The sequence below is a fragment of the Procambarus clarkii genome, chromosome 54, assembly GCF_040958095.1.
Source record: "Procambarus clarkii isolate CNS0578487 chromosome 54, FALCON_Pclarkii_2.0, whole genome shotgun sequence".
Taxonomy (NCBI): domain Eukaryota; kingdom Metazoa; phylum Arthropoda; class Malacostraca; order Decapoda; family Cambaridae; genus Procambarus; species Procambarus clarkii.
The window spans coordinates 10,294,240-10,366,328 of NC_091203.1; the positions used below are offsets into that span (position 1 = coordinate 10,294,240).

At 45.6% G+C, this 72,089-nt stretch overlaps 1 protein-coding gene across 1 annotated transcript; it reads right to left on the reverse strand.

Annotated features, from left to right (window-relative positions):
- Nucleotides 1–21,213: 21,213 nt before the first annotated feature.
- Nucleotides 21,214–50,771, reverse strand: LOC123771406 (uncharacterized). The gene is made up of 7 exons (XM_069305101.1): nt 50,603–50,771; nt 50,277–50,392; nt 49,090–49,200; nt 22,062–22,103; nt 21,884–21,967; nt 21,516–21,809; nt 21,214–21,438 (listed from the first exon to the last, which is right to left on the reverse strand). The coding sequence occupies exons 1-7, from the start codon at nt 50,769–50,771 to the stop codon at nt 21,325–21,327; spliced, it is 930 nt and encodes a 309-aa protein (XP_069161202.1). The 3' UTR covers nt 21,214–21,324.
- Between the last annotated feature and the right edge of the window lie 21,318 nt (nt 50,772–72,089).

Sequence of the window (72,089 nt, forward strand, 5' to 3'; positions counted from 1 at the left end):
TCTCATCTTCCTCAATCCTTCTTTCTTCGTAAGCCTGTTCTTGAATCTTATCCTTTAGATTTCCATACTCATCTCCACCTTCCCTATAACGATCCTTTCTCTCTTTCTGAACTTCAGTCTGCCCTGGCCCTCTGCGGATCTACGGCAGCGGGCTCGGATGACGTTCATTATGAGATGCTTCGCCATCTCCCTCCGTGCACGTCTCAGTATTTACTGAATATGTATAACCAGGTCTGGGAGTCGTTGTCCGTCCCTGAGGACTGGCTCGATGCCGTTGTACTCCCTGTTCGGAAACCAGGGTCTCTTGGTACGTCCTCTAAGGACTTCCGCCCTAGTGCTCTCACAAGTTGCGTTTGCAAGGTGTTTGAGCATATGGTAAATGTCCGTCTGATGTGGTTCTTGGAACACCGTCACCACCTCTCTCCTTCTCTCTTTTGCTTTCGCCAGTGCCTCAGCACGACTGATGTCCTAGTGAACTTGGAGGTCTATATTCGTACTGCTTTTGCTGCGAAGACCTCCGTTGTTGCTGTAGTTTTTGACCTGGAAAAGGCTTATGACACGACTTGGAGATACCATATTCTGTCCCAACTTCGTTCTTTTGGCCTTCGTGGTAATCTCACTCTCTTCCTTCAAAGCTTTCTCTCTCGTCGTACCTTTCGAATGAGGTTTGGTGCCACTCTCTCTGCCTCTTTTCGGCAGTATGAAGGTGTGCCCCAGGGTAGTGTTCTGAGTACTACTCTTTTTCTGGTTGTCCTCAATGATCTTCTTTCCTCCCATCCTTCTGGCATCTTCTCCGCTCTTTTTGTTGACGATCTTTCTCTTTGTTGTCAGGGTGATGATTCACCTCTCCTTCAACGGCGGCTTCAACTTGCAATTGATGCCGTCTCATCTTGGGCCACCAATCATGGCTTAAAGTTCTCTTCCACTAAGACTTGTGCCATGACGTTTACTCGGAAGCGGGTTGTTCTTCGTCCCTCTTTGTCACTTTATGGTCAAGCCCTTGAGTACAAAGATTCCTCGAAGCTTTTGGGGTTATTCTTTGACACTCGTTTGTCTTGGTCGCCCCATGTCTCTTACCTCCGTTTTGAATGCTCTAAGGCTCTTAACCTACTTAAGGTTTTGTCCCATACTTCTTGGGGAGCGGAGAGGCGCACGCTCCTCTATTTGCATTCCTCTCTCGTTCTGTCTAAGCTCGATTATGGTTGCCCTACATACTCTCCTGCTTCTCCTTCTACTCTTCGCCGTCTTGATCCTTTGCACTATGCTGGGTTGCGCCTCAGCTCTGGTGCTTTTCGTTCAACTCCTACCCTCAGCTTGTATGCTGACACTGGCTTTGTGTCTCCAGGAACGCCGTGATCGCTACAGTCTTCGCTATCTTGCGCGATCCTTACAGCATCCTCACTCTCACCTCTATCGTGCTTTGACTATTACCCCTCCTGTAGATCCTGTTCCTCTTCACCACCTTCCTCATTCTGTCCGTTTGTCTCGCTTACAAGATTCTCTTTCGGTTCGTATTACTAATGTTTCTCCTCGTATTGTACCATCCTTGCCCTCTGTGGAGGGTCCCCCTTCCCAAATTTTGTACTTCTCTGACCCGCATCACTAAAGCTTTTACCCCTCCTACAGTTTTGAGATGCCTCTTCCTTGAGCACTTTTCTTCTCACTCCCACTCCGTTCCCATCTTCACTGAAGGGTCAAAGTCTGCTGACGGTGTGGGCTACTCTGTTGTTTTTCCTGACCACACTTATATGTGTCGCTTTCCTCCGGAGGCTAGCATCTTCACAGCAGAACTCTATGCTATTCTTTATGCTCTTCGTCTCCTGCTTTCCCAGTGTCAATCTTCCTTCGTGGTTGTAGTTGACTCTCGTAGTGCCTTCATGGTTTTAGGGTCCTTTAATCCGGTCCACCCGGTGGTCATCGAGATTCAACATTGGCTGCTTCTTATCTCCAGTAAATTTAAGTCGGTTGCATTTTGCTGGGTTCCTAGCCATGTTGGTGTCTCGGTAAATGAGTGTGAGGATGCTGCCACTAAGGACGCAATCCACACTTGTCCCATCTCCCATAAAGGTATTTCTTATTCCGACTTTTACCCAGTTGATGATAATCATCCTTGGTGATAAGGGAGCCGGTCGGGCGAGCGGACAGCACACTGGACTTGTGATCCTGTGGTACCGGGTTCGATCCCCAGCGCCGGCAAGAAACAATGGGCAGAGTTTCTTTCACCCTATGCCCCCTGTTACCTAGCAGTAAAATAGATATCTGGGTGTTAGTCAGCTGTCACGGGCTGCTTCCTGGGGGTAGAGGCCTGGTCGAGGACCGGGCCGCGGGGACACTAAAAAGCCCCGAAATCATCTCAAGATAACTCAAGATAACAGTTATTCATGCCTCTATCCTTGCCCGATGGCAGAGTTGTTGGTCTTCTGTTATTGGTAACAAACTGCGTACTCTTACGAGTCGTGTGTCCCAGTGGCCTTCTTCCTGCCACTGTAACCAGTGGTGAGAAACGGCTCCGACTAGGTTACGTATTGGCAGTACCTGTTTAACTCAAGTCACTTAATGGAGTGCCGCCCTACTCCTTATTGTCCAAATTGCATTGTCCCTCTTACGGTCGTACATATCCTTGTTGAATGTCCTGACTTCCAGGACGGTGACTCTTGGCGACTCGGATACTTTTGATATCATTCGCCTTGTGCGTTTTTGTTCTCGTATTGGCATCCTTGGTGATATTTAGTGCCCTCTGATTATTCCGCACATTTGATGGTGCTACATAGCCTTCCTGGTTTGGTGCCTTCTTTTGATAATTACTTACTTACTTGTCCCTCGATAGAATTCTTGGCGACTCGGATACTTTTGATATCGTTCACCTTATGCGTTTTTGTTCTCGTATTGGCATCCTTGGTGATATTTAGCGCCCTCTGATTATCCCACACATTTGATGGTGCTACATAGCCTTCCTGGTTTGGTGCATTCTATTGATAATTACTTACTTACATCTACACACTTTAACATCTCTAACTCAACTTGTTTTAGCTAAAGTCCTAACTCCTACCTCCTCAGTATGCCAGTACTCTCAAACTCGTCAGGGTATTCTTCTAAATCCCTTACCCGCCGTGGTGCCTCCTTGCCTTGGTGAGGGGCTCACGTACGCCTCCCTGGGACCGATGTGGGTTGCCTTTGCCCCCTTTCCTGCCCCTTCTTTGGGTGGTGTACGTGCTGAAGGGCACCACGTAGGGGCCTTGTGACCCATCGTCCCCTCCCTGTCCAGTTGCTGCCGTGAGTGGGCTTGGTGGGCGGCTGCCAGTGTGTGATGCTCCTTGGGACAGTCCTCTGTCCTTTTCTGGCCTTGCACTCCTGCTGCTGTCTTCTCTAATTGTGCTGGATCGCTTTTCCTCTTTCATTATGTTTCTTTTTCTCCCCCTTCTTCTCCTATTTGCTTGTCGTTTCCTGCCGACCTTTTGCTTGTTTTGGTTATTCCTTTGGACTTCCTCTTTTTTGAGGCCCGGGTGCTTGAAGAGGCATACTCTTGCACCTGTAGAACTGTAGTACCACACGTAAAGAGCGAGGGGAACCTTTCATTGTCAATCCTCCTTTCGTCACTGAACCCGATCTCGATGGACTGAGGGTTCTTAAGGTGGCGTTTGTGGGGCGTATACTCACGTCGCACCCCTTCGAGGCCCTGGCATGATCGGCGATAGCTTCCTGTTGGGTGTCCTGCCTCTAATTGTGGCTCCATGGTGGGTGTGGGGGCACATTCGTGAATGAGTTTCTTTTTCGCACTAGTGTTAAATTCTGTTTCTCCTTTACTTTCTCAGGCTCGTGGGGTGGGCAACAAAGCCCCCGAGTAGGTCTGTGTTGGAAGGCCAGGCTCTGCAGCCTCCGCTACATTGGGCCCCGATCTTGCTCGTCCTTTGGACTTTCTGACTACTCCCTTCGGCTCCCCTACATCCTCTGTAGTTGGGTCTAGCCCCACGCCCCCAGTGGTGACCGCCTCGTCCCCTGGCCCGGCTCAGCCTCTAGTTGTGACTACTGCACCTTTTAACCCCTCTCTCTCTCTCTCTCTGGGGGTACTCAACGCCGTCCTCGACCCGGCCGCACTCGCTCGATTCCTTCCCGTTCTGATGCATATAAAGCTTTGTATGATCCTGCATCGTAGGTCAATTACTTTGATGATCTCCCTCTTGATTCTGCGCCTCCTGACAGTTTCTCCCTCCATCGGCATCTTGTTGATTCCATGGATGCCTCTGTTACCTTCAACCCCACTCGTCTCGGTACACGTGTCGTTGCTGCTCCTTCTCAGGATGCAGCTTCCCATTTGGTTGCCTTATCCCGCCTTGGCGAGACCCCTGTTCGGGTCTCAAAGAACACTCGGTTGAATGCCAGTGTTTGCACTATTCTCATCCCGCACCATGTTGCAACAGGTGTTCAGAATCTCCAGGACTGCCACAATGATATAAGGCATGTCCTCGATGCCCAGGGCCATTCTGTCCACCAGGTTGACACGTTTACATGCCAACCTGGAGGACACGGTGCTCACGGACACACGTTGTTATGTGTGGACATGGTGCTCTGTCCAGGAGTACATTCCTTCTCCTAGGCTCTGTAACAAGTGCTTTCTCTGTCCTTTGTGTAGAGGCAAAGGTCGTAGGGGCTAAGTCGGAGTGCACGTCTCCCCATGCTCGCTGCCTCAACTGCGGTGAGGCCCATCCTACCATCTCCCGTTCCTGTATCCATTACAAGCTTGAGGAAGCCGTCCTCAACTTGAAGCACCGGGAGCGTTTATCTTTTCCTGAGGTGAGGCGCCTGGTTCGGCTGCTCCCGCCTAATGCTAACGTCTCTTATGCTTGCGTGTTGCACTCTTCCTCTTCTTGTCCTTCCCACCTTCCTCAGACTCACAACAGTTTCCGGGCCTTGGACCCTGATACCCCCACTGCCCCCTCCTCTGTTCCTTTGAGTTCTGTCCCGAAGGGTCCCCCTCCTGGTCCACTATCCAGGGTTCCCCTTCTTTCTACCCGGTCTGTCATGTCTCCTGTGTCTTCTTCCTCATGTCCCTCCGATCCTCCTTCCCATCCTTCTCCTCCGTCTCTTGACTCTCCCCGCCGCCTGTCGGTGCGGGCTGATGTCCATCGCTCTCATAAAGGCCGTTGTGTGTGCTCTTGTTCAGCTTCTATTGAGACGCTGGAATCTGTTGCCCAGTACGTAGTTGCTCGGACACCGGTCTCTTTAAGTCAGAAGCGTAAGCCTGGCTCCTCTCCTTCCTCCTCCCCGGCGGGTAAGAAGGCTTCACTTTCTTCCTCGGCCCCTTCAACTGACTCTATCGCTCCTTCCCCACCCATTTCGGAGGTTGCGCCCCCTGTTCCTGCTATGGAGGTTTCTTTGGCCCCCGCTTACCTCTCGGTTGCTGCTCTTGCTGAGGTGCGCTCGCCTCTTTCTACTCCCCCTCTTCCTGCTGCTGTCCTTGACTGCTCTCGGTTTTCTCCTCCTCTTCCTCCTCCGGACCCCGCCTGTCCTCCTCTGGTCTGTTCTTCCACTACCTTCCCTCCGTCTTTGCTCAGTTTACACATGCCCCCTAACCCTGACTTTGCTGACCCTGATCTTCTTTAATGTGCTATGTTGATCTTTCGCCTTTATTTCTTCCTTGTTCTCTGTGTTTGTCCTTTCTCTTTTCGTCTCTGTCTATTCTTCAATGAAACGTTCGAGGTTATTACCCCAATTTCCTTGAATTCCAACTTTTGATTTTGCGGTTATCGCCCGTTTGTGTCTGTCTACAGGAGCCGATGTTGGTACTCGTCCTGGTCGCTTTCATGGCTATTCCTTTCTATTTCCTGGAAATTTATTTGTCCCCTTATTTTTTCCTTTGCTTCGTCATTGTTCTGCTGCTCGTATCTTTGTGGGGAAATGGTACACAGTTTGTTCCATTTATCTCCACCCGAGTGTCCCGCTTTCTCTTCCTGATCTGAAACGCCTACTATGACTATGCCAGAGCCTGTGCTCCTGCTGGGTGATTTCAATTGTCGTCATTCCCTTTGGGGTGAAGTTCTGACGAACACCCGAGGCCGCCTTCTTGAGCCGTTTATCCTCTCTTCTTCCCTGTCTCTTCTGAATTCTGGCGAGCCCATGCCTTTGGACTCTCGGACTCGCACCCTTTCCTGTCTTGATCTTTCTCTTTTCTCGTCTTCTCTTTACTTAGATTTCACGTGGTAGGTTCTTGATGACCTACATGGCAGTGACCAGTGACCAGAAACCAAATTGAGAAGGGGAGAGGAGGTGATGGTGTTCTAGGAATTACATCAGACGAACGTTAACCATACGTTCAAAGAGTTTGCAGGCATACTTGTGAGAGCAATTGGGTGAAAGTCCTTAGGGGATGTTCCCAGAGACCCCGGTTTGTAAACAGGGAGGACAACGGCATCGAGCCAGTCCTCAGGGACTGACGACGACTCCCAAATCCGATTATACAGACTCGGTAAATACCGAGACGTGCACGGAGGGAGATAGCGAAGCATCTCATAATGAATGCCATCGGGGCCCGCTGCCATAGAACCGCAGAGGGCCAGGGCAGAACGAAGTTCAGAGAAAGAGAGAAGGGATCGTTATAGGCAAGTAAGTAAGTAATTATCAAAAGAAGGCACCAAACCGGGAAGGCTATGTAGCACCATCAAATACGCAAAATAATCAGAGGGCGCTAAATATCACCAAGGATGCCAACACGAGAACAAAAACGCATCAGGCGAACGATATCAAAAGTATCCGAGTCACCAAGAATTCTATCGAGGGACAGGTGACTGCGAGGGGCAGTCGGAAAGCAAGACACACGCTCGTCCTGGAAGTCGGGACATTCAAGAAGGACATGCACGACCGTAAGAGGGACAATGCAACTAGGACAATAAGGAGCTGGGCGGCGCTCCATCAAGTGACCATGGGTTAAGCGAGTATGGCCAATACGCATCCTCGCCAGAGCTGTTTCCCACCTCCGGTTACGGTGGAAGGAGGATGGCCACGAGGAAACACAACATTTAAGAGTACGTAGCTTGTTACCAGTAACAGACAACCAAGAAGCCTGCAGTAGGGTAAAGTGTGACTAGAGCGACGCGCACCAGCTGCCAGGTGGCACTCCATGGAGTGCCAGCCGACAGGTGGCGCGCGGGTGTCTAGTCACACAGGCTTTTGGGGGAATTTCCCGGAAGTTTTGGCGCGTTTCGGACGCTCTCACCTGACAGGTGGCGCGCGGGTGTCTAGTCACACAGGCTTTTGGGGGAATTTCCCGGAAGTTTTGGCGCGTTTCGGACGCGTGTGAGCGTGTTGTGTTTGGGTATGTGGACAGGAAAGAGGGGAGGTCATGTTGGGCAGCTGACAGGTGGCGCGCGTCACTCCAGTCCTCAAGTTTTTTTCGGGGAATTTCCCGGAAGTTATGGCGCGTGTCGGAGGTAATTGGAGCGCATCGCTCCAGTCCTCGGGTGTTATGGTAAGTGGTTAGGAAAGATGATAGTAAGTGGTAGAGTAAGTGATAGAGTAAGAAAATAGAAGGAAGATGGAGGAAGGAGTAAAAGAGTTGATCGTGAGTTAGTGTGTAGATGAGAGGAGAAGGCAACACAGCCTGTTACGTTGTTTTTGGGAGCTGGATGGAGCTTCCCCTCGCCGGGAGAGAGTGCTCTGGGCCATTATGTGGTTAGACAAACCATTAGCTCCCCTACAGGAAGTCGCAAGTGTTGAGGGGTGAGAGAGCACTCTCCTGCGGAACTGGGGACCATTTGTCTAAAAGGTTTTCGTTGTCTTCAGAGTGGAGATGTTCGTCCCACGACGACTTCCCATACACTGTGGATTCCGGTAAGGAGGCGCGAGGTACTTACTCCTGCCGACAGACAGACAGACCCTCACCTGTCACCCATCAATCACTTCTCATTTGACCCAGGTCGTTTCACTCCTCTCACACACAAACTCCCCGCCAGTTCCCTGCGAGACTTCATCCGCTACACACGCGTCATACAGCTCCCTGTCATGGAAAGGCGAAGCTCTACAGCATGCATGAAATGCGGAGTGTTTTATATTCCATCACCGAATCAACTGCAATTGCAATGCGCTAGCTGTGAAAAACCGCCCCTAGGACATTACGACATCAAATGCAAGCGATGTCAGCAGATTTTCTGTGATAACCGTGAGTGATATTCATATTTAATATTCCACAGTTTATTTTATGGCATCCACAGGTGAAATATCGCGTGTAAACTACTATAGTGTGAGAATAATAACTCCTTCGGGCTAATACATTCCACACAGTTAAATATGTTCTTTCCAATTTCAGTTTACAAAACCGTGAAGTGTCCTTATTGCTCACCCGCCCCGCGAGGAGGTCATCGTCGGAATGAAACTTCACATAAACGTAGGTAGCATATAAAATACACTTCTCGCATCTGTATTTCATCCACTTGCAAGCGAACACACATGCATAATAAACATATTTTTCCCCATTCACCCGTGCTGAATATCATTTATTCCATTTCAGGTTATAATCCCTACCTCAATCGACGGAGTGAACAGGTTGACGTCATCGAGCCTATACCCCATTCCTCACACACGGAGCTAAGGAGAGCACATCTCACTCGCCGGGGGTCACAGCCCCTTCATCAAGGTCACCCACCCCGACAGATGGAGGGCTACGAGACCGTATCACCCCCGGTTAACACGATGTTACGAATTCATACCCACTCACTTGCTCAACCCATTCACCAAGACATAAGTAAGTTATTACTGTCCGATTTCAGTCTATTTCCTAAACATATTAATCCCCCTAGTCTGTTCCCATACCTCATAATATATACGCTTTCATTCTTTCTAGAGATAATGTTTTCTTTTTTTTACAGACGACACACCGCTGTGCATAGATTTGGCATCCAGCGACAGCTGCAGCAGCAGCAGTGGCAGTGAGAGTGTCACAGCAGGGCGGACAGTAGCCACTTCCGGCTCTCACAGGGAGGGGAGGAGGACTCGTTCACCCGCCCACTCAACCCCCCGTTCCTCCCTCAGCCCCATACCCCAATCAAACAGCGACAGCTATGACAGCAGCAGCAGCATCATCAGCAGCAGTGGTGAGAATCGTACCATTTTCATCTCAGACAGTGACTCAGACATCTGCTCAGCAGACCGTGACCTTGACCCGCCAGCGTCTGTCAATTCTGACTTGTTAGCACCGTCTGGCGTAGTAGCTGAGCCAGCGGTCTCACCCATTCATCTCGGAGGGGGAGAGTTATCACCACCCCCCACCCCTCCCAGCCCTATCCCATCACCCCCTCCACCTCTTTCCCCCTCTCCTCCACCTGCCCTAGAAATTCAACCTCAGTTGCTGGATCGAATTGACAACTATAACGACAGCTACGTCCGGCTTTCATTCTCCATACCAGAACATGTTAACACCTCCCCAGGACTCTATCTGCGAACATACAGGGATTTTTTCGTTAATGAGATACGCGCCCTCTTCTCTCCACGACACCCATTCCTCCTAATTTACCCAGACATCACTCTAATTGTGCGAAATTTAAATGTACAACAAGACGGGGAGGATAATCTATTGGATCCTATAAATAACGACGGCTTTCCCATACGAGGTGAGGGGCAAAGAATTACTCTAGAGGAAGTAGAAACTCTTATTGATTTTTGGGCTGATGAATTGACAGAGAAAATATCCCAGTATCTGGAAGCGAAGGAAGGGTCCAATGTCTTGGTTGAGCGGCTCACCGGGTTTTACATTAACTGTGGTCAGATAGAGCATCCGATAAGATTAGGCTCGCATGTAGACTATCCTGAAGGCTTGCGTGGAAAAAAATTGGTTTTCAATCCAGAGGGAGAGGCTGATATTTGCCTTATGCAGTGTGTTGCAGCTTATAAATGTTTAGCTAAGGGAATGCGACTAGGTAATATCCGCGCTAGATCTGTGAATGCTAGTTGGTGTCTCAGACACATGAAATTGCCAGCAGATGTCAATTCTGCAGTGACGTTTGAGGATATTCACAAGGTAGAGAAAATGAATAAAGTCAGTATATTCATCTATTCGCTAGAAAGAGATGAAAATGCTAGACGACAACGACACTACATTACACTAGCTAGGAAGGGAAGAGGAGGATATACAGATGTCATACCATTGTTGATGTTGGAAGCTCAACACTTAGTATTAATTAAGGATTTTAACCAATATGTACGTAATATACGAGGACATGGAGATCGCATCCCATGGCAACACAGCTTCTGTCATTGTTGTTTGATATCACTCCCAGCAGATAGCATGCAGAGTCATGAAAGTACATGCAAAGTACATCAGACTCTCAAATTCTACCCACCAGAGAGGAAGATTACTTTCCGTGACTATGGACGGGGATATGGTCCTAGTCACATGTGCTTTTATGACTTTGAGTGCATGTTAGACCGCTCGAACCCTACGGGAATGATAGAAACACGTCACAATGCAGTGGCGTATGCGTACATCATCATTGACAGACAGAAGAATATTGTTGAGAAAGTTACTTATTTGGGTAAAGATGCGGTCAATCACTTTATAACCACGCTAGAAGCGTCATGGGCACGAATCAAGAAGGGGTTAGTATCCTATGAACTTCACATGTCTCAGCAACAGCAGGCACTATTTGAGACAAAAACAGCCTGTGAACTCTGTGATGAACCTTTTAACGGAGAAGATGTAATCAAAGTCCGTCATCACGACCAGACAAGTAAGATTCCACAATTATCAAGCAGCTTACTGTGATAGATGTAATTTGCAGTGTGTAAATTCATACAAGTTCCTATACACTTTTTCACACAACGCTTCCTATGATTTAGGAGTAATCCTAAACGAGATGAGAGATAGACCAGGAAGTGAAATAGATATATTAGCCAAGGATGGATTTAAATTTATGAAAGTTGATGTGAACAACTTAAGATTTTTGGATAGTTTAGCCCTTCTCAACGGCTCGCTAGGAAGAATAGCCAAGGATCATATTGATAGTGGGAAACCTACCACATTCACTTTGGCTATGTTAAAAGGGGTAAATAAAGAGGCCATCCCAAAACTGTTGAAGGGTAAACAATCATTCTGCTATGATTATTTATCCTCTATGTCTGTGTTAGATGAACCACAACTCCCTTCTCGTGATAAGTTTTACAATACACTAAAAGACGAAGAGTTGTCAGAAACAGATTATAAACAAGCTTTAGAAATTTTTGATTTGGCTAAATGTCGCAACATAGGGGAGTATCTGCTCCTTTACCTCAAAGTGGACACAGGATTGCTAGCTGATGTGTTCACAGTCTGGCGAGATACCATGCTTGTTCTCTACAAATTAGACATTTCACACTACATTTCCTTACCCTCATTTGCTTGGGATGCATTCTTGCTTAAATCGAAAGTTCAACTTGATGTTGTATCAGACCCAATGTTATATGATTTACTTCGTCGGAATCTCCGAGGCGGGTTCACCAGTGTGACGAGACAGTACACGAATGTGGAGAACAGGCACACAGGCTTAGATCTAGGGGAAGATAGTAGCTACATCATTTACTTAGACTTTAATAGTCTTTACGGGGCGTGTATGACTGAACTACTCCCTCGGCGTGGGATCCGGAAACTGACACACAATGAGCGTGACGTACTGCTGGAGCAAGGTTTGGAGAATATCCCATGTGACGGGACCAAGGGGTATTGGGTGTTGTGTGATACACTCCAGGTCCGACCTGAGGTCGCTAGGTATACAGATGAACTGCCCCTAGTTCTTTCACATACATGCATTACTGAGGAACACATTTCACCCTACAGTAAGAATATTCTTACAGAAGAAAGTCGCGGTCTGCCTAAAAACAACACTAAATTAATTGCTTCTCATCTTCCTCAGAAAGACTACCTCGTTAGTCTGGACTTGTTACAGTTGCTCATGCGCATTGGATTAGAAGTAGCTAAAGTTCACGACATCTACGAATTCGAGCAGGAGAGTTACCTTAAAGACTTCATTGAAACCAACGTTCGTCAACGAGCCAGTACCAAATGCGCGATAAAAAAAAAGGCTTTCAAACTCTATATATGGAAAGAGTCTCACAGATGTATCTAAATATGGGAACAAACACTATTTGGTCACAGATCGTAGTCATTTCCTGAAACATGCTCGAAACCCATTCTTCAAGCAGAGTCTTTTGTTAAGTAAGGATCGTGTGATATGTACTATCAAGCAGAAGTCTCTCCTAGTCAACACTCCTACGTATCTGGGTTACCATATACTTCAAATTGCTAAGAGGCGACTCTATGAGTTCTGGTATGATGTTGTCAAACCTGCGTATGGGGATAAAGCGAGTCTGTTATATACAGACACAGACTCTTTCATCATTAAACTGGACTGTCAGGATGTGTTTGAAGAGTTGAATAAGTCTCCTCTCTTCGACTGTAAGGATTTTAGTAATTTTAATGCCACACATCCATCCTACTCTAAAGCGCGAGAAGGTGAACTAGGATTGCTCAAGTCTGAAATAGGCTCTAAGATTATTAACCAGTTAATTGCTCTCAGACCTAAAACATATTCGTTCACCACACATGATGGGGAGCACACTTGTAAGTGTAAGGGCGTACCTTACCATCTACAAGAGAAACTCTCACATGACTCATTTCAACAAACTCTTGAAACAAACACTTCAATCAGGTATGTGTCGAGATCTATACGCAACGTGCAAGGAAAGATTTGTACATGTCGCAGTACCTGCAGAGGATTGTCAGCATTTGACGATAAACGCTACATTTTAAGCCCCACACAGTCCCTAGCGTATGGTCATCCTGATATTCCCAATAACAATGATGATGAGATGGATGTAGAAGTGAGAGAGGAGGAGGAGGAGGAGATGGAAGAAGTGTTTATGGAGGAGGAGGAAGTAGAGCAAGCACAGAGACTCTACCCAATATTCCATCCCTGGAGCAAACGCGATGCTACAGCTCAGAAACTATTCAACCCTCGCTAGATTTTATGTTGTACAATTGTTAGGTAGTATTAAGATGGATGCCTCATATGACTAGAACTTTGTATACTAAATGAATAGGATGTTTAATATTATTGTTTGTGAACTGTAAGAACTATGATTAGTTTTAAAAATAAGCTGTTTGTGAACTGTAAGAACTATGCTGTTTAATATTATTGTTTGTGAACTGTAAGAACTATGTTTAGTTTTAAAAATGATGTTGCTGTACATAAAATATGTGAATAAACACCTGTAAATGACTATGTTTGTATAAATACCACCTCAGTTCCTTAGTTTTTAGCAGTCTTAACGAAGCATTAATCATGGATAGTTCCTATGATATAATCCATGCGGAACATCTAGATATTTTCAGAGAACCATCTCGTGTTATTATTGCTGGTTATTCAAACAGCGGAAAATCCTACTTGTGCAGTAAACTTGTAAGGAAGTATCAACACAAGTTCTCCTCAATAATCATATGCGGAGGAGGTTACTCTGAATTACGATCAGATCCACAAATTAAAGGGAAGCTGATCGAGCATTCAACCATTATTGATCCTGTGGAAGAGCGAGTAAATAATGACTCGCATATCTTAGTAATCTACGATGACCTTTTTACAGAGTCTGCGAATTCAAAAATCGTATCAGACATGTTTACTAGGGGCCGACATTTCACGGTTTCCGTCATATTGATTACTCAAAATATATTTTTTCCTGGTAAATATTCGAGGAATATTAGTTTAAATGCTTCTCATTTCATATTGGTTAAATCACGAGACCTGTCACAAATTGAAACACTCGGACGACAAATATTTGGGAAAGTGGATTCAAAGAAATTTGTAGAGTTATATAAGCAAGTTATTAGCCAACCCTACGGCTATTTGCTAGTAGATCTGGGCTCGAACACTCCATCTACGATAACATTACGCGGTAATATTGTTCACGAACCGCCCTATGAGATAGTTTACCAATGGTGAGCAAGAAAGATGTACTGGAACGAGTATATAACGACCCCTCATCTAGCGGAGGGCTTGGAGGGGTACAGAGATTGTATAAGGCTGCCAAATTAATTAACTCTAGTATAACTCTAGCCGATGTAAAGGACTATCTGAAAAGCTCTGACTCCTATACGTTGCATTATTTACAACCACATAAATTCCCTCGGCGTCGGGTGTTAAGCCCTAAACCGCGACTATTTCAAGCTATAGACTTGGCCGAGATGAGTTTATTGGGCAAGTAAGTAAGTAATTATCAAAAGAAGGCACCAAACCAGGAAGGCTATGTAGCACCATCAAGTACGCAAAATAATCAGAGGGCGCTAAATATCACCAAGGATGCCAATACGAGAACAAAAACGCATAAGGCGAACGATATCAAAAGTATCCGAGTCACCAAGAATTCTATCGAGGGACAGGTGACCGCGAGGGGCGGTCGGAAAGCAAGACACACGCTCGTCCTGGAAGTCAGGACATTCAAGAAGGACATGCACGACCGTAAGAGGGACGATGCAACTAGGACAATAAGGAGCAGGGCGGCGCTCCATCAAGTGACCATGGGTTAAGCGAGTATGGCCAATACGCAACCTCGCCAGAGCTGTTTCCCACCGCCGGTTACGGTGGAAGGAGGACGGCCACGAGGAAACACAACATTTAAGAGTACGTAGCTTGTTACCAGTAACAGACAACCAAGAAGCCTGCCAACGGGTAAGGACTGAGGAATGGATAACCGGGTAAAAGTCGGAATACGGAATGCCTTTGCGAGAGATGGGACAAGAGCGGACAGCTTCCTTGGCAGCAGCATCCGCACGCTCATTTAAAGACACACCAATATGGCTGGGAACCCAACAAAACTCAACCGACTTAAATTTACTGTGAACGAGAAACAGCCAATGCTGGATCTCGACAACTACCGGATGAACCGGATTAAAGGACGCGAGAGCCATGAGGGCACTACGAGAGTCAACAACAACCACAAAGGAAGACTGACAACGAGAAAGCAGGAGACGAAGAGCATAGAGAATAGCATAAAGTTCCGCTGTAAAGATGCTAGTCTCCGGAGGCAAGCGACACATATAAGTGCGATCAGGAAAAACAACAGAGTAGCCAACACCGTCCGCTGACTTAGACCCATCGGTGAAGACAGAAACGGAGCGGGAGTGAGAAGAAAAGTGCTCGAGGAAAAGGCGTTTGAGAACCGTAGGAGGGGTAAAAGCTTTAGTGATACGGGTCAAGGATGTACAAAACCGCGGAAGAGGGACCCTCCACGGGGGCAAAGAAGGAACAACACGAGGAGAAACATCAGAAACACGAACGGAAAGAGAATCCTGTAGGCGAGATAACCGGACAGAAAGAGGGAGGTGGTGAAGAGGAACAGGAACCGCAGGAGGGGTAAAAGTTGAAGCACGACAGAGGCGAGAGGAAGGATGTTGTAAGGACCGCGCAAGATAGCGAAGACAGTAGCGATCACGGCGGTCCTGGAGAGACAGGAAGCCAGTGTCAACATACAAGCTAAGGATGGGAGTCGAACGAAAGGCACCAGAACTGAGACGCAACCCAGTATGGTGCAAAGCATCAAGACGGCGAAGAGTAGAAGGAGAAGCAGACGAGTAAGCAGGGCAACCATAATCGAGCTTAGACAGGACGATAGAGGAATGTAAAGCAAGGAGAGTACGCCTATCTGCCCCCCAAGATGTATGGGATAAGACCCGAAGGAGGGTAAGGGCCTTAGAGCACTCAACACGGAGGTAAGAGATGTGGGGAGACCAAGACAAACGAGTGTCAAGAAATAACCCCAAAAGCTTCGCGGAATCTTTGTATTCAAGGGGATGACCATAAAGTGACAAAGAGGGACGAAGAACAACCCGTTTCCGCGTAAAAGTCATGGCACAAGTCTTAGAAGTAGAGAACTTGAAGCCATGACCTGTGGCCCAAGACGACACGGCATCAATGGCAAGTTGAAGCCGGCGTTGAAGGAGAGGCGAATCATCACCCTGACAACAAAGGGTAAGATCATCGACATAGAGAGCGGAGAAGACACCAGAAGGAAGAGAGGAAAGAAGACCATTGAGGGCAACCAGAAAAAGAGTAGTGCTCAGAACACTACCCTGGGGCACACCTTCGTATTGTTGAAAAGAGAGAGAGAGAGCGGTACCAAGGCGCACCCGAAAGGAACGACGAGAGAGGAAGCTGCGGAGAAAGAGAGGGAGATGACCACGAAGGCCAAAAGAATGAAGTTGAGATAGAATATGATAACGCCAAGTGGTGTCATAAGCCTTTTCTAGATCAAAAAGGACGGCAACAACGGAGGTCTTCGCAGCAAAAGCAGTACGAATATAGACCTCCAAGTTCACCAGGACATCTGTCGTGCTGCGGCACTTGCGGAAACCAAATTGAGAAGGGGAGAGGAGGTGATGGTGTTCCAGGAACCACATCAGACGAACGTTAACCATACGTTCAAAGAGTTTGCAGACACAACTTGTGAGAGCAATAGGGCGAAAGTCCTTAGGGGAAGTACCCAGAGACCCCGGTTTGCGAACAGGGAGGACAACGGCATCGAGCCAGTCCTCAGGGACTGACGACGACTCCCAGATCCGATTATACAGACTCAGTAAATACTGAGACGTGCTTGGAGGGAGATGGCGAAGCATCTCATAATGAATACCATCGGAGCCCGCCGCCGTAGAACCGCAGAGGGCCAGGGCAGAACAAAGTTCAGAGAGAGAGAAGGGATCATTATAGGGAAGCTGAAGATGAGTGCAGAAATCTAAAGGACGAGACTCAAGGACAGGTTTACGAAGAAGGAAAGATTGGGGAAGATGAAGACCAGAGCTAACAGAAGAAAAGTGGGAACCCAGTTCGGAAGCGACCTGCAACGGGTCCGCCACAAGAGTATCACGGAGGTGAAGGACCGGAGAAACATCGGGAACGAACTTACCCGCTATCTTGCGGATACGCTTCCAGATCTGGGCCAGAGGGGTTTCGGACGTAATTGTTGAGACATAAGATGCCCAACATTCACGTTTAGCCGTACGGATGGCCTTACGGGCCACCGCACTCGCTTTCCGAAAGAAAAGAATCGGTAGTCTGCCTACGGCGGTGCCTCTTCCAGGCGGCACGCTTACAGCGGACAGCTCGAGCACAGCCCGCATTCCACCAGGGAACGCACTTCCGTGAACCCCGAGAGAAAGAGCGAGGAATAGAGCGGAGAGCAGCGTTGAAGACAGTGTCATGAACAAGGAGGAGAGCGCGAGAGAGAGGCAGAAGGGAGAGGTCAGAGAGAGCAGCACCGAGGGTAAATAGGGTCCAGTCTGCCTTAGCAAACTGCCACCTAGGGAAAGAGGGAAGGGCGAAAAGAGAAAAGGAAACAAGGATGGGGAAATGATCACTTCCATGGAGGTCAAGAACCTGCCACGTGAAATCTAAGTAAAGAGAAGAAGAGCAGAGAGAAAGATCAAGACAAGAAAGGGTGCGAGTCCGAGAGTCCAAATGAGTGGGCTCACCAGAATTCAGAAGAGACAGGGAAGAAGAGAGGAGAAACGGCTCTAGAAGGCGACCCCGGGTATTCGTCAGAATGTCACCCCATAGAGAATGACCACAATTGAAGTAACCCAGCAGGAGCACAGGCTCCGGCATGGAGTCTAGGTGTTTCAAATCAGGAAGAGAGCGGGACACTCGGGGGGAGATGAATGGAACAAACTGTGTACCATTTCCCCACAAAGATACGAGCAGCAGAACAATGGAGAGGCGAAGGAAAAAGTAAAGGAACAAAGGGAACATCACCACGAATCAAGAGAGCAGAAGAATTAGAAGCCCCAACAACGGCTAGGGGGGGGGGAGAGAAAGGAATAGCCACGAAAACGACCAGGACGAGCACCAAGCATCGGCTCTTGGACACAGACACAAAGGGGCGAAAACCGCGAAATCAGAAGTTGGAGTTCGAGGAAATTGGCGTAATAACCTCGAACGTTCCATTGAAGAATGGACAACGACGAGAAGAGAAAGGACAAAAACAGAGAACAAGGAAGAAACAAAGGCGAAAGAGCAACAGAGCACGTTAAAGAACACCAGGGTCGGGATCAGGGTCAGCAAAGTCAGGGTTAGGGGGCATGGGTATACTGAGGAAAGACTGAGGGAAGGAAACGGGAGAACAGATCAGAGGTGGGCGGGCGGGGTCCGGAGGAGGAGGAGGAGGAGGAAGAGGAGGAGACAACGGAGAGGAGCAGTCAAGGACAGCAGCAGGAAGAGGGGGAGTAGAAAGAGGGGAGCGCACCCCAGCAAGAGCAGCAACCGGAAGGTTAGCAGGGGCCAAAATAACCTCCATAGCAGGAACAGGGGGCGCAAACACTGAAACGGGTGGGGAAGGAACAACAGAGCCAGAAGTAGGAGCTGAGGAAGAAAGCGAAGCCTTCTTACCCGCCGGGGAGGAGGAAGGAGAGTAGCCAGGCTTACGCTTCTGACAAAGAGACTGGTATCCCAGCAACTACGTACCGGGCAACGGATTCCAGTGTCTCAACAGGAGAAGCTGAACAAGAGCACACACGACGGCCGTTAGGAGAGCGATGGATATCCGCCTGCACTGACAGCCGGCGGGGAGAGCCGATAGATGGAGGAAGAAGATGGGAAGGAGGATCGGAGGGGGACGAGTAAGAATACACACGAGACATGACAGACCGGGTAGAAAGAAGGGGAACCCCAGACATAGGACCAGGAGGGGGACCCCTCGGGACAGAACACAAAGGGACAGAGGGGGCAGTGGGCGTATCAGGGTCCAAGGCCCGGAAACGGTTGAGAGTTTGAGGAAGGGGGGGGAAGGACGAGGAGAGGAAGAGCGCAACACGCGAGCATAAGAGATGTTAGTACAAGGCGGGAGCCGGCGAACCTGGCACCTCGCCTCAGCAGAAGATAAACGCTCCCGGTGCTTCAGGTTGAGGACGGCTGCCTCAAGCTTTTAATGGACACAGGCAATGGAGAAGGTAGGATGGGCCTCACCGCAGTTGAGGCAGCGAGCTTGGGGAGAAGTGCACTCCGACTTAGAGTGACCTTCACTCCCACACAAAGGACAGAGAGACAGTCCCAGAGCAGCGGAGGGCACCATGCCCAAACCTCCAGCACTTGTTACAAAGTCGAGAAGGAATGTACTCTTGGACAGAGCACCTAGCACCAGCAAGAATGACAGAGGATGGAAGGGTCCTATCAGCAAAGGTGATCTTCACAACACGAAGGGGTTGACGGCGACGACCACGAGGGGGACGAGTAAACGAGTCAACCTGGAGGACAGAATGGCCTGGGGCATCAAGGATATGCCGAATATCATCGTGGCAATCCTGCAGATTCCGAACACCGGTTGCAACATGGGTTGGAAGGAGAATAGTGCCAACACTGGCATTCATCTGAACGTTGTTTGCGACCCGAACAGGGATCTCGCCAAGGCAAGACAAGGCAGCCAAGTGGGAAACTGCATCCTGAGAAGGAGCAGCAACGACACGTACCGAGACGAGTGGGGTTGAAAGTAACAGACGCATCCACGGAATCTACAAGATGCCGATGGAGGGAGAAATCGTCAGGAGGCGCAGAATCAAGAGGGAGGAGATCAAAGTATTTGGCCCATTTAGCAGGACCAAACAAGGCCCGATACGCATCAGCACGGGAAGGAATCGAGCTAGTGCGGCTGGGGCGCAAACGGCGTTGAGAATCCCTAGAGAGGGGTCAAAAGGCGCAGTAGTCACAACGAGAGACTTAGCCGCACCAGGGGACGAAGTGGTCACCACCGGGGGCTGGAGGCTCGACCCAACCACAGAGGGAGGGTATCTGGGGGAAGAAGTCAGGACGGTCAAAGGAGGAGCAAGGTCGGGGCCCAACGCAGCGGGAGCTACAGAGCCTGGTCTTCCAATACAGGAAGACTCTGGGGCTTGGTCGCCCACCCCACGAGCCTGAGAGGGTACAACGGAAACATTCAACGACAGAGACGAAAAGTAATAAATTCATCCACGAATGTGCCCCCATACCCACCATGGAGCCACAATTAGAGGCAGGACACCCAACAGGAAGCTATCGCCGATCATGCCGGGGCCCCCCTAGGGGTGTGTCGTAAGTATATGCCCCACAAGCGCCACCTTAAGAACCGTCAGTCCGTAGAGATCGGGTTCAGCGACGAAAGGGGGATCGACACTAAAAGGTACCCCTCGCTCGAGACGTTGGGTACTACAGTTCTACGGGTGCAAGAGTATGCCTCCTCAAGCACCCGGGCGTCAAAATAGAAGACGTCCAAAGAAATAATCCAGAACAAGCAAAAGGTCGGCAGGAAACGACAAGCAGATAGGAGAAGAGGGGGGAGAAAACCGAAACATAAGGAAAAGGAAAAGCGATCCGGCACAGTTAGAGAAGACAGCAGCAAGAGTGCAAGGCCATAAAAGGACAGAGGATTGCCCAACGGAGCATCACACTCCTGCAGCCGTCCACCAAGCCCCCTCACGACGCCAACGGGCCGGATGGGGAGGGGGAAGTAATTATCAAAAGAAGGCACCAAACTGGGAAGACTATGTAAGCAGGAGCACAAGGCTACAAAAGGACAGGGGAACGTCGTAAGGAGCATCACACTCCGTCTGCCGCCCACCAAGCCCCTCCACGGTAGCAACGAGCTGGATAGGGAGGGGGTGTAGTAGCAAGCAGAGATGAGCAGCGTTAGAATTAAACAGATTGCCAAAGCCCTGATAAGTCTTTAGGAGAAAAAGCAAGAAGCAGCTGCTGCTAGTGGTAAGGGTTCTTAAACATGTTCTAGTAGTGAACTTTACTTCCGTAAAGAGTTTGAATAATTCAAATTTCATTTGAAGGACCCCGAATTTTTTTCTTGCACTTTTCAACGTTAGCTACTAGTTTAAAGGGGGCAAGGATTTTTTGGGTGGCCATTATGCAAGGTCAGTTGTGAGGGAAGGCGCAAGAGATTTTCGCCTCGCTAACTTTCGAAGACATATTTCACTACCGAAAAATTATATATAAACTTATGAGCTCAATGCAGAAGTACCAAGAAACGTTTAGGGGTCTCGAGCATGCACCTGATCAGACCGTTACAGATTCCAATAGAGTAGACGTCGAACTTTTGATAGGTGGCTTAATAGAAATACTATTTTTTGTCCTTTAACCAGCTCATCCTAGTAGAAGAACTAGTAATTTAACTAGTAGTAACCAGAGGGATTCCATAGTTACGAGGGAGTCAAACATTACTACTAATACAACTAACTATTCAAAGATTTTATTTCCCTTTGAATTTAAATAAAAACATCTTCCATAATTTAAAAAAATTTCCGTTTTAAATTGCAATGCTATGCCAATTAAATTATCTATAATCCCTCTAAGCATAGTATCTGGCGGTGGTGGAAGTAACCGTAGTAGTTACTATTTGGGTGATTGTAGTTACTATTTCCTGGAAGAGTTCTTGTGTAGTTACCACAGGGACCGTCTGGATCTGCAAATACAAACATTATTGAAGTTTGTGTAATTAAGTAAATGAACACTTGCACAAGTTAAAGACTACAAACTTACCTCGTGAGCGACAGCCACGTGGGTTATAGTCTGCCAGTATTTAAGAGTATCTGTTGTGGTGACGAACTGACTGTAGGCGGAGACCATTGTGCTCACTGGGTAGACCCCCACCGTAGCAGTCACCAACACTACTGGTGTGGAGGTGACCCTTATCACAGAGGTCACCGTCTGTGGCTGCTGAGGAACAAACTCCCATTGGGTGGTTGTCTGGGCGACTGTCAGGGTGATCGCTGTCTGCTCAGTAACCCAGACGTCAGAGGTTGTAGTCTCCCGCAGAGTGTGGGTCAGGGTAGTCTGCAATATTATACATTACTTTGTTAAAGTATAAATAACAATTTGGTTAAGAAAAGTAATGCATGGTTACCAACCTCAGTGGTTACAGTGGAGGTTGTGGGGGTAACGACTGGTAGGGGCGCGTGGGTGCCGTAAGGTTGGTATGCCTGACCCAGGATCTGTTGGCGAGCAATTATTAGTCATTTTTTTTTTATTATTATTATTATTATTATTATTATTAGTTATTTGAGAATACAGTAATTTGGCAATTACCTGGGCGATGCAACCGAGGATTAGTAGAGCAAATACCGCCATCTGTGTAGAAAAAATGCACTTTTAAATCAAATCACAATAGTGTTTTTGGTTACCATGACCATACACCATCAGATTTACTTTGAATTGTTAACATAACTGACGTTATAATACCGAGTGGTTCATCACCGACTGACAACTAGAGACAAATGTTTGGAATTTGTCACTAGTACAACAATTAGTTATAATCAAGTTTTTGAAGCCGGGCAGATAATTAAAGATGGTTGGGAAAGTAGTGGGATACCGAGGCGTCCAGAAGGTAAAGACTGGGTACTTCGACATTAGACCACTTAACGAAACTTTACGGTTTAGCAATTTATGAACGGCCAAGCACACTTTCCACATTACTCAATACAGATATTTAAAAGCTTAAAACTGTTTGAAGACAACACAGTTTATTAAATTTAATGATTCCAATTGGGCAATGATAACTATTCAGTTTAATAACTTCAGGTGAAGTGAAGATTACAACTTAAAGTTCCATTTAACTAATTCAGTCGTTATTAACGCGGCCTCTAATGTTATGTTTAATGATTGTCAGGCAATATTCAAAAGGTTAATGTTTAGTAGTTATAAAACGGAAACTGGTATTTTCAAAAGACATTCTATTAAATTTTTAGCCGCCGAGGCTAAAATTTATGAAGCCTAACTCAGAAGTGTCAATCAATCGAGTTATTTAACCATCATATTTTTGATTAAGTAAGTAATCCGGAACTTTGACAAAACAAACTATTTTAAGTCTTCAAAACTTCAGATTTGTTACATCTGGAATTACTCTCAGTAACGAAATTTCAAGCATATTTTTTTTCTTAAATCACTAGTACTATATTTCATTTCATGTTGCTGACCACGTGTGGGGTATAGTCGAGTATACCCGTTACTCTGGTTAAAATATTTTGCTCACATGCCTAGTAGTTAAGCTAACCTAAAATATTCCCTTTGACGAATTTAATATCACCAAGTTTAAGTATCTGGTTAATCTCCACCTATTATACCCTTCCACCGTATTCTTTCAATATCACTAATAAAATCGCCTGGATAATGTCCCAAGCATACAAATTAAGATACTACTTTTAACCCATATCAATGAAATAAATACGTATTAAACTACCAATTACACGAATAATAAAATTACAACAAAAAACTATATCAGTAGAGAACTTTATCTTACATTTAACTTAAAACCAACCTTTAACAACACTTAAAGTAGAAGAGAAGGTACCACACAGACAACAGTGGACTGACTGAGGGTTGAAGGCGGGCCGGGCACCTCGTTGACTAAACACCAAACTCTTTAGGGGAAAGGTAGAAAGTTCCCCACAAAAGCTGCCAAGACCACCATAACAGCGCCATCTATTGACTGAACCTTCAGCTACGCTCCCTATGGAGCAAATTGATGTGACGACTCACTGAGCTTTAATATTTATTTTAATTATTTTCACTAACTCTCTTTGTTTATAATTATATTAAAATGTTAAGTTGACCAAACCACACACTAGAAGGTGAAGGGACGACGACGTTTCGGTCCGTCCTGGACCATTCTCAAGTCGATTGTGATGAGGAAGTAGATGCAGGCAATAAATAGGCAAGAGCGGTGAGGAGCAAAGTAAGATGTAGTAGAGGGGATAGTAGTAGGAATAAGAACTGCAGAGGGCCTATTGGCCCGTACGAGGCAGCTCCTATTAAAACCACCGAATGAGAGGAGATAGTAATAGGAATAAGAGGAGGATAGTAAGGGAACGTAAGAGAAAAAACAATGAACAGAAAAAAGAGAGGAGAGAAAGAAAAGGAAAGAGAAAAAAAGATAAATGGAAGGGTAAGCTTATGTTAGGTCACGTAATAATTTAGCCACGTTATTGTGACTCATCGCCTGTAAAATATTAATTTATTTGCAGGCTTTCTATTGCGTTACTGATTATTAGCCAAAAATATTAGTTGTGCTTACAATATTTTCTTTCTTCTTATAATATTTTCTTTTGTCTTATAATATTTGGGTAGTCATTTGATTATGAGTAATTCTAACACTGTAGGCCTAAAGGTATATATTTACCAAGGCCTACACTCACATATTGAGAAATAACACTGGGGTTAAATTAATATTTTCGGAGGTTTGAGCAAAATCCTAAAAGGGGTTTGTATATTTTATTATATTTTATTTTAGTTTTCCTTTCTAACAATAATAATTGTATGATACAAACACGTGGCTCTAATGTTTACATGATTTAACAATATGAAAATAGTAATAAAAATAAATCGTAAGTTGAAACAAACGTTGAATAACAGTGAATATAATAAATAAGTGTAAGCTTGTAGTGTAAACTAAATATAATAAAACTTATAATACTTGTAATACTTACAATAATTGTAAGTGAAATAAAACGTGTGAGAAGTAAGTAAGTAAGTAATTATCAAAAGAAGGCACCAAACCGGGAAGGCTATGTAGCACCATCAAATACGCAAAATAATCAGAGGGCGCTAAATATCACCAAGGATGCCAATACGAGAACAAAAACGCATAAGGCGAACGATATCAAAAGTATCCGAGTCACCAAGAATTCTATCGAGGGACAGGTGACCGCGAGGGGCGGTCGGAAAGCAAGACACATGCTCGTCCTGGAAGTCAGGACATTCAAGAAGGACATGCACGACCGTAAGAGGGACAATGCAACTAGGACAATAAGGAGCAGGGCGGCGCTCCATCAAGTGACCATGGGTTAAGCGAGTATGGCCAAGACGCAACCTCGCTAGAGCTGTTTCCCACCGCCGGTTACGGTGGAAGGAGGACGGCCACGAGGAAACACAACATTTAAGAGTACGTAGCTTGTTACCAGTAACAGACAACCAAGAAGCCTGCCAACGGGTAAGGACTGAGGAATGGATAACCGGGTAAAAGTCGGAATACGGAATGCCTTTACGAGAGATGGGACAAGAGCGGACAGCTTCCTTAGCGGCAGCATCCGCACGCTCATTTAAAGACACGCCAATATGGCTGGGAACCCAACAAAACTCAACCGACTTAAATTTACTGTGAACGAGAAACAGCCAATGCTGGATCTCGACAACTACCGGATGAACTGGATTAAAGCACCCGAGAGCCATGAGGGCACTACGAGAGTCAACAACAACCACAAAGGAAGACTGACAACGAGAAAGCAGGAGACGAAGAGCATGGAGAATAGCATAAAGTTCCGCTGTAAAGATGCTAGTCTCCGGAGGTAAGCGACACATATAAGTGCGATCAGGAAAAACAACAGAGTAGCCAACACCGTCCGCCGACTTAGACCCATCGGTGAAGACAGAAACGGAGCGGGAGTGAGAAGAAAAGAGCTCGAGGAAAAGGCGTTTTAGAACTGTAGGAGGGGTAAAAGCTTTAGTGATACGAGTCAAGGACGTACAAAACCGCGGAAGAGGGACCCTCCACGGGGGCAAAGAAGGAACAACACGAAGAGAAACATCAGAAATACGAACGGAAAGAGAATCCTGCAGGCGAGATAACCGGACAGAAAGAGGGAGGTGGTGAAGAGGAACAGGAACCGCAGGAGGGGTAAAAGTTAAAGCACGACAGAGACGAGAGGAAGGATGTTGCAAGGACCGCGCAAGATAGCGAAGACAGTAGCGATCACGGCGGTCCTGGAGAGACAGGAAGCCAGTGTCAACATACAAGCTAAGGACGGGAGTCGAACGAAAGGCACCAGAACTGAGGCGCAACCCAGTATGGTGCAAAGCATCAAGACGGCGAAGAGTAGAAGGAGAAGCAGACGAGTAAGCAGGGCAACCATAATCGAGCTTAGACAGGACGAGAGAGGAATGTAAAGCAAGGAGAGTGCGCCTATCTGCCCCCCAAGAAGTATGGGACAAGACCCGAAGGAGGGTAAGGGACTTAGAGCACTCAACACGGAGGTAAGAGATATGGGGAGACCAAGACAAACGAGTGTCAAGGAATAACCCCAAAAGCTTCGCGGAATCTTTGTATTCAAGGGGATGACCATAAAGTGACAAAGAGGGACGAAGAACAACCCGTTTCCGCGTAAAAGTCATGGCACAAGTCTTAGAAGTAGAGAACTTGAAGCCATGACCTGTGGCCCAAGACGACACGGCATCAATCGCAAGTTGAAGCCGGCGTTGAAGGAGAGGCGAATCATCACCCTGACAACAAAGGGTAAGATCATCGACATAGAGAGCGGAGAAGACACCAGAAGGAAGAGAGGAAAGAAGACCATTGAGGGCAACCAGAAAAAGAGTAGTGCTCAGAACACTACCCTGGGGCACACCTTCGTATTGTTGAAAAGAGGGAGAGAGAGCGGTACCAAGGCGCACCCGAAAGGAACGACGAGAGAGGAAGCTGCGGAGAAAGAGAGGGAGATGACCACGAAGGCCAAAAGAATGAAGTTGAGATAGGATATGATAACGCCAAGTGGTGTCGTAAGCCTTTTCTAGGTCAAAAAGGACGGCAACAACGGAGGTCTTCGCAGCAAAAGCAGTACGTATATAGACCTCCAAGTTCACCAGGACATCTGTCGTGCTGCGGCACTTGCGGAAACCAAATTGAGAAGGGGAGAGGAGGTGATGGTGTTCCAGGAACCACATCAGACGAACGTTAACCATACGTTCAAAGAGTTTGCAGACACAACTTGTGAGAGCAATAGGGCGAAAGTCCTTAGGGGAAGTACCCAGAGACCCCGGTTTGCGAACAGGGAGGACAACGGCATCGAGCCAGTCCTCAGGGACTGACGACGACTCCCAGATCCGATTATACAGACTCAGTAAATACTGAGACGTGCTCGGAGGGAGATGGCGAAGCATCTCATAATGAATACCATCGGAGCCCGCCGCCGTAGAACCGCAGAGGGCTAGGGCAGAACGAAGTTCAGAGAGAGAGAAGGGATCATTATAGGGAAGCTGAAGATGAGTGCAGAAATCTAAAGGACGAGACTCAAGGACAGGTTTACGAAGAAGGAAAGATTGGGGAAGATGAAGACCAGAGCTAACAGAAGAAAAGTGGGAACCCAGTTCGGAAGCGACCTGCAACGGGTCCGCCACAAGAGTATCATGGAGGTGAAGGACCGGTGAAACATCGGGAACGAACTTACCCGCTATCTTGCGGATACGCTTCCAGATCTGGGCCAGAGGGGTTTCGGACGTAATTGTCGAGACATAAGATGCCCAACATTCACGTTTAGCCGTACGGATGGCCCTACGGGCCACCGCACTCGCTTTCCGAAAGAAAAGAAAAGAATCGGTCGTCTGCCTACGGCGGTGCTTCTTCCAGGCTGCACGCTTACAGCGGACAGCCCGAGCACAGTCCGCATTCCACCAGGGAACGCACTTCCGTGGACCCCGAGAGGAAGAGCGAGGAATAGAGCGGAGGGCAGCGTCGAAGACAGTGTCATGAAACAGGAGGAGAGCGCGAGAGAGGGGCAGAAGGGAGAGGTCAGAGAGAGTAGCACTGAGGGAAAATAGGGTCCAGTCCGCCTTAGCAAACTGCCACCTAGGGAAAGAGAGGGAAGGGCGAAAAGAGAAAAAGGAAACAAGGATGGGGAAATGATCACTTCCATGGAGGTCATCAAGAACCTGCCATGTGAAATCTAAGTAAAGAGAAGAAGAGCAGAGAGAAAGATCAAGACAAGAAAGGGTGCGAGTTCGAGAGTCCAAATGAGTGGGCTCACCAGAATTCAGAAGAGACAGGGAAGAAGAGAGGAGAAACGGCTCAAGGAGGCGACCCCGGGTATTCGTCAGAACGTCACCCCAAAGAGAATGACGACAATTGAAGTCACCCAGCAGGAGCACAGGCTCCGGCAAGGAGTCTAGGAGGTGTTTCAAATCAGGAAGAGAGAGCGGGACACTCGGGGGGAGATAAATGGAACAAACTGTGTACCATTTCCCCACAAAGATACGAGCAGCAGAACAATGGAGAGGCGAAGGAAAAAGTAAAGGAACAAAGGGAACATCAGCCCGAATCAAGAGAGCAGAAGAATTAGAAGCCCCAGCAATGGCTGGGGGGGGGGAGAGAAAGGAATAGCCACGAAAACGACCAGGACGAGCACCAAGCATCGGCTCCTGGAGACAGACACAAAGGGGCGAAAACCGCGAAACCAGAAGTTGGAGTTCGAGGAAATTGGCGTAATAACCTCGAACGTTCCATTGAAGAATGGACAACGACGAGAAGAGAAAGGACAAAAACAGAGAACAAGGAAGAAACAAAGGCGAAAGACCAACAGAGCACGTTAAAGAATATCAGGGTCGGGATCAGGGTCAGCAAAGTCAGGGTTAGGGGGCATGGGTAAACTGAGCAAAGACGGAGGGAAGGAAACGGGAGAACAGATCAGAGGTGGGCGGGCAGGGTCCGGAGGAGGAGGAGGAGGAGACAACGGAGAGGAGCAGTCAAGGACAGCAGCAGGAAGAGGGGGAGTAGAAAGAGAGGAGCGCACCCCAGCAAGAGCAGCAACCGAAAGGGAAGCAGGGGCCAAAGAAACCTCCATAGCAGGAACAGGGGGCGCAAGCACTGAAACGGGAGCGGAAGGAGCAACAGAGCCAGAAGGAGGAGCTGAGGAAGAAAGCGAAGCCTTCTTACCCGCCGGGGAAGAGGAAGGAGAGGAGCCAGGCTTACGCTTCTGACGTAAAGAGACCGGTGTCCCAGCAACTACGTACCGGGCAACGGAGTCCAGTGTCTCAACAGGAGAAGCCGAACGAGAGCACACACGACGGCCGTTAGGAGAGCGATGGACATCCGCCCGCACCGACAGGCGGCGTGGAGAGCCGATAGATGGAGGAAGAGGATGGGAAGGAGGATCGGAGGGGGACGAGGAAGGAGACACAGAAGACACGACAGACCGGGTAGAAGGAAGGGGAACCCCAGACAGAGGACCAGGAGGAGGATCCTTCGGGAGAGAACCCAAAGGGACAGAGGAGGGGGCAGTGGGCGCATCAGGGTCCAAGGCCTGGAAACGGTTGTGAGTCTGAGGAAGGCGGGAAGGACGAGGAGAGGAAGAGCGCAACACGCGAGCATAAGAGATATTAGCATAAGGCGGGAGCCGGCGAACCTGGCGCCTCGCCTCAGGAAAAGATAAACGCTCCCGGTGCTTCAAGTTGAGGACGGCTGCCTCAAGCTTGTAATGGACACACGCACGGGAGAAGGTAGGATGGGCCTCACCGCAGTTGAGGCACCGAGCCTGGGGAGAAGCGCACTCCGACTTAGAGTGACCTTCGCCACCACACAAAGGACAGAGAGAGACAGTCCCGGAGCAGCGGAGGGCACCATGCCCAAACCTCCAGCACTTGTTGCAGAGCCGAGGAGAAGGAATGTACTCCTGGACAGAGCACCTGGCACCAGCAAGAATGACAGAGGGTGGAAGGGTCCTACCATCAAAGGTAATCTTCACAACCCGGAGGGGTTGACGGCGACTACCACGAGGGGGACGAGTAAACGTGTCCACCTGGAGAATAGAATGGCCCTGGGCAGCGAGGATATGTCGAATATCGTCGTGGCAGCCGCGTAGGTCCCGAACACCGGTCGCAACATGGGGCGGGAGCAAAATAGTGCCAACACTGGCATTCAACTGAACGTTCTTCGAGACCCGAACGGGGGTCTCGCCAAGGCAGGATAAGGCAGCCAAGCGGGAAGCAGCATCCTGAGAAGGAGCAGCAACGACACGCGTACCGAGACGAGTGGGGTTAAAAGTAATGGAGGCATCCACGGAATCAATGAGATGTCGATGAAGGGAGAAATCGTCAGGAGGCGCAGAATCAAGAGGGAGGAGATCAAAATATTTGGCCCACGAAGCGGGACCAAACAAGGCTTGATAGGTAGCAGAACTGGAAGGAATCGAGCGAGGGCGGCCGTGACGAGAACGGCGGTGAGAACCCCCAGAGAGAGAGGGGTTAAAAGGCGCAGTAGTTACAACTAGAGAAGGAGCCGCGCCAGGGGACGAGGTAGTCACCACTGGGGGCTTGGGGCTCGACCCAACCACAGAGGGAGGGGAGCCAGGGGAAGGAGTCAGAGAGGCCAAAGGAGGAGCAAGGTCGGGGCCCAATGCAGCGGAGGCTACAGAGCCCGGTCTTCCAATACGGACCGACTCGGGGGCTTGGTCGCCCACCCCACGAGCCTGAAAAGGTAAGCCAGAAGCAGCCGAAACAGGGGTTATCATCTTGACGAAATTACGAATTCACTCACGAATGTGCCCCCACACCCACCATGGAGCCACAATTAGAGGCAGGACACCCAACAAGAAGCTATCGCCGATCTTGTCGGGGCCTCCTAGGGGTGCGTCGTGAGTATACGCCCCACAAACGCCACCTTAAGAAACCGACAGTCCGTCGAGATCGGGTTCAGTGACGAAGTGGGGATTGACAATAAAAGGTTCCCCTCGCTCTCGACGTCGGGTACTGCAGTTCTACGGGTGCAAGAGTATGCCTCCTCAAGCACCCGGGCGTCAAAGTAGAAGAAGTCCAAGGGAAGAACCAGAACGAGCAAAAGGTCGGCAGGAAACGGCAAGCAGATAGGAGAAGAGGGGGGAGAAAAACGAAACAGAAGGAAAAGGAAAAGATGCCCAGCAGAATTGGAGAGGACGGCAGCAGGAGCACAAGGCTAGAAAAGGACAGAGGACTGTCCCAAGGAGCATCACACTCCAGCAGCCGCCCACTAAGCCCCCAGACGGCGACAACGAGCTGAGCGGGGAGGGGGAAACGTGTGAGAAGTCAATGCGCTAATGTTTACATGATTTTACAATATGATATTAATCGTAAGTTGAAACAAAATTTGTATAACGATGGAAACGATAAACGAGTCTAGGCTTGTAGTGTAAAATGGGAGTTGCCAATTACTGTACAAAAGGAGGTGTATATAAGATTAACGTAGGGGCGCAGGCCCAGCTAAGGGAGTTGAGATTTGAAGAAAGAGACGACCAGATGAGACATAATAGTAAGGTGGGTTTCACGATGGGGGGTTCTGGCAGAGGTTCCCCCACCAGCAAAGCAACTGTCGTGCAAACCCCAATTCTGCAATGCAGACAGAACACGGCTCCAAAAGAAGAATAGGGACTTGAAGGAGCCCCCACCTGATGGGGATATGTTGGGCGTTGCTCTTTTAGCGACCAACTTCTCGCACAGACTTTGTAGGTCGGGCGGTAATTCACAAAGGTTTTGTAACGTACCTTGGTTGTTCATCGAGTGGCGGCCAACATTAGGGTGTCTACAAGTCTGAAGGAGAGAGTGCTTGAAGTTTGTAGTCTACGACTCTCCACGGGTCGTAGCGTCCTTGGGAGAGTCGTGGAGAAGGTCCCCTTTGTTTGTTCTTAATGCGTAGCCATGATAAAGGATGCGGAGTATCCTCAATACCAGGTGTGATGCGCATGTGGAGTCCTCTTATGTGACTGGGCTTATGTTCGCGTGGAGTGTGAAGTATAACTGGTTTGTAAGCTTTTTCCTTACTTGAGAGTTGAGGCATTTTTTCTGTGGGCTTCCACGAATGTCCGTATATTCAAACTCTACCATTAAAAACAAAACAGTTTTTCCTGAAAATGAAAAAGGTACAGAATTTTCAAATACTTTGATATGTTAGTAATAGTGTATAGCCCTTGAAACAGGACCAATTTGTCGCAATCTGGTATGAAGGTGGTTGATTCCGAAGTGGAAGAGAATGTTGCCCTTGCTGTTGTATATTGGATTTCGTTGTTCTTGCTGAATTCAGCTTTGACCACAAGCAGGGTCGGGTTCCCGTCATTGGTGCCTTCAGAGATGTCGGAGTTAGCTGGGCAATGATGAAGATGATGGAGTGCCTGACGAAAATGTTGCATCCTCCCGGATACCGTCGTTGGGGGGATGAGAGTAAGGTCAGCAGGTTGCAGGGCGTCGACGTGCTCTGGAACAAAATAGTTGTTCCAAAACTTTGTTGATTGTATGGATGAGTTCGCACCGACATTGATTGTGTTGAGCAGAATGTCGTTTGCCTTCATCGCTCCTCGCATGGGTATTGTAGGCGAGCCGAGGATTGTTTGCCGATTGGCAGCCAACTTTGTATACCCACCAGGCTGTGGGGAAGAGAGCGCTTGTAAGAGCTCTTCTGCCTAAGTCGTTCTTAATGCGTAACCATGGTGAGGGATGCATAGTATCCTCAGTCCCAGGTGTGATGAGTGTTTTGGCGTCTCCTCGTTTGACTGTAGCGTGAAGGTGTATCTGTCTTGCGAACGCTGGTTTCCAAGCTTTCTTCTTTCTTGAGAGCTAAGGCAGTTTTGTGCGGGCTTGCATGAATGTCTGTATGCTCAAAAATGATATTAAAAAACAATAAGGTTTCCCTGAAAATAAGAGGTACATATTCTCCAATACTTTGACATGTTATTAAATTAGACAGCGGCTGAAATTAACAAGTATGCTCCCGTGTAATGTGATGTGATCCGGTCTGCATGTAGTTGTTTCCGTAGCGTTACAGAATGTCGCACTTTGTGTAAGACATTAATATCCGTTGTTCTACCTGATTTTATCTTCGACCACAAGCAGTGCCAGGTTCCGGTCCTCTTCTTATTTGAGAGTTGAGGCATATTTTGTGCTTGCTTGCATGATGTCCATATATTCAGAATCCGAGTTTGGTCGTTCTATCCTAAATTCAGCTTTGACCACAAGAGACAAAGTTCCGTTCGTTGGTGCTTTCCCAGGTGTCGGCAGGGACTGTCCAACGATGCAGTTGCTTTTCGTTCCCGACGAAAATGTTACATCCTTTGTGATGACTTCAATGGAGGTGCGAGATGAAGGTCGGCAGGTTGAAGGGCGTCGTGGTGCTCGGGAGCAAATAGGCATTCCAAAACTTCGTCTTTTGCAAGGATGAGTGAGTCACTGACACCGATAGTGATCAAGTTAAAAGTTGGACGCCATCGCCGCTCCTCCCATATGTATTGTAGGCACACCTGCAAAATTGAGCTTTGTAAATGTTTGCATGAGCAAACGTGCAGAGGGTTGTGATCTTGAAAGCATAAGTCCAAATAATGAAATAATAGGTCTACAGACGCACACGAATAATAAGAATACCACTTAACGCCGGAAGATCCCTTGAACACAAACCTGTGTTTATGTTTACAAACCTATAAACGAATTTAAACTACTTCACTCGGATAGATATTATTTTAGACGAGGAGCAGGTGAGTAGCAATATATGTTAAGGAAAATTTGAAATGTAGTCTCAAAGAGAGAATCAGAACACAGCCACACACAGAAACCTTATGTCTAGAAATAATAAACGAAAAATCTAAACATCTTATAATTGGAGTTATATACAGGCCACTAAACGTATATAGAATGGAAGCAAAGCCTTTATGGGATGAAATATCTAGAACATCTAGGTGAAACAGTATTCGTGTCATGGGTGACTTTAATTTTAGTGGAATAAACTGGCCTAACAGAACAGGGTATAATGAAGCAAAAGATTTTCTAGAATTAATTGACGATTGCTTCCTTAAGCAACGCATTAAGGAACCAACGCGTGAAAATAATATTTTAAACCTAGTGTTATCTAACAGAGAAATGCAAATTAATGACATTGAAATAGTGAGTGAACTAGGAAACAGAGATCACAAAGAAATCAGATTTAGTATACAATGGAATAGATTTGAGGGAGAAAATTCTGTTAAAAGTGCCTGATTTTTGAAAAGCTGATTTTAGGGGCCTAAGAATTTTTTGGGGTGAAATAGACTGAAAAGCCTATAGTCGGTGGGCCGGTCATGCAGATAGATATGAACCCAGCGATGGGTGATGTAAAAAGGGATTTCAATGTGGATTCAAAATATAACATATACAAATATTTTAAGCAAAGCACATGAATGTAGTACCTTACCTTGAGGTGTTTCCGGGGATTCGCGTCCCCACAGCCCGGTCGTCGACCAGGCCTTCTCGTTGATGGATTGGTCAACCAGACTGTCTGACGTGGCTGTTTGCAGCCTGACATATGAATCACAGCCTGGTTGATCAGGTATCCTTTGGAGGTGCTTATCGAGTTCTCTCTCTTGAAAACTGAGAGGGGTTGGACAGTTATGCTTCTTATGTGTAGTGGAAGCGTGTTGAACAGCCTCGGGCCTCTGATGTTGATAGTTCTCTCTGAGTACCTGTTGCACCTCTGCTTTTCAAAGGGGGTATTCTGCCCATCCTGCCATGCCTTCTGGTCTCATGTGATTTTTTAGAGTTTTTTAAATTCTTAATAATCATAACTCTCAAATTCCTTTCACAATCCGATTTCGCAATCTCAACTCCATGTAGCAGTATACTAATTATACTGATTAGTATACCATGCAATTTGAATAGATCGAATAATAATGACCCGAAATGGATAACAAAGGATCTGAAGAACCTTAAAGGTAGTAAGAGAGCTTGGTACAAAAGAATTACGAATGAGGAAGTCAGTTTAGAACAATAATGCGTCCATCTGGTTAGAAATGTTAAAAAGAGATAAGGAGAGCAAAGTAAACACTATGATGTTTTCATAGCAGGACAAGCAAAGACAAAACCTAAAGATTATTTCAGTTATATCGAACAAAGATTAGAGAAAGGATAGGTCCATTAAAAACTGAGACAGGTCAGATAACTGATAAAGACGTAAAGATGAGTAGTATTTTTAATAAATATTTTATCTCTGTATTTACTAATGAGATACTTAACATCATGCCTTCAGGCGAACAAGTCTATATGGATGGGGAAGTGTGGGACATTTGGGGCTTGACTATTTAATTATTAATGTAATGAAATCAATTACGAAGGACCACCCGCTTTTATAGTAAAGAGGGAAACTAATAAAATGTGATTATTGGAAATTCCTAGAGGAACCAGTAACTATGGATAAATACTGGAAAATATAATCACTTGAATAATTAATGGGCTGTATATATAATTTAATTGAATCAAAGCCTCAAACACCTACATTGGGGGGTTATTGCTAGAACTTCATATATGTCTAGGAACTAGTGTGGTTCGTACACCAGTTCATTACGTAATAACCTAATCCTATGACCAATTAGAGAATCAATAGAGAATTTGTCATCAATAAGAACATAGATTATGAATATCAGAAATTAATAATTACAATAAACATGTGTTAAATCCAGTGTACAGTGATCAATAGTAATAATTCAATACAGATAATTTAAATAATGGAATACGGAAAAGGGTCTTAGCTTGAAGACGTTTTCCAAGACATCAGTCATGAATCATCCTCGAAATCTCCGGAATTCATTATGGAACACTGGGAGATGAATAACACGGGAAAGTAACAGCTCGGGGAATTCTTCACACGCAAGCTGTAAATCAAAATATATTACGTAGCAACATATTAGGCTGCTAAATCTCTATATTCAAGAAATTGGAAATGGAGAGTGGAAAATTATACTAACATGTGTTTTATTTATGTCGCTCGCCGTGACGACAAGCTACCCTGCTGTAAACTATCTCTAATGATGCATCTAAAGGGAATAAGTGTACTTAGCTAATAGGGCACTGTGTAAGTTGAAGCTTGCCGAAGCTCGCGTCCTAAGCTCTAGCGTCGTAACAGCGAACACGTGGCGTTTAGCCTGGCCTAGATGTCGACGCGCCTCTCTGGCCGGTCACGAGGGATTACACGGAACAAATTGACAAGTTCCGGGCTGAATGTCAAGTTAATTCTCGTTGACGATTCACCACGATATATCCTGTGACATTGACACCAAACAAGCTGCTCAATTCCACAACTAATCTTCACACCGTACAGTGGCGACTTTCCTCTCTCGTTGACGCCTCCACACGCTCTCCCAGCAATATGGCGTTTCCCTTCCCCCCCTCCGCCACACAAATTATGTACTACAAATAATATTATTTCTCGCAGTTGCGGCTAAAACGTTGGGATAATGACGGGTTTATAATTCTAGGGAGTTAAATATTATTATTTGCTTGGTCTACGATGTTAAACGAGCAATGGAGAATGATATTAATTCTCTCCAGGGCATTCACGTGTGACGTTAAATTTATTACCAGATAACAGTTGTAACTAGAAACGCTTAATTTGGCATTATTTGGGAGTCAGGTTATCGGTAAATAATTATCACACAGAACACTGTTGTTTTTAGAGAATCAAACTCAATTCTCTGACACACTGGATATAAATGTGTTTATTATGGTAGAATCTGACGAAATACTGGTGTCTGGTTACTTAAGAATTCTAGCATTATGGTACAGATACAATTATTGGTTCATGTGGATTCTACGGTTGGTTAATTTTAGTTACTACAGCAATTAGTAGATTTTAGTAATAATTAATAATAATACAACTGTGTTGTATTAGTGTTGGAAATTTCCAACATAACTCCGGGGGGAGATTTATCAGGTCGCAGAGTAATGGGGAGTACTGACGTACCCATCCCGAAGTTGGTATTAATATTAGTATGTTAGTATGTTAGTACACACATAACGAATGTCCCGTATTTGTCAAGGACATACAAGAAACTTAAGTCTTGCAGATTTCATGTTAAATGGAACATGTTATTATGAATTATCTAAAGCTAATAACTAAGAAAGCTTACAATAAACTCTGTGACTGGTGTCGCTATGACATGTAATGTTTATGTTACTAAGTCTCAAAGTCTGTAAACTCTCAGATACTCTAGACAAATAATGTTATTTATAGCCTATACAACAATTAAGAATTAAATCATACAATTCAAATAACGGAGAATCTACTGTGATGTGAGTGTTCTGGGTCATTGTGACTTGTAACTGTTTTGTTACTGGACATCACAACACAGTATCATCATGATTACTTAAATTGGATGGGAAGTTATTTGCCCTTAGTTAGAGCTATAATAGGCTTGTAGTTTCCGCTTGCATTGTTGAACAACTGCTCTAGTGGAAACATGTATTAAATGTTGAAACATTAAATGATTAAGTTATCGGTAATCAGGAACTCTCTAAAGCTTACAATAAACTCAACAACTAGGGTCGCAGTGACATGTAATGGTGTATTACGTAGCTGCTGAATCGTAGGTAAACTCAGAAAAAGTTCCTAAGAACTGATAACACTATTGTATAAGTTGTATTTTACATTATTATACAGTAAAGTATTATTGGGTCATTCAAGATCAAGGAGACTATGACACTACAGTAAGGTCACTGTCTAGGGTCGCTGTGACTTGTAACTATTGAGTTACTAGACAACAACATCACGCAGCATCATGATCACCCCAAAATCAAATGAGGAAATTTAATTTAATGTGCACTGCCGTGCAGTAGTCATTCTGACTGATGGTACAACTAATTTGCTAACTAGCTAAGATAGTGGAAATTTAGAGAACGGAAAAGATTTGTTCATTAAAATCAAGGAAGATTCTGAGTCGACAGTGAGATTAGTAGCCTAGTCATTCTGACTTATGAGCTAATTAAATGGCAGCTCATAGGCTTGACACTGTAAACTTGTTAATACGAAATCACCTTTACATGAAATTGAGTTTATTAAATCAGTCTCAATAAGTATAGTCAACTGTAATTAATGGTGAGTACAGATTAGGCTAGTACTCAGTTGACACTAACTAAAGTTCCTAAACCTACCTAAATAAATGGTTTAAATTTCTAACCTACCTAAGTAAGGGACTAAGCTAATTGTGAGCAAAATGTACTCGAATTAACATTGGGAGCTGCATTGAGTTCATTAACAGGTCGAGCTATATTGAACTCGTGAACATGGTGAGCTATATTGAGCTCGTCAACAGTGTTGACAGGGTGAGTTACAGTGAGCTCGTTAACATGGGGAGCTATATTGAGCTCGGTAAGCATGTTAACAAGGTGAGTTATATTGAACTCGACAACAGTGTTGACAGGGTGAGCTACAGTGAGCTCGTTAACAGAGTTAACAGGGTGAGTTATATTGAACTCGTCAACAGTGTTGACAGGGTGAGCTCGTTAACAGAGCGAGTTATATTGAACTCGTCAACAGTGTTGACAGGGTGAGCTACAGTGAGCTCGTTAACAGAGTTAACAGGGTGAGCTCGTTAACATGGGGAGCTATATTAAGCTCGGTAAGCATGTCAACAGGGTGAGCTACAGTGAGCTCGAATTAACGAGGTAGAGTATTGCATCGTTCAATTATCATGGCGAGCAGTGCTCGTGGCATGGGGAACATCAAAGCGTTCAATTGTCATGGCGAGCAATATTAAGCTCGTATTCGCATGGGGAACAGGAAGCACTCAATTGTTACGTTAATTCTAAGGTGAGCTATGTTGACCTCAGGAAGCATGTTAATTAACAATGCTGATGTTTAACGATAATGCATTAAACAAAGGGAAACCTAAGATTGCTGGAAATTAAATTACTGCTACGATTAATCCTATTCAAGATAGTTTGTAATATTTTCCCAACCTAAACGTTTCACGGGTTATTAGTTCTCTGTAGATTCACTTACGTATTGGTAAGTTTGCAAGTTTGTTCGTGCTGCGCTCCTACACTAATTAAGCAGAAACGAAAGAAAAACAACTCAAACAAAATTGATGCAAGTATTTATCACTAACTCTTAGTGCAGAAAACATTGTATTAAGAAGGTTTTCTTGGCAAACCTCAAGTGCAAGTATTGTGGACCAGTGGTCCTAGTGAATTTATAATTACAGAAGTTGCTTGATGACTTCATAGTCTCTGCTCCTACTAGTACATCTACATTGTTAAGGCGGTCAGACGTTAACTTGTTGTCAGCCAAATTAATTTCACGTTCCTGCAGGAAGTGGGCTGTGTACCCCAGACCCTTAATATTTAAGTCTAAAGGTATTTGATTTACAACAATGGCTTGAACAGCCTTGGCATGACTACCTAGTCGTACAAGCGGTTGAACTACTGAGTATTCATGGGTTCCTCGATTTATCATGAACCCTGACAAGTTTAATTTCACCTGTCTGATTGGTTGTAAATTGAGTGCCTCTGCTGCTTTCTGAGTAATGAAAGTTCTCTGGGAACCTTGATCAAATAGTCCACGTGTGGTGATCTTGGCTCCTCTGTTCTTCACTTGAAGTTGGGCAGTAGGCAAAGCAGCATCCACTTGAGATGCTTGTGAAGTTACGCTGTACACATCTCGCACCTTGCAGCACTGTACTGGTGTAGATTCTCTACGTCCTATTCTAGGATTGACATAATTTGTCCTAACTAATTTGCACAGTGCAGCATGATGCTTGCCCCTTCTACACCTATTGCAGGTGTTCAGTGGGGTGTCACAGCTATTAACATTATGTGATTTGAGACACCTAGTACATTTGTCTAACTGTTTGAGTCGTCTGACTCTGGTGTCTCTATTAGGGTAATTAGTACATTTGTACAGAGAATGTTTTTGATTGCAAAACAAGCACATTCCCCATCCTACAGCGCGTTTAGGGGTTACCGGTTTAGGTAAAACAGTACTTGCAGGTTGTGATGGTTTTGCTGCTTGCATTTGCTTGTTATTTATTCTCTTGTGAGTACTTGGTGTACTCTGGGGAGCCATTACTAAGCTCTTGTGAGTGCTCTTTGGACTATTAGGTCTCTTAGGAGCACCTGTGGGGCTCTTAGGCCTTACTGATGAATCAGTGTTTGACTCATTGTTATTACATTGATTATTAGTACCTTATTACCTAGTGACAGTGTCACGTTAGGAGTTTCAGGTAAGGAAACTGATGTGGGTACAGTTTTGGTGCATTCAGATGAAGCATTAAGTGCCTGGTTTGCTGTATGATTGTTCATATTGCGCAAACCTGTAAATATATCCTGCATTGACAGGGCATTACCTTTCTGGTATAAATATAACTTATTGAGTGTGTCACCAGACAATTTTCTTTGGATGATAATTTTAGCCATCCACTCAGCAGTTGGGTGATCCACCTCTTTACTGAAGGAATTTAACAGTGACTCAAGCTGGAAACTAAAGGCTTGTAAAGAGTCAACTGATTGTTCTGGTGAAGATAAATCTAATAATTGGTGTACAAGATTTATAATAATCTTCTCATTGTTAGCACTTACTTTAGAAGGCTGGTGTGAGCAGTTGTGACCATTACTTGTGTTGCTTAAGGCTTCTTGCTTAGCCTCAGCTTTAATTACAGCTTCGGCTGCTGCTGCAGCATTAGCTTTATCATTTTCTGGGTCAGATTCACTGATTATTGCAGCTTCACTTGTTTCATCTGCAGCTTCACTTGTTTCTCTGGGTTCTTGTGAGGCGCTATCTAATTCAGTAGCCTCATGTATTGAACTTATAGAATCCAGGGAACATTGAGAAGAGCTGTCTGAAAATTGATCAGACTCTGTAAACAAATCATTACATGAAGTTGTATTAGATGAGATGTTAGAAAATGAAGGTTGAACTTCAGTTGTTGATCCTGAATAGTGATCAGTATTGATTAGAGGATTCTCCTCATCTTGAGGTAGCTCAAGTATTTCATCTGAGCTGGGTGCTTGCTCGTGTGTAGGTCTATGAAAGATCTGTTCTATCCACTCGGGAATATCTTGTCTCGCAAGCACCCTTTTATATTGGTCTAACCTGTTTTGAACGCTACGTTCATAGTCATCAAGATCAGATTCTGTCAGACGTAATTTGTCTGAGTCAGTATGACCGACCTGGAGTAAATTCCTATGAGACTCGATTACAGTCTTTATAGAGTAATAATTTTGGTTGGCGTTCCTTATGGAACTTGCTAGTCTGTAGACGTCAACTGGGTTAGTTTCTATACAGTTGTCACATCTGATAATCTTGAGGTTATCTTGAGATGATTTCGGGGCTTTAGTGTCCCCGCGGCCCGGTCCTCGACCAGGCCTCCACCCCCAGGAAGCAGCCCGTGACAGCTGACTAACTCCCAGGTACCTATTTGCTGCTAGGTAACAGGGGCATTTCGGGTGAAAGAAACTTTGCCCATTTGTTTCTGCCTCGTGCGGGAATCGAACCCGCTCGTGCGGGAATCGAACCCGCTCGTGCTGGAATCGAACCCGCAATCGAACATAAGCAGTTCTCCTAGGCGAACTTGAAGAATTCTCAAGAATCTTGCATTCCTTTCTAGAGGAGTCATTCTTGTGGTATATTTGAGCCATATAGGGCTTATATAGCTACTTGTACAGCTATGGTGTCTGCTCCTTGTTGTAGAGCAGGTATAATTATTGACGGCCTGATATTTTCTTGAGGCTGATTGTAATTTACCTCATTTAGAGATTAGCTACTGTTACGGACCCGGATCCAGCGTCCGAGCACGGAGCAGTGACGACCGCGCCATCTGTGGGTCAGCTCCCGAAACCCCCTCCAAATGGACGACGACACCTGGCGAGGACAGGGTGTACTGGCCACGAGGGCCGGTTTCCAGTCCTGTTCAGCTCACAACACAGCCGCCGCTGACCTCTGGTGAGGTGGTGCTCAGACAACAACGCCATCTATGGAGTGGATACGTCGGGCATTTGTGTCTGAGCCTGTAAGTGAGGTGCTTTAGTGTGTCCCTGTTATTGATGACGTGTCTGCTTACAGAGTCGACCTGGGACTGCTGTAAGGAAAGTTGAGTCAGTCTACCCAAGGCAGCCGTCCCCATACCAAGTGCTTTGCTGCAGCAGCTGTGAGTCGCCTCCCGGATGAACACTGTGGTGTTACCCTGCCTGTGAAGCGGCAGTTGAGGATTGTCATACCCGGGACCGACTGCTGGAGACGATTAACCACTGGGGTATTGTGGACAGGAGAGTGATCTGTGGTATCACACGAGGCTCCTGACTAGGGCGCAACCCTAGTATCGCTCGTGGAGTGGCCTGAACAGCGTTGCTGATCCGGAACCTGCCAGCAGTTTGCTGGACTTGTGGTTGACGGCCTCCACGGCGGTGCCCCCAATGGAACTGTGTTTTGGCTGGCCTGTGGCCGGGGTAGACTCAGCTTTTGGAAGGATTCGTCGTGAGGCCACGAGAGCACCGAGAACTTGGCATCGAAAGGATCCAGAGTCTTCAGAAGAAGACGACAGTGTAAATAAGTGTTAATACCCCTCCCCCTGTGTAACCTTTTATATGTTATTTATTGGTGGTGGTGATTATATTATATTAAGTTTTTGCCTTTCTTTCCCTTCCCCTTTTATTTTATTTGCGTCACGGATCTCATCCCTTGAAAGCCACTACTGGCTTGGGGCCGGATACCCTTCCTCTAACGACATCAGAGTACAAACCCAGTTGCGACCCGAGAGGGCCGTAACAGCTACCTACCTAATAATAAGCAACTAAGATTTGAGTGGTATCTTGGTCTCACTACAGGTGTTCCTCAGCTTAGCTCTTCAAAATCAGCCTTGGATGGGTAGTGAACTTACAGTAGCACTCAAAGATGTACATAGAAATATGCAATAAAATATAATTACACAATAAATGGTTAATCCCACCCTTGATAGGGTCAGCACAAAAATGAATAATATATATGGCACTAACTAGCTCAAGCCTAGTCGTGAGAATTTCTACTTAAGAAACTACAAATTTATTTAGTCTGTTTGTGCCAAATTCAGCACAATCACAGCCTAAATTGCTACCTAATAAAGGTTGGCAAAGATTATATTGTGGTGCAGTAATGTGCAAATAATTGTGCTGTATTTTTGTTTTTTTTTAGATTTTATAGTTTATATAATATATACACTGGTAGAATTTATGTGTATAAGAAATTAAATGAACACAAAAGAATTAATTGTGTTTGGCAAGTATTCTACTGCCGTAAATAATATCTAACTCCTGAATGTACTCCTAATTGTGGAATAAAATGTTATCAGGGTTAGTAATGATTAACTAGTATGGGATCAGTAATTTATGTTAATATACTGGATCCTAAAATGTTAATGATCCACTGACTTGAGTGAATCAGTAATTATGGAGTGAATTCAGACTATAATGGACAGTCTGCTGACAGCCGTATATTGAAATTTTTGTATAGCCCAAATAGTTAACACATAATTGGTGTTAGTGGTTAATATACAAGTTATGAGCTGTTGCTCCTGGTGACCTAAAGATTCTTACTTCAGTATGAAGTGTAGGCCTAAGTGTTGTGGGCAATTAACTGTGTCCCACGAGTGCTACCTTATACATAAGATATAAGTAGCAATGAATTGGTGTGACTTAGGCTAACCTATGTTACGCTGTTGGAAGACGCAATTAATTAAATGGTTAGTCTAGACTACATCACACAGGGATTAGTTATTACTAATTAGTATTTATAATTATAATTTATGTTTATCCGGTTCGATAAGGACCATATTGTGGGACATTTGGGGCTTGACTCTATTTATTTAATTATTAATGTAATGAAATCAATAACGAAGGACCACCCGCTTTTATAGTAAAGAGGGAAACTAATAAAATGTGATTATTGGAAATTCCTAGAGGAACCAGTAACTATGGATAAATACTGGAAAATATAATCACGAATAATTAATGGGCTGTATATATAATTTAATTGAATCAAAGCCTCAAACACCTACATTGGGGGGTTATTGCTAGAACTTCATATATGTCTAGGAACTAGTGTGGTTCGTACACCAGTTCATTATGTAATAACCTAATCCTATGACCAATTAGAGAATCAGTAGAGAATTTGTCATCAGTAAGAACATAGATTATGAATATCAGAAATTAATAATTACAATAAACACGTGTTAAATCCAGTGTACAGTGATCAATAGTAATAATTCAATACAGATAATTTAAATAATGGAATACGGAAATGGGTCTTAGCTTGAAGACGTTTTCCAAGACATCAGTCATGAATCATCCTCGAAATCTCCGGAATTCATCATGGAACACTGGGAGATGAATAACACAGGAAAGTAACAGCTCGGGGAATTCTTCACACGCAAGCTGTAAATCAAAATATATTACGTAGCAACATATTAGGCTGCTAAATCTCTATATTCAAGAAATTGGAAATGGAGAGTGGAAAATTATACTAACATGTGTTTTATTTATGTTGCTCGCCGTGACGACAAGCTACCCTGCTGTAAACTATCTCTAATGATGCATCAAAAGGGAATAAGTGTACTTAGCTAATAGGGCACTTGTGTAAGTTGAAGCTTGCCGAAGCTCGCGTCCTAGGCTCTAGCGTCGTAACAGCGAACACGTGGCGTTTAGCCTGGCCTAGATGTCGACGCGCCTCTCTGGCCGGTCACGAGGGATTACACGGAACAAATTGACAAGTTCCGGCCTGAATGTCAAGTTAATTCTCGTTGACGATTCACCACGATATATCCTGTGACACTGATACCAAACAAGCTGCTCAATTCCGCGACTAATCTTCACACCGTACAGTGGCGACTTTCCTCTCTCGTTGACGCCTCCACACGCTCTCCCGGCAATATGGCGTCTCCCTTCCCCCCTCCGCGTCCCCCCATTCGCCACACAAATTATTTACTACGAATAATATTATTTCTCGCAGTTGCGGCTAAAACGTTGGGATAATGACGGGTTTATAATTCTAGGGAGTTAAATATTATTATTTGCTCGATCTACGATGTTAAACGAGCAATGGAGAATGATATTAATTCTCTCCAGGGCATTCACGTGTGACGTTAAATTTATTACCAGATAACAGTTGTAACTAGAAACGCTTAATTTGGCATTATTTGGGAGTCAGGTTATCGGTAAATCATTATCACACAGAACACTGTTATTTTTAGAGAATCAAACTCAATTCTCTGACACACTGGATATAAATGTGTTTATTATGGTAGAATCTGACGCAATACTGGTGTCTGGTTACTTAAGAATTCTAGCATTATGGTACAGATACAATTATTGGTTCATGTGGATTCTACGGTTGGTTAATTTTAGTTACTACAGCAATTAGTAGATTTTAGTAATAATTAATAATAATACAACTGTGTTGTATTAGTGTTGGAAATTTCCAACAGGAAGAGGACAGGTTGACTAGTTTAGCAGTTACCAGGGAGGATGTTATTAAACAATTGGTGAAACTCAAGCGAAACAAATCCCCAGGGCAGGAAAAAGTGTTTGCCAGAGTGCTTAAGGAATGCATAGAGGCGCTTCGTGAGCATTTCTCTACCTATTTAATAAATTATTAGAGTCAAGCTGAGTGTCAGAGTCATAGAAGGTTTCTAATGTGGTACCAATTTTTAAGAAAGGAGATAGATCACTTGTGACAAACTATCGGTCAATTAGCTAAACGTCTATTGTGATAAAGTTACTTGAATAGATAATTGCAAATACCATTCGTCTTTATCTCGATAAACATAATTTAATAAATGATTCACAACATGGTTTTACAAATGGCCGTTCATGTGTAACAAAATTTAAATAATTTTATTCCAGCATAGTTCAGGTAAGTGGTAAGGTTTGTAATGTTGTGTTTCTTATTTTTAGCAAAGCTTTTGATACAGTGCCACATGGAAAAACTGATTAAAAAGATAGAGGCTCACGGTATTGGGGGTGCTATAGTAAGTTGGATTAGGGCATGGCTATACCAATGGAAACAGAGTTAATATAAATGAGACTTAGTCAGAGTGGAAAAATGTTGTATGTGGAGTGCCTAAAGGCTCTGTCTTGGAACTTCTGTTATTCATAATACATATAAATGTTTTAGATTCAGGTTTGATCAGCAATATTTGCAAATTTGCCAATGATACAAAAATCGGAAGGGGAAATAAACATTGAAAAATACTCACAATGACTTCAAGACGATCTAAATAGGGTTTTGAAATCAAAAGTTTGGAAGATGCAGTTTAATGCTGATAAATGCAAGATTTGAGGCCAGGTAATGATGATAGAGTTACAAGATACGATCTAGATGGAGTGAAAATTGCGAAGTCGGATTGTAAAAGGGATCTTGGAGTTATGATTAGTAAAAATTTAAGACCCAAAAATCAATGCATAAATGTTCGTAATAAGGCTAATAGGACACTGGGATTTATTAAGCGAAGCATTAATAATACGACACCTGATGTTGTTCTTCAGCTATATCTTCAGCAATCTTCAGCTATACTTGATCTGGTTAGGCCCCCACTTGGTGGAGGTGGGGTCCTTTGATTGTTTCAAACGTGAGTTGAACATGTATATGAGTGGAATTAGTTGGTTACAAATAGGAGCTCCCTCGTATGGGAGTTGGGGCAGAGTTTGCAGAATGGTGGAAATATATCATATCACACATTTGAATGTTAAATTCCCTTCAAATGACAGATTCCCTTCCTCATTGCCTCTCTCCCCTCTCCCACGAGAACCACATGTGACTTCCTCCCACCCGCTGGTAGGTGACAGCACATGTTTTTAGCACATGTTAATAAGACACCTGGTGTTGTTCTTCAGCTATTTCTTGCTCTGGTTAGACGCCATTTAAATTATGCAGCTCAATTTTGGTCGCCTTACTATAGAATGGATATAAATTCAGTAGAATGTGTCCAGCGTAGAATGACAAAGTTAATCCCCAAAATTAGAAACCTGTGTTATAAAGAAAGATTAACGTACCTTAAATTGCATTCAATGGACAGGCGAAGAGTTAAGCGTGACATGATAGAGGTGTACAAGTGGATGAATGGACATAAAAAAAATATTAATAGGGTATTAAAGACATCCACCCAAGACAGAACACGCCCCCAGTGTTCGCTGGCAAGCTGTGTTCCCACACAGCTGCCGGCAAACCACTCTCCATTCCAGGTTCTCCTGACAATCCCAGTAATTGCCAGAGAGCATGACATACAAAGTGAAAGTGCGACTCCTCGGAGTCTACAAGCGCGAAATTGCAGCAGCCATTGACAAGGCAACATCAGGGGGACCAGTTGACGTCCATATGCATCGTACCGAGGCCACGGTAATCTTGGCAACAAAAGCGGACCTACAGAAGGGTCCTGGATCCGGAACACCGGCTCCCACTACTGGAGCAACCCGTTCTCGCACTTTCGTATAGTCAATATTGACTTATTATATACGTGCATATGTGACATACTAAACATACTAGTTTACCTTGAAAAGCTTCATAGAAAACACCGACCTTACCTAACCTTAGTATGTTAAGATAAGCATCTTATTGCTTCGTAATTACAATTATTACTAAACCTATTATAGGTATAGGTTAAGTAATAATTGTAATTACGAAGCAATAAGAGCGCTTATCTTAACATACTAAGAAGGTTAGGGAAGGGCGGTGTTTTCTATGAAGCTTTTCAAGGTAAACTAGTATGTTTAGTATGTCACATATGCACGTATATAATAAGTCAATATTGACTGTAAGAAAGTGCGAGAACGGGTTGACTGGAGGCAAACCTCTCACCAATTTCTCCCAGTCGAATCACTGCTGGGAAAACGATATTTGTGAATAGGCTGAACCGCTGGTTAGTGAGTGAGGTACCAGACACCATAGTGCGGCAAGTGAACGAAGAAAACCCTACTTTAAAAGCGACGACAGCTGTACTCATCAAGACTAACGACGCCACTCGACCCACGATGAAGATGACCTTCTAAACAACAGAACCTCCTCAAGCAACCGGGCGTCAAAATAGAAGAAGTCCAAGGGAAGAACCAGAACGAGCAAAAGGTCGGCAGGAAACGGCAAGCAGATAGGAGAAGAGGGGGGAGAAAAACGAAACAGAAGGAAAAGGAAAAGATGCCCAGCAGAATTGGAGAGGACGGCAGCAGGAGCACAAGGCTAGAAAAGGACAGAGGACTGTCCCAAGGAGCATCACACCCCGGCAGCCGCCCACTAAGCCTCCACACGGCGACAACGAGCTGAGCGGGGAGGGGGGTATGCCCGGAAAACTCTAGGCATATCGAGTCCTGCCTGACGACAGGGGCACAAGCCCCACCATTCTGCAGAGCGTCACGGCCCCAGGGGGGAGGGGGGGGTGGAACCCCTTAGAAGAACACGGCACCCATGCCACGTCAGCAGCTACACCCGGGTCCGCACACCACGCCGGTTTGACAACCGCCAAACGAGAACCAACCCATTTTTAATACACAGCATGCTTAAGTTGATGAATGCGTCAGGGGAAGACGGCTGCTGCTTTAACCATCCTAGTGTGAGGAAGGGTTGGTGGCTCCTCCCACAAAACAGCGTAAGAGTAGTTCGAATATTACCTTTACTAAAATGCAGTACAAAACTTTTCCAATGTAGTCTTTGTACAAGGAAACCACTTATCTTTTTTCAGGTTTATTGATATCAAAAGGACAAATGCAGGTTAACATGGCAGTGTGGTGAACGAGTGAGGGTTCACAGGAAGCGGTGGGGATCGTAGGCGTAACCCAGCTGTACCACGTCCCCCTGCAGGGCGGCCTCGTCCGAGTACTGAGCCACAAGCATCAATGTCAACCATTAGACATGGAGAATACAATCACAAGGATTTCAAATTTCATTGGTTAAGTTATTCATCAGAGTTACACAGAATTTATGAACAGGAACCGCTAAATGGAACTACTATTCTAAGTTTAATGAGTTCTTTCACAAGAACGCCCAATATTATTAGGAATCATACAAGGAGTGTTAACCTCATTACAGTTTACAATGTGTAAACCACACATTTATCCTCGTCCCTCCCCCCAGCAGCATGTATACTATGGTTTACAATATTTACCCAAACTGTATTCACCTAGTTGTGCTTGCGGGGTTAAGCTCTGCTCTTTCAGCCTGCCTCTCAACCAATCAATTTCCTCCCCCCATCCCCTTCTCCCAAGGAAACAGCCGATAACAAATGTCTAACTCCCAGGCACCTATTTACTGCTAGGTAGCAGGATATCAGGGTGAAAGAAACTATCCATTTGTTTCCGCCATGGCCGGAGATCGATCCGCGATCCTTAGGATAAGGAGTCCCAAGCGCTGTTCACTCGGCCACAGGATCCTGTGTAATGCTGAGCAATGAGCGAATGTATTATTCAGCCCACCAATCCCTAACTATCTAAAAACTATTTGCTCAAGATGTTCATCATTATTTAAGCTGCAAGACAATTTTATTTTGTGGTCCAGTTTAAGACTAACCATTAGCAACAAAGACACGATCTCGCGAAACATAACTTTTAGTTAACCTGTCTAATAAAGAGGTCTTTGGGCACCTACCCGGAGGAGCTGCACATCCTCGCTGGAGGCGAACTTGCAGACATGTTTCCTGAAGCAACGGTCGAAGCAGCACTTCTCATAGTCTTCACAACCTCCGTCAGTAGCACAGAACTGTGGGACCAGAGCCAAGACCGTCAGGGAAGTTGACAGATTACCTGTCACAGGTGTGGCATTTATATAGTAGGTATATAAAAACACGCGCATATTTGAATGGTACACACAACTTTAGACAACTATAGTACGCGAGAAGAACGGGTATTTAACAATATCTGTAAACACAGTAGTCGGATAGAGATCTCGCTACCCATGACTTGACATCTGAAATTGGACTAGGTTGTAACACGTCCAAATAGGGAGTAGCCACAGAACGGGTCAGTATATACCTATAGTCAATTTTAATATCAAAATTAACCATTTAGGCTTTATCCCGTGTCGACGGCGTCCACCGACAATATTTGAATGGAGGAGATTACATTAATCACCCCCCCCCCAAAGCCTTCTAGCAAATATATTCACAGCAGTTTTATAATGAGTTTTATATTGTGAATAAAAAGAATCAATGGGGGAACAAACGCGACATCTACACAAATTCCTGTTTAGAGACACGGTCCGTACAAATAAACTACCCTGTATCAAGATTTTAAGCTAAATCTAGTATGAAAAACAGTCGACAGGAATTAAAGCTGTATGGCAAGATCATCACCCTACATGGAGGACAGTTGCCATAACTGTCAGGTTGCCTAAATAACCCAATTCATAGACAACCCCCGTCGCCAGGAAGCCTGCAGTCTAGATCCTCCCCTTGGATAACTATAGGCTAACTTAAGATGCAACCCATAACAATTACCTATCTCCCAAATGCCTTTTTCACCGTTAGGTAAACCAAGGCACCAGGAAACTTGCTAAATCGCTTCCGTTCTGCTTGGGAATCTAATCTGGGTCCCTCTGATGACTTAAGAACGTAGAGCATTACAAGGCCCACACGCCAAGGGCAAAACACGGATGTACATCAAGACCTTCAAGGCTGGCTAGGAACTTATTTAGTAACAATATAATGCTACATAGTTACACTTGGTGCTCGGTGTTGATAGTTACCAACAGTGAGGTGGCCTTCAGAGAACAAGGGACATGTGGGAGAAGTCAAGAATTACCCCCAGCAGAGCCGTCAGAGATGGGCATCAACTCACCTTAGGCAGGTCGGGGAAGGCGACACCATTGTAGTCTCTACGAGGCAAGGTGTCGGGGAGCAGCTTGGCTACGACGGGACACAAGACACGAGTGGCAGCGCAATACCCGGCGTGTTCTGTAACGGTGAAGATACCCCCTCAAGTATCACCTTACAACTCAATTAGACATTACACGTTTTGCTAACTTTGCAAGTCTTAAATAGCACGCTACCACGAAGACCCCAACTCGTTTATTAGACACCAAGACCTCGGTATTTCCCTAAACAACTTGCATGAACTCAAATATTTCAGCACAAATCATTAATAATTAGAACAATTATGAAAACCTGTGGGGTCGGAGAGGTGGTCATCTGTGCAGCAGTAGAAGGTGTCCTCTGGCGTCCGGCACCAGTACTGGCAGCGACTAGGGGGCGCGGGCGCCTGGGGCTCCGACGAGAGCGCTGGCGTCTGGGGCGCCGTTGGCGGGGAGGTGGGTAGGGCACCAACACATACCATCACCGTCAACAACACCGTCAAGCAAATCTGTTGAGAATTGTATCAAGATTTTCAACCTTAGGAAGCCATCAGTACTGTAGATACATTTACCCATTTTGAAAAATCAATTACAAATCGCTATGTACTAGCCAAGGGGTGTCACCTCCCCCCTCCCCCTCTCTCCAAGCACAGCAGCTAATATTTCCGTGGTAATTACTTAAAAAAAAAATTATAGAACATGTTAAATATTGTACAGAGTATATTTTAATTAATGTGCATAGTGATGTGTGACCAAGAAAGTCTCGCCTAATGTTCACAAAGCTCTTTTCAACTGTACACCTAACTCCCGCATACAATATAAAATCTTTTAAACTTAATATAGCAATACCTCATAAGGCAACATTGAAGCCATGCAATCAAATTAGTATTATTTCCTAATATTCCGTTACTGTAGCTTATCAAGTTTGAATATATAAGGAGGTTCGTTAAAATAATCTCGTTTTTGAGAATACAATGGTCTTTTTGTGTGTATATGTATGTATTAACACGATGTACCGAGAATAGCTTGAGCTACCTCATCCCTTTGTGTGTATTTTACCCCAATAAACTTATTTCAATTCAATGGTCTTATTCTCCGCCTAATATTGTGCAGTCTTTAGTGCATATATTTTAAAGTCACTCAAGACGGGAATATTTTAACTGGCGACGTTCAACGATACTAGCAGCCCTCGTTGCGATCTATATTACTGATATTGTGTGGAGTGGCGAGGCTACAGGCTCACTGGTGACACGAGGTTAATGGTTAAAAAATGTTGGCCGACAGCAATGCAGCCACGTCACTGCTTAATCCATGGTTTTCACTGCTACAGGACGTGTGTGTGTACGCTATTCTAACTTCACAACAGTCTGTACTCCAAACAAATTTCAATGATCGGAAATTTATAAATCTAACAATTATTTGAACAGGCCTGTTAATGAAGTTATTTAATAGCATGACAAATTCGTTCAAAATATCTGCCCAAAACAGTCATACAATTAGAAATAACTTCCTGTTGAAATCTTATAACAGGTCATGATGAGTGCAGTGTGGTTCGGTGGAACGAGGCTCTGATGTTGGCCTGCAGGACTACCCACCCCTGGAGGGTACTTACGCACACCACAACAGTTTACCGTATCCGCAAGCGTTCTTAGCCCTGCACATATATCAATGTAAACTCAGTTGACCAGACCACGCACTAGGAAGTGAAGGGACGACGACATCAATGTAAACTCAGTTTGCGCTGCAGTGTAAGAACTGAATACACTTGCGTATGTGTAGTAATGTGAACCTCACCCCTTAAACTGGGACGCCAAGCCCCCTCCCCCTTCAAAGTGCATAAAAAATTAAATGGATCTTGTATTTATATACAAAAAAAATTACAAACCACGTTACAATATTAGCAAAACTTGGTTGTTATAGCTAGACTCATGAAATTAGACTTTACACTAAACAACACTTACTGGCGTTATGATGGTGGGGATAATTCGCGTCTCTTGTCTCCCAAACACACCTATAGACCTGCCCTGCTGCTGCACACACACACACCAGCTCCCACACCGCTGTCTGGCCTGACACAGCTGCACACACACCAGCTCTCACACCGCTGTCTGGCCTGACACAGCTGCACACACACCAGCTCCCACACCGCTGTCTGGCCTGACACAGCTGCACACACACCAGCTCCCACACCGCTGTCTGGCCTGACACAGCTGCACACACACCAGCTCTCACACCGCTGCCTGGCCTGACACAGCAGCACACACACCAGCTCTTACACCGCTGCCTGGCCTGACACAGCTGCACACACACCAGCTCTCACACCGCTGTCTGGCCTGACACAGCTGCACACACACCAGCTCTCACACCGCTGTCTGGCCTGACCCCCCGCCGCCTCGCCTCCCACAATCACACCTCGGGCGAGGCTCGTCCCATGCACCTCCACTGACGTGTTCATAACTATCAATTACGTTCCCTGTATTCTAACTCGGTAGTTTCTCATATATAATTTAATATAATTTTATATTAGAATTTGGTGTATAGTTAGGCCTAAATTAGATTAGGTTAGGTTATGTTGGTAATTAAATATTTGTATATGAAGTAGTGAACAACTTGTCCTCAGACGGGCTCGTTAAAATAACGGTCGCTCCCGCCCCCCCCCCCCCCCATATGACGCATTTATAATTTTATAAGACTTGTGCATTAAAAATAAGTTGATGTATTAAAGTTCTATATATAGTTAGGCGCTTAAGTTATGTTGGCGATTATTTGAATTTGTAATATGTGGATACAGAGCAACATTTACAGAGTTGCGATATCTTAAACATTGATGAATGATTCTTGGAGGACAGCTGCTGCCTTAATGAGCCTGGCCTACCTTACCTTGCCGTTGCCTTGCGATGATTTCGGGACTCAACGTCCCCGCGGCCCGGACCTCCTGGTTGCTGGACTGGTCAACCAGGCTGTTGGACGCGGCTACTCGCAGCCTGACGTATGAATCACAGCCTGGTTGATCAGGTATCCTTTGGAGGGCAGTAGAACATAAACACGTAACCTAACATACGTCTAAATATGATAATATATAATTATATTATTAACATTGGAGAAAGCTTATATTATGACTGAACAGCATGTTAAACCTGATGAATATATCTTTGGGGTCGGGCGCTGGATAGAGTGAACATTGCCTGAGGGCGGGTTGGAGAATAGAGGCGCCCCTTCACCACCCCCTGGTAACATGTGTACACTTAAATCGAGCAGCAATGCGCTGTCCATTAAGAAAGGGACGAGGGGGGTAGGCGGGAAGAGGGAAGGGAGTAGAGGGACGAATAAATGGAGAACACGAGAATCGAGAATGAAGGACGAATAAATGGAGAACCAGACTATCCAGGGCACTGCATGGTGCACATGAATACATATAAATTAAAATGCATTAACATACCCCAAGGCTGAGTGAGCTTCACGACTGTGTGTTTGCCTAAACTCCGGTAAAAATTCCAGTTTGCTTGTGTCTGTGTGTCTCTCTCTTTGTCTTGCGGTCTATCAATCCCCTTCCGTGTCGGCATTGTTTACTTCCAAGCATGAACACGCCAGGGAACACATCTCCGCTCACGGCGGCCAGTGGTCACAATTACCCCAGTGAAAGTGTTTCGAAGGTGGTGTCTCCGATACGATTTCCACAACCATCCCCTTGCCGACGTCCTCACCAGGGGCCTGTATACTACGGCCCCACCCCTCGCCAAAGTCCTCACTAGGGGACCATATATTATGGCCCCACCCACCAACGTCAACACCCTGGGACCATATATTATGGTCCCCCTCTCCTATAGTAAACCACTGCACGGGGGGGGGGGTGAAATTTGACCCATCGCCGTTTTCAGTAATTGCCAGGTTTTCGAAATAACAAGTCGTAATTTGACGCCTGAGTCTGATTTTTGAGCCGAATTCTGGCTTTTTGCACATATTTGGAGTTTGAAATTACAACTTTTTATACCGAAAAAATGCAAATTAGTGACAAATACGATTTATCAAATTTTGCCCAAACCCCCCTGCAGTTTTTAAAACATTTAAAATGTGGGAAATTTGACTCCTGGGCGTTATTTTTGGGCCGAATTCTAACTTTCTGCACCTATTTTCATTTCCAAAATACGACTTTTTATACCGAAAATATGCCAATTAATGAAAACGGCAATGGGTCATATTTTGCACAAACCCCCCTGCAGTTTTCAAAATATCTGAAATGTTGGAAATTTGACTCCTCAGCGTGATTTTTGAGCCGAATTCTAACTCTGCACCTATTTTCATTTTCAAATTACGACTTTTTATACCGAAAATATGCCAACTACTTAAAACGGCGATGGGTCATATTTTGCCCAAACCTCCCTGCAGTTTTCAAAAAATCTAAAATGTAGGAAATTTGACTCCTGGACGTGATTTTTAAGCCAAATTCTGACTCTCTGCACCTACTTTCGTTTTCAAATTGCAACTTTTTATACCGAAAATATGCCAATTATTGAATACGCCGATAGGTCATATTTTGTACAAACTCCCCTGCAGTTTTCAAAATATCTGAAATGTGGGAAATTTGACTCCTGGACGTGATTTTTAAGCCAAATTCTGACTCTTTGCACATACTTTCGTTTTCAAATTGCAACTTTTTATACCGAAAATATGCCAATTATTGAAATTGGCAATGGGTCACATAATGCCCAAACCCCTCTGCAGTTTTCAAAATATCTGAAATGTGGAAAATTTGACTCTTGAGCGTGATTTTTTTAACCGAATTCTGATTCTCTGCACCTATTTTCATTTTCAAATTATGACTTTTTATAACGAAAACGTGCTAATTACTGAAAACAGTAATGGGTCATATTGTGCACAAACCCCCTTGCAGTTTTCAAAATATCTGAAATGTGGGAAATTTGACTCGTGAGCGTGATTTTTGAGCCTAATTCTGACTCTCTGCACCAATTTTCATTTTCAAATTACGACTTTTTATGCAGAAAATATGCCAATTACTGAAAACGCCGATAGGTCATATTTTGCCCAAACCCCCTTGCAGTTTTCAAAATATCTGAAATGTGGGAAATTTGACTCCTGAGCCTGATTTTCGAGTCGAATTCTGACTCTCTGCACCAATTTTCATTTTCATATTACGACTTTTTATACAGGAAATATGCCAATTAGTGGGATATAAGGGAAGTCAAGATGGAAGCACCCTTGGGAATGAGTGATCACAGTGTTTTGAACTTTGAGTACCTGGTAGAGCTAGGAATTCTCCCCCCCCCCCCGAAAAAGAACTAGGAAACAAAAGGCTGGCATACCGAAAGGGAAATTATGAGGAGATGAGAAGCTTCCTAAGGAAAATACCTTGGGACACAGACCTCAGAGCTAAGTCTGTACAAGATATGATGGACTGTCACCCAAAAGTTTCAGGAGGCAGTAAGCAGATACATCCCGGCCCAAAAGGAAAAATCCGAGAAGCAAAAGAAGAATCCATGGTATAATAGGGCATGAATGGAAGCAAAGAAACTGAACAAAAGGGAGTGGAGGAACTTTCGGAATAACAGAACACCAGAAAGCAGAGAGAGATACCAGAGAACCAGGAATGAGTATGTCAGGGTGAGAAGAGAAGCAGAGAAAAGTTATGAAAATGATATAGCAAACAAAGCCAAGACCGAACCAAAGCTACTCCACAGTCACATCAGAAGAAAAACAACAGTGAAAGAACAGGTAGTGAAACTTAGAACAGGCGAGGACAGGTATACAGAGAATGACAAAGAGGTGTGGGATGAACTTAACAAGAGGTTCCAAGAGGTCTTCACAACAGAACAAGGTGAGGTCACTGTGCTATGAGAAAGGGAAGTAAACCAGATGGCCTTGGAAGAGTTCGAAATTACGAGAGAGGAGGTCAAGAGACACCTGCTGGATCTGGATATTAGAAAGGCTTTTGGTCCAGACGGGATCTCGCCATGGGTACTGAAAGAGTGTGTAGAGGCACTTTGCTTGCCACTCTCCATAGTGTATAGTAGGTCACTGGAGACGGGAGACCTACCAGAAATATGGAAGACGGCGAATGTGGTCCCAATATACAAAAAGGGCGACAGGCAAGAGGCACTGAACTACAGGCCAGTGCCCTTGACTTGTATTCCATGCAAGGTGATGGAGAAGATAGTGAGAAAAAACCTGGTAGCACATCTGGAGAGAAGGGACTTCGTGACAAATCGCCAACATGGGTTCAGGGAGGGTAAATCTTGCCTGATTGCCTTAATAGAATTCTACGATCAGGTGACAAAGATTAAGCAAGAAAGAGAGTCTCCGTGGTGTAGTGGTAAGACACTCGCCTGGCGTTCCGCGAGCGCTATGTCATGGGTTCGTATCCTGGCCGGGGAGGATTTACTGGGCGCAATTCCTTAACTGTAGCCTCTGTTTAACGCAACAGTAAAATGTGTACTTGGATGAAAAAACGATTCTTCGCGGCAGGGGATCGTATTCCAGGGACCATAGGATTAAGGACTTGCCAGAAATGCTACGCGTACTAGTGGCTGTACAAGAATGTAACAACTCTTGTATATATCTCAAAAAAAAAAAAAAAAAGAGGGCTGGGCGGACTGCATTTTCTTGGATTGTCGGAAAGTCTTTGACCCAGTACCGCATAAGAGGCTGATACATAAGCTGGAGAGACAGGCAGGTGTAGCTGGTAAGGTGCTCCAGTGGATAAGGGAGTACCTAAGCAATAGGTAGCAGAGAGTTACGGTGAGGGGTGAGACCTCCGATTGGCGTGAAGTCACCAGTGGAGTCCCACAGGGCTCTGTACTCGGTCCTATCTTGTTTTTGATATATGTAAATGATCTCCCGGGGGGTATAGATTCATTTCTTTCAATGTTTGCGGACGATGCCAAAATTATGAGAAGGATTAAGACAGAAGAGGACTGTTTGAGGCTTCAAGAAGACCTAGACAAACTGAAGGAATGGTCGAACAAATGGTTGTTAGAGTTTAACCCAATCAAATTTTTTTTTTTTTATATATATACAAGAGTTGTTACATTCTTGTACAGCCACTAGTACGCGTAGTGTTTCGGGCAGGTCCCTGGAATACGATCCCCTGCCGTGAAGAATCGTTTTTTCATCCAAGTACACATTTTACTGTTGCGTTAAACAGAAGCTACAGTTAAGGAATTGCGCACAGTAAATCCTCCCCGGCCAGGATACTAACCCATGGCATAGCGCTCGCGGAATGCCAGGCGAGTGTCTTACCACTACACCACGGAGACTGTGTAATGTAATGTAATGAAGATAGGTGTAGGGAGCAGGAGGCCAGATACAAGGTATCATCTGGGAGAGGAAATTTTTCAGGAGTCAGAGAAAGAAAAAGACTTGGGAGTTGATATCACGCCAGACCTGTCTCCTGCAGCCCATATCAAGAGGATAACATCAGCGGCATATGCCAGGCTGGCCAACATACGAACGGCATTCAGAAACTTGTGTAAAGAATCATTCAGAACTTTGTATACCACATATGTCAGGCAGTATAGGAGTATGCAGCCCCAGCATGGAGTCCATATCTAGTCAAGAATAAGACTAAACTGGAAAAGGTTCAAAGGTTTGCCACCAGACTAGTACCCGAGCTGAGAGGTATGAGCTACGAGGAGAGACTACGGGAATTAAACCTCACTTCGCTGGAAGACAGAAGAGTTAGAGGGGACATGATCACCACATTCAAGATTCTCAAGGGAGTTGATAGGGTAGATAAAGACTGGCTATTTAACACAAGGGGCATACGCACTAGGGGACACAGGTGGAAATTGAGCGCCCTAATGAGCCACAGAGATATTTGAAAGAACTTTTTTAGTGTCAGAGTGGTTGACAAATGGAATGCATTAGGAGGTGATGTGGTGGAGGCTGACTCCATACACAGTTTCAAGTGTAGATATGATAAAGCCCAATAGGCTCAGGAACCTGTACACAAGTTGATTGACGGTTGAGAGGCGGACCAAAGAGCCACAGCTCAACCCCCGCAAACACAACTAGGTGAGTACAAACACACACACACACACACACAGATGTAGGTAGCTACGCCACTACCATCACCATGTAGCAACACCACTACCATCACCAGGTAGCTCCACCACTACCATCACCAGGTAGCTCCACCACTACCATCACCAGGTAGCTCCACCACTACCATCACCAGGTAGCTCCACCACTACCATCACCTGGTAGCTACACCACTACCATCACCTGGTAGCTACACCACTACCATCACCAGGTAGCTACACCACTACCATCACCTGGTAGCTACACCACTACCATCACCTGGGAGCTTCACCACTACAATCACCAGGTAGCTACACCACTACCATCACCAGGTAGCTCCACCACTACCATCACCTGGTAGCTACACCACTACCATCACCAGGTAGCTACACCACTACCATCACCTGGTAGCTACACCACTACCATCACCTGGGAGCTTCACCACTACCATCACCAGGTAGCTACACCACTACCATCACCTGGTAGCTACACCACTACCATCACCTGGGAGCTACACCACTACCATCACCAGGTAGCTACACCACTACCATCACCAGGTAGCTACACCACTACCATCACCAGGTAGCTTCACCACTACCATCACCAGGTAGCTACACCACTACCATCACCAGGTAGCTTCACCACTACCATCACCTGGTAGCTCCACCACTACCATCACCAGGTAGCTACACCACTACCATCACCAGGTAGCTACACCACTACCATCACCTGGTAGCTACACCACTACCATCACCTGGGAGCTACACCACTACCATCACCAGGTAGCTACACCACTACCATCACCAGGTAGCTTCACCACTACCATCACCAGGTAGCTACACCACTACCATCACCAGGTAGCTTCACCACTACCATCACCTGGGAGCTACACCACTACCATCACCAGGTAGCTTCACCACTACCATCACCAGGTAGCTTCACCACTACTATCACCAGGTAGCTACACCACTACCATCACCAGGTAGCTTCACCACTACCATCACCAGGTAGCTACACCACTACCATCACCAGGTAGCTTCACCACTACCATCACCAGGTAGCTACACCACTACCATCACCAGGTAGCTACACCACTACCAACACCAGGTAGCTACTCCACTACCATCACCAGGTAGCTACACCACTACCATCACCAGATAGCTACACCACTACAATAACCAGGTAGCTACACCACTACAATCACTAGGTAGCTGCTCCAATACAATCACCAAGGAGCTTCACCACTACAATCACTAGGTAGCTGCTCCACTACAATCACTAGGTAGCACCACCACTACAATCACCACGTAGTTACACCACTACAATCACCAGGTAGCTCCACCACTACAATCATCACGTAGTTACACCACTACAATCACCAGGTAGCTCCACCACTACAATCACCATGTAGCTACACCACTACAATCACCAGGTAGCTACTCCACTACAATCACCTGGTAGCTGCCAGGTGCGTGTCGTATTTCTGCATGTTGTAACACATCTCATTTCCAAACATTAGCGATGAACATTACAGCAACAAATTATTAATATTCTGGTAAAAAACAAAATATTTTTCAGTAATAATAAAACATAAATAATGAGTACTGACAGAATCAACTCCTGCATGATGAAAATGTCGGTGGTGGTGGTGGCGGTGGTGTGTCGCGTGTTGTGGTACGTCTGGGGTGTGGTCAAGGATCACCTCCGTCTGCGCCTCCTCTAGCGGCAGTACGACTCCAGCTGGCGGGGACTGTTGAGTAACGTTCCCCTCTTGAAGCTGATCGTCCCTCCATGCCCCGGGACATCCACGACCCCCTGGACCTGCTGGACCATGTCCAGTTGCTTCGTGACGGGCGTCCTCGAGGTGGCCGTCTGGTGGGTCTTCATCAGGACCCTTTGTGTCCTTCTCGACCTGGACCCAGTTGAGTCCTCCATCAAGGAGGCGGAGTCGACGGGGCCAGTTGAGCCCTAAGTGAAGGAGACGGAGTTGACGGGGCCACCTCCAGTGACCCCACCCGTGAGAACACCAGTGTCACACACTCTGCGCATAACACCGCAGCCCGTGTCTCCCGTGACCCGGGACAGGCGTGTCAGGATAAGACCCAGGTCACGATCCAGGTCCCCCGTGACACAGACGTGGTGCTACAGGACACCACCTGTGGCATAATTGGTGGTGACCACCCCCGTGACCAGCACCGTGACCACACCCGTGAATACCCCAGTGACCACAACCGTGACCACCCCTGTGACAACACCAGTGTCGCACACTCTGCGCATAACACCCCAGCCCGTGACTCCCGTGACCCGGGGCAGGCGGGTCAGGATACGACCCAGGTCACGATCCAGGTCACCCGTGACACAGACGTGGTGCTACAGGACACCACCTGTGGCATAATTGGTGGTGACCACCCCAGTGACCACCCCCGTGACTACCCCTGTGACAACACCAGTGTCACACACACTGCGCATAACACCGCAGCTTGTGACCCGGGGCAGGCGTGTCAGGATACGACCCAGGCCACGATCCAGGTCACCCATGACACAGACGTGGTGCTACAGGACACCACCTGTGGCATAATTGGTGGTGACCACCCCAGTGACCACCCCAGTGACCACCCCCGTGACTACCCCCGTGACTACCCCTGTGACAACACCAGTGTCACACACTCTGCGCATAACACCGCAGCCCGTGACCCGGGGCAGGCGGGGCAGGATACGACCCAGGTCACGACCCAGGTCACCTGTGACACAGACTTGGTGCTACAGGACACCACCTCAGGCAAAATTTGTGGTGACAATCCCCGGGGCAACCCCCGTTACGACATCCGTGACCACACTTGTGACCACCCCCGTGAGAACACCAGTGTCACACACACTGCGCATAACACCGCAGCCCGTGACTCCCGAAACCCAGGGCAGGCGGGGCAGGTCACGACCTTAGTGAACCACAGTTCGTGAACTGAGGAAGAACTTGGTGTAGGAACACCAGATTCCTACCTTAACACTTTGCCGTGGGAGGGACTAAAACTTTGCCGTGGGAGAAACTAGCACCTTGCCGTGGGAGGGATTACCACTCTGCCGTGGGAGGGACTACCACTCTGCCGTGGGAGGGACTAACACTTTTCCGTGGGGGGGATTAACACGGCCGTGGTTTTGCGGGCCTCTCGTTCGCTCGGTTTCGCGGGCCTCTCGCTCGCTCGGTTGCGCGGGCCTCTCGCTCGCTCGGTTGCGCGGGCCTCTCGCTCGCTCGGTTGCGCGGGCCTCTCGCTCGCTCGGTTGCGCGGGCCTCTCGCTCGCTCGGTTGCGCGGGCCTCTCGCTCGCTCGGTTGCGCGGGCCTCTCGCTCGCTCGGTTGCCCGGGCCTCTCGCTCGCTCGGTTGCCCGGGCCTCTCGCTCGCTCGGTTTCGCGGGCCTCTCGCTCGCTCGGTTTCGCGGGCCTCTCGCTCGCTTGGTTTCGCGGGCCTCTCGCTCGCTCGGTTTCGCGGGCCTCTCTCTCGGTTTTGAGGGCATACTGCTTGCGTGGTGTTAGTCACCCCCACGACAAAGTGTTAGTGCCCCACGTCAAATTAAGCGTTAGTCCCCTAACGGCAAAGTATTTGTCCCCCCACGGCAAAGTGTTAGCCCCCCCTAACAGCAAAGGTTTTGTCCCCCACGGCAAGGTGTTAGTCCCCACGGCAAAGTGTTTTTCCTCTCACAGCAAAGTGTTAGTCCTACCACGGCAAAGTGTTAGTCCTACCACGGCAAAGTGTTAGTTCCCCCCCCCACTGGCAAAGTGTTAGTCCCTCCCACGGCAAAGTGTCAGTTCCCCCCCCCCTCCCACAGCAAAGTGTTTGTCCCCCCACGGCAAAGTGTTAGTTCCCCCCCCCCTCCCACAGCAAAGTGTTTGTCCCCCCACGGCAAAGTGTTAGTCCTTCCACGGCAAAGTGTTAGTTCCCCCCCCCCCCCCACTGGCAAAGTGTTAGTCCCTCCCACGGCAAAGTGTTAGTCCCTCCCACGGCAAAGTGTTAGTCCCTCCCGCGGCAAAGTATTAGTCCACCCTACGGCAAAGTGTTAGTCTCGCAACGGCTAAGTGTTATTTCCTCCCCCCCCCCTACACCGGGAAAATGTTACTCCCCCCCCCCTGCCGGCAAAGTTTTATCCCCCCCCCCCCACTGGCAAAGTGTTATTCCCCCCTCCCCCCACGGCAAAGTGTTAGGAGCGAGTGGCCGAGAGTATTCAACTAATTGTGCTTACGAGGGTTTAGCTCTGGCTCTTTCGGCTCGCTTCCCATCTGTCATATCAAATGATTTTTTTTTGCCACAAAACACACACACACACACACACACACGAGGGACAGGGGGAGGTGCCGCGCCGACGTTGCGCCACGCTCGTCAATAAGGCTTTATATCTCGGCACATAAGAGGGATACAAGGGAAATTCGGTGTTCCTGTGATAATACAAAGTGCAACACACCATTTTGAAACTAGAAAACTTATGGATAGTGTCCGATAGTGCATATTAGACAAGATCAGGGGTACAACATCTGTGCCAGGACAAGCACGTGGGCCACTGCATGGTCAGAGTGTACACAACTAGATGTGATAGTGAAGATCATAACAAATAGTGAATAGGATAGTGAAGAAGTGATTCTAAACGTGTGGCATTGAACTATATCAGTGATAAGAGGAATAAGGAGCAGAATACTGATGATATATAGTGACAAGTTGGAGGGACCTACGCCTGGCAGCAGCGTGGATGGAGACAGCAGGCCTACACACCACTGTCAACAGTACTTAACACCTGTTTGTTCTGCGGGATTTTGAATTGGCGGTAAGGTAAAGCCTCTCACAAAGTCAGTCAGTGAATTAGTGTACAGTGTTATTGCTTTTTAATAGTTAGTCTTGGATATAAGTTAACAAACTGAAACGAATATCAAGGGAAATGGGCGGCTCATGTGGGAACTAGTTTTCTGACACAAAAGTGTGAAAAACACTCCGCTCTACCTACACGGAGACAACTCTCCCCCCCCCCTCTCTCACCCCCACCCGCTCCCACCAGAGCAGCAACTGTAAACACACTGCCTCCCAACCATATGGACCACATTTAACAGTTCCTCTCTAATCCCCCCACACACCCTCGCCATTCCCACACACCCCTCGCCATCCCCTCCATCTCTCCCACCTCCTCCCCCCTTCAATACACACTCAGACACCTAACTCCCTCCCCCCCTCTCTCTGTCTCCCCCCTCTCTCTATCTCCCTCTCTCTCTATCTCCCTCTCTCTCTCTCTCTCTCTCTCTCTCTCTCTCTCTCTCTCTCTCTCTCTCTCTCTCTCTCTCTCTCTCTCTCTCTCTCTCTCTATCTATTGTTACGAATCTCACTAGGATTCTGCCATTACTCTTGATGCTCATATTACTTTATTGTCTTGTTCTTTAATATAGCATCCAGTTGTATGATATAAGATTTTGTATGTTATATATATATATATATATTATAGCATGCTGTAGTGTGCCTGAGTTACATTATATTGTGTGAGGCTTTTGGTGTTAATTTCTCATGTAGTTTCTCCGTTTGGGCGGTTGACCATATTTGGATATGGCCAGTGTGGGAACATTGTTGTCAATCGAGTGTTTATAGTTTTACCTTGATTTATTCCCATATTTGGTTTCTGTATTATTGTATGGAATGTTGTACCAGTGTTACTACTCTTTAGTTTAACAATGTTTTGAATATTAGTGCTGCAATCTATTATTAGAATTTCCACAATGTTTGTGTGGACGTTTAGTTGATTTTTTGGTAGACGCTTGGCCTGCGGCCCAAGGCGTGGGCAGAAGCGTGGCAGCTGTTATCGAGAGGAGTCATGTTTTAAGTTAAGTCATTGGTCACTGTTATTTTAGCCCATATAAATGTTAATTATCTGGTTAGATGATATGAGTATTACTATTGATTAATCCATGTTCTGGTGATATTGCTCATGTCTCAATAATTAATTTCATTCTATGATATTGCATGCTGAAGAATATTTCTGGCTATTATACATTTAAATATTGTTATGATTGTCCCCCTTAGCATAAATATATTGTTCTCCATTTTATGCAGTGATGTATATTTACCCCAAGACAGTTGTTGGCAAGGCCGATTTATTATCTTTTTTATTGCACTGCGGGGAGAAGAACCTTATTTAGTCTCAAGGGTGGTAACAAATGAGGGCCTGTGTCCGGGAGAATAAGCCTTAATTCTCTGTAATGTTTGTACAATTAACAGTGCTAATTATTAATAGCAATTGCCTTCCCAGGTATTCTGTGATTATCTAGTGACACCTAATCAAGCCTGTGAAATTATCTGTTCAATCTGAGCTGCCGTGAAAACTTCTCAACGCTTCACGATTTGAGGTAAGTGTTTAGCTTGTGCCAGAGGCCAAGCATAATTTTCTGTGTTGTTTCAAGTGTAAGTTGTGATTATTGAGCCAACCATGGAGGATCAGGTTGCTGCGCTGGTAGTTCAGCCAAATTTTGGTAAAATTAAAGACTTAAAGAAGTCTGGTTTGTTATTGCTGGCTGATAAATTGAACCTAGCTATTTCCAGTAAAATGTTGAAAGCTCAAGTGTTAAGAGTGATTGTCACACACTTGGTGGAGGAGGAGAGACTTGAAGAAGAGTGTTTGGGAGAGTTAGAAGAAGAGTCAAGTGACAAGGTGGCAATCTTAAAGTTGGAGTTGGAGACTAAATTAGAAATGGCTAGGCTGGAAGCAGACAAGCAGAGGTTGGAAGCAGACAAGCAGAGGTTGGCAGCAGACAAGCAGAGGTTGGAGTTGCAGAACCAGACAAAACACCTTGAGTTGGAGGCTCAGTTAAGACTAGCAGAGCAGCAGACTAGACAATTAGAAATTCAGCAGAGTATGGCTGAAAATAATAACAGGTTAGAACAGCAGAGAATTGCAGCAGGGCAAGGTAACACTAGTAATAATCCAGAGAGTACAAATAGTTCTTCCAAGTACAGTAAACATGTAGAATTACCTAAGTTTAATGAAGAAGATCCAGAAATATTTTTCTTGCATTTTAAGAAACTAGCAGGCAGCATGAACTGGCCTGTCGATCAATGGGTTAGCATATTACAAGGACAATTTAAGGGTAAAGCTCAAGAGGTATTTGCATCTTTGCCGGCTGAGAATTCTTTCGATTTTAAATTTGTTCAGCAAAGTATTTTGAATGCTTACCAGCAGATCCCAGAGGCACATAGAATAAAGTTCAGAAGTTTAAAAAGAGCACATGACCAGACTATTTCTGACTTTGTAAGAGTGAAATTAAATCACTTTGACAGATGGATTAAAGCACTTAATATTACAAAGTTTGAGACTTTAAGAGACCTCATAGTAACTGAGGAAGTAGTGGGATGTCTACCAGAGAAATTAGCTTTATTTATGGCTGAAAATAAACAAACCACTGATCTTATCAAATTAGCCAAGCTAGCTGATGAGCGTGAATTACTTACTAAAGTACCTTTCAGAGCACCAATTAACCATTTTAATGCTAAAACTAATCATTATGCTCATAAAAATCATGTTTTCCAGACTCGACCAGCTACTTCACCTTCTCCCCTTAACCCTTCTCATGTAAAGCCTAAATCTGAGAAACAGACAGGGTTGTCAACCTCAAGTAATGTAGTGATTAAGCCTGCAGTGGGTTCGGCTGTTCCGACCACTAGCAGGTATTGCACGCATTGCAGGAGAAGAGGTCATGTGGTAAATTCATGTTATGCTTTGCACCCAGAGTTAAGACCAACTGGTCTCATTTATTGTAGAGGTGTGCAAAATAAATTAACTAAGGAACATGTAACTGTAAACCCCAATTGGGTGAAACAGTATTCTCCATATATGTCTTCAGGTGAAGTTTTGTGTGTTAAAGAGAAATGGAAGCCAGTGGTTCTTCTTCGTGATACTGGTGCTTCCCAAACCTTAATTTCTGCCAGTATACTCTCTAATGTTGAAAAGAGAGATACTAGGAAGTCTGTAGTTCTTCAGAGTGTTGCAGGATGTAAAACTGTACCTCTGATAGATGTTACTTTAAGATCCACCATTACTCCAAGTGTATGCACTGTGGGTGTTAGTACACAGTTGCCCATCCCAGGTGTGGATGTTATATTGGGTAATGATGTGGCCATAAATCATGTTGTGGGTGAGATTGATCCCAGTTAGTTTAACCAGCCAGTTGCAGACCATGTTGTTTATTCTGCCTGTGCTGAAGTTAGTTCTAGGAATGAACAACCGGTTGTAATAGATGGTTTTGTCCATTCTACCTGTGCTGATGTCAGTACTATTATTAATCCAGTTGTCAGTTCTGATGTTGTTACTCAAGCATTTGTTCCAGTAACCAGTACCCCTTCAGTGGAGAAGTGGGATGTGGTTGTTCCAGATTCCTGTGTGGCCGATTTAGTTGTTGAGAGTAAGCCTGATACTATGACTCTGCTTTATTCCAATAAATTGGGAAAGGATGTCCATGTACCATTGTCTTGCCCGCTCACTACGAACGTTGTGCCAGGAGTTGAGAGAAACTTAAAAGCCACGACTCTGTATTCCAGCCAAGTGAATGGTTTAGGACAAGATGTCGGGTTGGCAGAAGTATTCCCGCTCACTCCGAGTTTAGAATCAGTTGTCGAGAGTAAGTCTGTTGTAGAGGCCCCGCCTCACCCTAGTCAAGGTGATATAATAGGGGAGGAGGTCAAACTACCTGTTACTTGCCCGCTCGTTTCAGATTCCCTTAATTTAAGTGCATTGAGTAGAACTGACCCTAAGATTTCAGAGAGAAGCAAGGAGACAGTCTGTACTGTAGATCCAGTTCTGGAGAGTGTGGGAGAGCAGCCAGAGGATCAGCTTCTGTTGAGTAGATGGAGACCCATTGAGCCTCCCTCTTCAGTTGTCTGTGAGGATGTGACTGTTACGGCCCTCTCGGGACGCAACGGGGTTCTTACTCTGATGTTGTTAGAGGAAGATATAATGTATCCGTTCCCAAGCCAGTAGTGGCTATCAAGGGATGAGATCCGTGACGCAAGTAACTTAAAGGGAGTAGGGAAAGAAAGTTAAGAACTTAATATTATATAATGTCCGTCACCAATAAATAATATATAAAACGGTTACACAAAGGGGGGGGGGGGGTATTAACACTATACAAGGGGATTAATCCATAATCGTTGTCTTCTGCTGAAGACGCTGGTGCCACAACTCTCGGTGCTGAGTCCTTGGTGCTTTCTTCGTGGCCTCACGACGTGTCCTCTGAGAATGCCGAGCCTACCCTGGCCACAGGTCAGCCAAAACACAGGTCCACTGGGGGCACCGTCGTGGAGGCCGTCAACCACACGTCCAGCTGGTCTGCTGGCAGGTACTGAGCCACCAAGGCTGGTACGGCCACTCCACGAACGATATAAAGGGTACGCCCTAGACAGGAGTCTCGTGTGATATCAAACGTCACCCTCCTGTCTTCAGTATCCCAGTGGATGATCATCTCCAACAGTCGGTCCCGGGTAAATCCTTTTACTGCCACTCCACTGGCAGGCTAACACACCACAGTGTTCTTCCGGGGGGACGACTTCACAACAGCTGCAGCAAACTTCACAGTATGGAGACTGGCTGCCTCGGGTAGACTGACTCGACTCCCATCACAGTAGTCCCAGGTCGGCTCTGTAAGCAGACACGTCATCAATAACCGGGACACTAATACACCTCACTTACGGGCTCGGGCACAAACACCTGACGTATCCAGTCCATAGATGGCGCTGTCGTCGGAGCACCACCTCACCAGAGGTCAGGAGCGGCTGTGTTGTGAGCTGCACAGGACTGGAATAGAACTGTCAAATAATGTAACTATTTCCACCCAGTCAATAAGGCAATTTATCTTTCCATTTGTTTCTACTATTTCTCTGAGATCAGTCCCATATTTCCAATTGATCCATTTTCTATATGGTGACATTTTCCAAGACAGACTCCCTTTCCCATTACTCCCTTTTTCTGGAGCTGAACTGCTTAATTGAAGCTGACTGGATGTTGAGTAGATTTGGGTCTTCTCCTGGGTATGCTCTGACACAGACATCTGCTCTTCATCACTCTTGATCCTCTGTGGAACACATACTCTCGCCCATTGGATACTAAAATTAGAGAAATTAGCATTAAACCTCACAATTATGTATAAAACTTTCCCATTCATAGAACCTTCCGAAACACAAGACACCGACTTAGCAAACCTTTGACCTTCAAACCAAGAAATACAACCCAAGATAAGTGCAAAGACTACCTGATCGAACTTACTCAGATGATCCATAAGGAACACAGAAATCAATTGCCTCATAACTCTGTCATAACGATCAGTGAAAGAAAACAGGCATATGCCTAGGCACCATATCTCAATCATAACTCTCAAGACAAGTTCACACCTCCTGATGGTGAACTTGAACACAACACACACTATCATCAACCTTCTAGTCTTCCAAAAGACTAAGTAAAACATGCCGAAAACTTTACAACCCTCACCATCACTTCCCAAGTGATTTACGTCTGATGACAAACAATCAACCAAGAGGTTTAAGGGTCTTAACATCTTGAAGATGCACAGCAGATTACCTGAGAAACGCCCAAGGACAATCTGAAACCCTTCACAATGATTAACACTAGGTAGGATAACCTTATCCCCCAACTTGAAATGCACACCTGGAGCCTCAAACATCTGCTCCCCAGTATGATTTAATCCTTCACCCACAATATGACTGAAAGTCAACACCACACTTGAGTGGAACATACACTTTTATCACTCGTGCATCAAAATTAACTGGATCTGAATATAGAGACACTGCTCTAGTATAACTCACCACTTCCTCAGAACTACTGGTTGCACAACCTACTTCAGTAAACTCTCTCTGCTCAACCACAAGGCTTGACAAAGATGTCCCACAGTCCATTACTTCACAAGAAAATGGTTCCTGCAGAATAAAAGTAGATTTCAACATCCTACACACACTCTGACTCAATGTACACAATGAGAAATACTTACTCCACATGGAATAAGAATCACAACCCACAAATCTCCGCAACTTAGATCCAAATGCTACTTTACCACTCTTAATTGTTTTACCAAAATTTCCTCCCATGACTTCTGGAGCTGCTCGGAGTACTGTCTGCTCACAATCAATAATATCACTACCAGGCTGGGTCACTGTTACGAACCCGGATCCAGCGTCCGAGCACGGAGCAGTAACAACCACGCCATCTGTGGGTCAGCTCCCGAAACCCCCGCCAAACGGACGACGACACCTGGTGAGGACAAGGTGAACCAGCCACAAGGGCCAGTTTCCAGTCCTGTGCAGCTCACAACACAGCCGCTCCTGACCTCTGGTGAGGTGGTGCTCCGACGACAGCGCCATCTATGGACTGGATACGTCAGGTGTTTGTGCCCGAGCCCGTAAGTGAGGTGTATTAGTGTCCCGGTTATTGATGACGTGTCTGCTTACAGAGCCGACCTGGGACTACTGTGATGGGAGTCGAGTCAGTCTACCCGAGGCAGCCAGTCTCCATACTGTGAAGTTTGCTGCAGCTGTTGTGAAGTCGTCCCCCCGGAAGAACACTGTGGTGTGTTAGCCTGCCAGTGGAGTGGCAGTAAAAGGATTTACCCGGGACCGACTGTTGGAGACGATCATCCACTGGGATACTGAAGACAGGAGGGTGACGTGTGATATCACACGAGACTCCTGTCTAGGGCGTACCCCTTATATCGTTCGTGGAGTGGCCGTACCAGCCTTGGTGGCTCAGTACCTGCCAGCAGACCAGCTGGACGTGTGGTTGACGGCCTCCACGACGGTGCCCCCAGTGGACCTGTGTTTTGGCTGACCTGTGGCCAGGGTAGGCTCAGCATTCTCAGAGGACACGTCGTGAGGCCACGAAGAAAGCACCAAGGACTCAGCACCGAGAGTTGTGGCACCAGCGTCTTCAGCAGAAGACAACGATTATGGATTAATCCCCTTGTATAGTGTTAATACCCCCCCCCCCCCCCTTTGTGTAACCGTTTTATATATTATTTATTGGTGATGGACATTATATAATATTAAGTTCTTAACTTTCTTTCCCTACTCCCTTTAAGTTACTTGCGTCACGGATCTCATCCCTTGATAGCCACTACTGGCTTGGGAACGGATACATTATATCTTCCTCTAACAACATCAGAGTAAGAACCCCGTTGCGTCCCGAGAGGGCCGTAACAGTCACATCCTTCAGACAACTGAAGAGGGAGGCTCAATGGGTCTCCATCTACTCAACAGAAGCTGATCCTCTGGCTGCTCTCCCACACTCTCCAGAACTGGATCTACAGTACAGACTGTCTCCTTGCTTCTCTCTGAAATCTTAGGGTCAGTTCTACTCAATGCACTTAAATTAAGGGAATCTGAAACGAGCGGGCAAGTAACAGGTAGTTTGACCTCCTCCCCTATTATATCACCTTGACTAGGGTGAGGCGGGGCCTCTACAACAGACTTACTCTCGACAACTGATTCTAAACTTGGAGTGAGCGGGAATACTTCTGCCAACCCGACATCTTGTCCTAAACCATTCACTTGGCTGGAATACAGAGTCGTGGCTTTTAAGTTTCTCTCAACTCCTGGCACAACGTTCGTAGTGAGCGGGCAAGACAATGGTACATGGACATCCTTTCCCAATTTATTGGAATAAAGCAGAGTCATAGTATCAGGCTTACTCTCAACAACTAAATCGGCCACACAGGAATCTGGAACAACCACATCCCACTTCTCCACTGAAGTGGTACTGGTTACTGGAACAAATGCTTGAGTAACAACATCAGAACTGACAACTGGATTAATAATAGTACTGACATCAGCACAGGTAGAATGGACAAAACCATCTATTACAACCGGTTGTTCATTCCTAGAACTAACTTCAGCACAGGCAGAATAAACAACATGGTCTGCAACTGGCTGGTTAAACTAACTGGGATCAATCTCACCCACAACATGATTTATGGCCACATCATTACCCAATATAACATCCACACCTGGGATGGGCAACTGTGTACTAACACCCACAGTGCATACACTTGGAGTAATGGTGGATCTTAAAGTAACATCTATCAGAGGTACAGTTTTACATCCTGCAACACTCTGAAGAACTACAGACTTCCTAGTATCTCTCTTTTCAACATTAGAGAGTATACTGGCAGAAATTAAGGTTTGGGAAGCAACAGTATCACGAAGAAGAACCACTGGCTTCCATTTCTCATTAACACACAAAACTTCACCTGAAGACATATATGGAGAATACTGTTTCACCCAATTGGGGTTTACAGTTACATGTTCCTTAGTTAATTTATTTTGCACACCTCTACAATAAATGAGACCAGTTGGTCTTAACTCTGGGTGCAAAGCATAACATGAATTTACCACATGACCTCTTCTCCTGCAATGCGTGCAATACCTGCTAGTGGTCGGAACAGCCGAACCCACTGCAGGCTTAATCACTACATTACTTGAGGTTGACAACCCTGTCTGTTTCTCAGATTTAGGCTTTACATGAGAAGGGTTAAGGGGAGAAGGTGAAGTAGCTGGTCGAGTCTGGAAAACATGATTTTTATGAGCATAATGATTAGTTTTAGCATTAAAATGGTTAATTGGTGCTCTGAAAGGTACTTTAGTAAGTAATTCACGCTCATCAGCTAGCTTGGCTAATTTGATAAGATCAGTGGTTTGTTTATTTTCAGCCATAAATAAAGCTAATTTCTCTGGTAGACATCCCACTACTTCC

What these genes read in the sequence shown, in the direction of transcription:
- LOC123771406 (XM_069305101.1), bottom strand. Translation starts at nt 50,771, where the DNA reads ATGGTATGTGTTGGTGCCCTACCCACCTCCCCGCCAACGGCGCCCCAG. An exon ending in TCCTCGGTTGCATCGCCCAG is followed by an intron (nt 21,968 to 22,061) that starts GTAATTGCCAAA and finishes GCTCGCCAACAG; the next exon opens with ATCCTGGGTCAGGCATACCA. An exon ending in CCTCCACTGTAACCACTGAG is followed by an intron (nt 21,810 to 21,883) that starts GTTGGTAACCAT and finishes ATAATATTGCAG; the next exon opens with ACTACCCTGACCCACACTCT.